The sequence below is a fragment of the Aquarana catesbeiana genome, linkage group LG13, assembly GCF_042186555.1.
Source record: "Aquarana catesbeiana isolate 2022-GZ linkage group LG13, ASM4218655v1, whole genome shotgun sequence".
Taxonomy (NCBI): Eukaryota; Metazoa; Chordata; class Amphibia; order Anura; family Ranidae; genus Aquarana; species Aquarana catesbeiana.
Window position 1 is genome coordinate 236,361,954 of NC_133336.1, and position 52,003 is coordinate 236,413,956.

Consider the following 52,003-nt stretch of genomic DNA (forward strand, 5'->3'; position numbering starts at 1 on the left):
TGAGGGGTGATGGTCCAGGAATTGGAGTGATCTGAGATGTCAAGGTGAAGTAATTGGAGTGATCTGAGGGGTGATGGTCCAGGAATTGGGGTGATCTGAGATGTGAAGGTGAAGTAATTGGAGTGATTTGAGGGGTGATGGTCCAGGAATTGGGGTGATCTGAGGCGTGAAGGTCCAGGAATTGGGGTGATCTGAGGCGTGAAGGTGCAGGAATTGAGATGATCTGAGGGGTGAAGGTCCAGGATTTGGGGTGATCTGAGTGGTGAAGACACAAGAATTGGGCTTATCTGATGGTGCAGGAATTGGGGGTGATCTCAGGTATGAAGGTTCGGTAATTGTGGTGATCTGAGATGTGAAGGTGCAGGAATTGGGGAGACCTCAGGTATGAATGTGAAGGTTCAGGAATTGAGGGGATCATGGTGATCTGTGGTGTTGGGGAGCCCCACCTAATACTTTGGTAGGTCTTGCTTCGGCAGGCCCCATGAAGAAAGGGGACCACCTGGTTTCGACTGGGTGGACTATGAGTACCAGAGTCCCTGTCAGGAGCCTTGCACCCTGGAGGGGGATCAGGATTAGGATCTTTTCTCTTCGGAGGACTTTTTTTTTTTTTTGCACCTGGTGTTTGGTTTTGAGTGTGAAAACTGCATTGCAGAGCTCCAAAAAGTCTATGACCGTGCAGTCGCTGCACTTAAATGGGTCACATCGATGTTGCCCAATAGCTGCCCTAAGAAAGCAGTAAAAGGGAAGAAAACAATCTGGAATCCGGCTTTAAATTTACATATAACCTTATGTGACGCTCGTTGTTGGAATGCTCGGTCTGGAGACAGGGTCTCTTTAACAACCAGACCAAAACACGTGCTCTAATGACTTTTTCGAACAGGTGATGGACAATTCAGCATGCAGTTCTACTAACTGTCCACTAGGTGTCTACAGGAGGGGAGGAGGAGGGGGGGTGATCGGTGCACCAGCTGCATGCCACTGACAGCCAGTCACACCCCTCGCTGAAGTATCCCCTTGCCACCCAGATCCCTCACTCAGCAGGCAGGCACAGTACAAGGTAAGCACCCTTCTCCAGCATGGCTACATATTTACCACCAAATTTTACCAAATTTGTTACTTTGTATCTCTTGCATCCATATAATAATACCTCCATTTCCTAAAATCTGGTTAAATTGGTTGTTTTTCTTGCAGTTTGTGTCTCAATATCTTAAATTGCCCCTCTTTATATGGGAGCCCGGGGGACAATAACACTGCAACTGCCACCGGTTAAAGGTCGTTCTTTAAATTTTGGGAATCGTTCTGTGAAGTTTCGGGGGGGGGGGGGGTGGAAATTTCGGGAGACACAAATATAACTTGTGGCGGAGCGTACAGCTGGTAACCCAATAGGTGGGGGGTCTGGTGCCAGGAATAACCCAGTTCAGGGGACACGGAGAGTTCAGCACCATATCGGAGAGAGTGCCCGAATGTGTGCAAGCCAAAGATTGGAGGAAACTTTATTTTTAAATACCCGCTCCGGGCATTTAAAAATTGATATGGACACAAGAGCTTGCAATCTGCCTTCGACGTACTTGCTTAGCTTGTCACTTGGCATGCTAAAGTATTTCATTTTTGGAGTGGTGAAATATTATCATGATTTTATTGGCATTAATATGGAATTTAGCAAAATAAAAGTTCTGGATACTGCCGCTGTGACTATAAAGCGCCATTCACGCTATAGTGATTTGGCACGTATTTAGGAAAGCTAGAAAAAAAGAAAAGCACGTCGCACTTACAGTGCCATTCATTTTTATTAGCACCCCCAAAATGCAGCAAGCAGACGCACCGTTAAAAGCGTGCAATGCCCAGAAAGGTGCATGAGCTACTCTGGGCTGCCCTATGCATGTAGCGCAACGACGTGCAAAAACACGCAACGTCTGCCTTCACACATCATAATGTGACTGGGACGGTGGCGGCTGGTGCTCAAAATTTTGGGGGGGGCGAATACAAACTGAAAAAAAAAAAACAATTGCAGCCACTGTACCAACAAACGCAGCTACTGTGCCCATCAATTGCCGCCACTGTGCCATCAAATGCAGCCACTGTGCCCATCAAGCGCAGCCAATGTGCCCATCAAGCGCAGCCACTGTGCCATCAAACGCAGCTACTGTGCCCATCAATTGCCGCCACTGTGCCATCAAATGCAGCCACTGTGCCCATCAAGCGCAGCCAATGTGCCCATCAAGCGCAGCCACTGTGCCCATCAAGCGCAGCCACTGTGCCATCAAACGCAGCTACTGTGCCCATCAATTGCCGCCACTGTGCCTATCAAATGCAGCCACTGTGCCCATCAAGCGCAGCCAATGTGCCCATCAAGCGCAGCCACTGTGCCATCAAACGCAGCTACTGTGCCCATCAATTGCCGCCACTGTGCCATCAAATGCAGCCAGTGTGCCCATCAATTGCCGCTACTGTGCCCCATCAAATGCAGCCACTGTGCCACCAAACGCAGCTACTGTACCCATCAATTGCTGCCAGTGTGCCCATCAATTGCCGCTACTGTGCCTCATCAAATGCAGCCACTGTGCCCATCAAGCGCAGCCAATGTGCCCATCAAGTGCAGCCACTGTGCCCATCAAGCGCAGCCACTGTGCCATCAAACGCAGCTACTGTGCCCATCAATTGCCGCCACTGTGCCTATCAAATGCAGCCACTGTGCCCATCAAGCGCAGCCACTGTGCCATCAAACGCAGCTACTGTGCCCATCAATTGCCGCCACTGTGCCATCAAATGCAGCCAGTGTGCCCATCAATTGCCGCTACTGTGCCCCATCAAATGCAGCCACTGTGCCACCAAACGCAGCTACTGTGCCCATCAATTGCCGCCACTGTGCCATCAAATGCAGCCAGTGTGCCCATCAATTGCCGCTACTGTGTCCCATCAAATGCTGCCAGTGTGCATCGCCCAGCACTTACCTGTCTCACAGCGGGTCAGCGGCGTTGTCCTGCATGCTCCTCAGTGTCTTCTTCCATCTTCTCTATCAGGCATCCAATCACAGTGCCTGACGTTTCAGCCAATCAGGTGACAGGTAACACACCCGAGCACCCGATTGGCTGAGAGGCGGTTCAGTGTTAGCAAAGCGAATTCCTTCGCTTTGCTAACACACAGCTGAGTGAACAGAGAACGCCCAGCATTGCGCCCGCTGTTCACCTTTTTGGATGTCTATTAGAACCTACGGCTCTAATCAGGTGCTTCCAAAAAACACCTCCCCGCCGCTGTAATTCAGGTGCCCGGCGCCGAAAAGTGCAGTTTCAGTGCAGCGTCAAGCAATGCAGTCCACCGCACCGCTGCACAAATAAAACTGAACGGAATGTCACTTTGTAACGTTTCAATTAAGTTCATACCAAAAGAGGGACCGATGCAATCTGCTGTGTTCACAGCACCGGCAACACTTCCCCCTTCCTCACACCGGCGGTAGTGCATGCTGCTGGTGGGGACACATTCCCACAATTTCCTCCCACTTCCTGTTGCATCTCAGGGAGAGGAAGTGAAGAAAAATGTCCCCAATGGTACACAGACAAAAAAATAAAATCTGTAAGTATTAACCTTTCACTACTAAAAAAAGGATTGACTCTATTAGATTTAAAATTTAACTAAAGGCAAATCTTTTTCTTTAGTTTTGGACAGAGTGGAGAGAGATTTGAACCTCTGTCAGGTTTTTATTTTCAGTCTGTGCCCCCCACCCATTAGGGAGAGTCACCTTCTCTATTTCTCCTGATGACCATTATCAACAAAAGTGAAAGTGAAAGGAAAATCCCACATTTTGGGTTGTCACCAGAACAGGAATAGAGAGGAAAATCCTCCAATGGGGACACTAGTTCCAGGGATTCTCTCACTTCCTGTTGTGGTTATTATGGAACAGGAAGTAAAGGAAAATCTCCCCAATGGGGACACAGATGGCAAAAAAGGGATTCTAACCCTCCTTCACGCCCCCCTTGTGTCTTCTCCTGGTAAACCTCTGGCAGAACAGACGCGTTCCGCGGTGACACGATTGGTGTAAATCCCGGCGCACAGAACAGCTTTTTTTGTAATGATTCCTGGGGGACGTGCGTTGTTATCCCCCCGGCATCCTCTGTGTTGTCTTAGAGCTTTAAGGGTCTTGCTGGATTATTTTTAACGCGGCCCCTGGGGCCCCTGTTGAGGAACAGGTGGCAGTTTATATATATATATAATGTATGGGGGGGGGGGGGGATTGTTACCAGCCTGGAGATGAAGAAAACAAACATATTCTGGATGTGGTGAGGAGGAGCGATGGGGGGGGATCAGGACTTCTTATAGAGGGGGTGGAGGGGGGGCAGCCATGGGTCTGATTATATAAAGTGGACCTGTCACCTCCCAAGTCTGTATGAAGACATTCCTGACATGTCACAGTATACATGATCAGAGGTGCCCAGGATTGGGGGCCCGTGGGGCCCCAGGCACTGTACACATCAATTGCTGCCAGTGTGCCCATCAATTGCCGCTACTGTGCCCCATCAAATGCTGCCAGTGTTCATCGCCCGGCACTTACCTGTCTCGCAGCGGGTCAGCGGCGGTGTCGTGCACGCTCCACCTATTTTTTTACTTTGAATTTTTGGTAATGGATCTTACTAAAGAAACTCAAAATGATGATGATGATGATAAGATAATGATGAGGATATGGAGATGGTAGGGTTGTCACCTGTCCAGGATTCACCCGGACAGTCCGGGTTTTGAATCATGTGTCCGGGTTACAGTCCACCTGAACACAGACACATTATTCAGACAGGAATGTGGCTCAGGACAGGGCCTGACCGGGGGGGGGCGGGGGCACTATGTGCAGGTGAGGGTGAGGGTGATGGTGAGGGTGAGGGTGAGGGTGAGGGTGATGGTGAGGGTGTGGGTGAGGGTGTGGGTGAGGGTGAGGGTGTGGGTGAGGGTGAGGGTGAGGGTGACGGTGTGGATGAGGGTGAGGGTGAGGGTGTGAGTGAGGGTGAGGGTGAGGGTGACGGTGTGGATGAGGGTGAGGGTGAGGGTGTGAGTGAGGGTGTGGGTGAGGGTGAGGGTGATGGTGTGGGTGAGGGTGAGGGTGATGGTGATGGTAAGGGTGATGGTGAGGGTGATGGTGTGGGTGAGAGTGTGGGTGAGGGTGAGGGTGATGGTGAGGGTGAGAGTGTGGGTGAGGGTGAGGGTGAGGGTGTGGGTGAGGGTGAGGGTGTGAGTGAGGGTGTGGGTGAGGGTGAGGGTGATGGTGATGGTGAGGGTGAGGGTGATGGTGTGGGTGAGGGTGAGGGTGATGGTGAGGGTGAGGGTGATGGTGAGGGTGATGGTGAGGGTGAGGGTGTGAGTGAGGGTGAGGGTGATGGTAAGGGTGATGGTGATGGTGAGGGTGATGGTGTGGGTGAGGGTGAGGGTGAGGGTGATGGTGAGGGTGATGGTGAGGGTGATGGTGAGGGTGAGGGTGATGGTGAGGGTGAGGGTGAGGGTAATGGTGAGGGTGTGGGTGAGGGTGATGGTGATGGTAAGGGTGATGGTGATGGTGAGGGTGATGGTGAGGGTGAGGGTGATGGTGAGGGTGAGGGTGAGGGTGATGGTGATGGTGAGGGTGAGGGTGAGGGTGATGGTGATGGTGAGGGTGATGGTGTGGGTGAGGGTGAGGGTGATGGTGTGGGTGAGGGTGAGGGTGATGGTGAGGGTGATGGTGATGGTAAGGGTGAGGGTGAGGGTGATGGTGAGGGTGAGGGTGTAAGTGAGGGTGATGGTGATGGTAAGGGTGATGGTGATGGTGAGGGTGATGGTGTGGGTGAGGGTGAGGGTGATGGTGTGGGTGAGGGTGATGGTGAGGGTGATGGTGAGGGTGATGGTGAGGGTGATGGTGAGGGTGAGGGTGATGGTGAGGGTGATGGTGTGGGTGAGGGTGTGAGTGAGGGTGTGGGTGAGGGTGATGGTGATGGTAAGGGTGATGGTGATGGTGAGGGTGAGGGTGATGGTGAGGGTGAGGGTGAGGGTGATGGTGATGGTGAGGGTGAGGGTGATGGTGAGGGTGATGGTGAGGGTGAGGGTGATGGTGAGGGTGAGGGTGATGGTGAGGGTGATGGTGTGGGTGAGGGTGATGGTGTGGGTGAGGGTGAGGGTGAGGGTGATGGTGAGGGTGATGGTGAGGGTGATGGTGTGGGTGAGGGTGAGGGTGATGGTGAGGGTGAGGGTGAGGGTGAGGGTGAGGGTGATGGTGTGGGTGAGGGTGAGGGTGAGGGTGAGGGTGATGGTGAGGGTGATGGTGAGGGTGATGGTGAGGGTGATGGTGAGGGTGATGGTGTGGGTGAGGGTGAGGGTGATGGTGAGGGTGAGGGTGATGGTGATGGTGAGGGTGATGGTGAGGGTGAGGGTGATGGTGTGGGTGAGGGTGATGGTGAGGGTGAGGGTGAGGGTGATGGTGAGGGTGAGGGTGATGGTGAGGGTGAGGGTGAGGGTGAGGGTGATGGTGAGGGTGATGGTGTGGGTGAGGGTGAGGGTGAGGGTGAGGGTGATGGTGATGGTGAGGGTGAGGGTGAGGGTGATGGTGAGGGTGAGGGTGAGGGTGATGGTGAGGGTGATGGTGAGGGTGAGGGTGATGGTGTGGGTGAGGGTGAGGGTGAGGGTGATGGTGAGGGTGAGGGTGTGAGTGAGGGTGAGGGTGATGGTGAGAGTGAGGGTGAGGGTGATGGTGAGGGTGAGGGTGAGGGTGAGGGTGATGGTGAGGGTGATGGTGTGGGTGAGGGTGATGGTGAGGGTGATGGTGTGGGTGAGGGTGAGGGTGAGGGTGATGGTGAGGGTGAGGGTGTGAGTGAGGGTGAGGGTGAGGGTGAGGGTGATGGTGAGGGTGAGGGTGATGGTGAGGGTGAGGGTGAGGGTGAGGGTGATGGTGAGGGTGAGGGTGATGGTGAGGGTGAGGGTGTGAGTGAGGGTGAGGGTGAGGGTGTGAGTGAGGGTGAGGGTGAGGGTGAGGGTGAGGGTGAGGGTGTGAGTGAGGGTGAGGGTGATGGTGAGGGTGAGGGTGAGGGTGAGGGTGATGGTGAGGGTGAGGGTGAGGGTGAGGGTGTGAGTGAGGGTGAGGGTGATGGTGAGGGTGAGGGTGATGGTGATGGTGAGGGTAAGGGTGAGGGTGATGGTGTGGGTGAGGGTGAGGGTGTGAGTGAGGGTGATGGTGAGGGTGAGGGTGAGGGTGATGGTGATGGTGAGGGTGAGGGTGAGGGTGATGGTGAGGGTGATGGTGAGGGTGAGGGTGAGGGTGATGGTGAGGGTGAGGGTGAGGGTGATGGTGAGGGTGAGGGTGAGGGTGAGGGTGATGGTGATGGTGAGGGTGAGGGTGTGAGTGAGGGTGATGGTGAGGGTGAGGGTGATGGTGAGGGTGAGGGTGAGGGTGATGGTGAGGGTGAGGGTGATGGTGAGGGTGATGGTGAGGGTGAGGGTGATGGTGAGGGTGAGGGTGAGGGTGAGGGTGATGGTGATGGTGAGGGTGAGGGTGTGAGTGAGGGTGATGGTGAGGGTGAGGGTGATGGTGAGGGTGAGGGTGAGGGTGATGGTGAGGGTGAGGGTGATGGTGAGGGTGAGGGTGAGGGTGATGGTGATGGTGAGGGTGAGGGTGTGGTGAGGGTGATGGTGAGGGTGAGGGTGATGGTGAGGGTGAGGGTGAGGGTGTGAGTGAGGGTGATGGTGAGGGTGAGGGTGATGGTGAGGGTGAGGGTGAGGGTGTGAGTGAGGGTGATGGTGAGGGTGAGGGTGATGGTGTGGGTGAGGGTGAGGGTGATGGTGAGGGTGAGGGTGAGGGTGATGGTGAGGGTGAGGGTGTGAGTGAGGGTGATGGTGAGGGTGAGGGTGAGGGTGATGGTGAGGGTGATGGTGAGGGTGAGGGTGAGGGTGATGGTGAGGGTGAAGGTGATGATAGTATAATGATGATGATGGTGATGGTGATAGTATAATGGTGATAATGAAGATGGTATGATGATGATGATAATTATATAGTTGGTGATAATGATGAGAAGATAATATGGCAATGATGATGATATAATGATGATGGGATGATAATGATGATGATGATGATGATGATGATATAATAAAGATGATTGTAATATACTAATGTTGGTGGGGATGATGATGATGAGGATGATGGCATGATAATGATGATGGTGGTAATGATAGTGATGATGATATGATGATGGAATGGTATGATAATGATGATGATGAGATGATAATACAGTGCCTTGAAAAAGTATTCATACCCCTTGAAATTTTCCACATTTTCTCATGTTACAACCAAAAACGTAAATGTATTTTATTGGGATTTTATGTGATAGACCAACACAAAGTGGCACATAATTGTGAAGTGGAAGGAAAATGATAAATGGTTTTCAAATTTTTTTACAAATAAATATGTGAAAAGTGTGGGGTACATTTGTATGGCGCCCCCCGGAGTCAATACTTTGTAGAACCGCCTTTCTCTGCAATTAGACCCCTTTCACACTGGAGCAGTGCGCTGGCAGGAGGACGGTAAAAAAAGTACTGATAGCAGCATCTTTGGAGCGGTGAAGCAGCGGTGTGTATACCGCTCCTCTGCCGCTCCTGCCCATTGAAATGAATGGGGCAGCGCAGCTATACCGCCAGCAAAGCGCTGCTGCAGCAGCGCTTTGCGGTGGTTTTAACCCTGCCTCGACCGCTAGCAGGGGGGTAAAACCGCCCCACTAGCGGCCGAATACCACTGCTAAAACGAGGTAAAGCGGCACTAAAAAAAGCGCCGTTTTACCGCCGGCACCTGCACTGCCCCAGTATGAAAGGGGCCTTACAGCTGCAAGTCTTTTTGGGGATGTCTCTACCAGGGGCGGATCCAGAGTCTAGTCTCGGGAGGGGCACTGCCAGAAAATATATTTTTTTGGGGTACATTTATCGGGGAAATGGCTGGTGTTGGCGCTTCAATCATCACGGCACCATGGTTGTTATGGTGTCAGGATGATTGAAGCGCATTATTACCATAATTACATTGTTATAAAAAATTAAATAGTTTAACTCACCATAATGCAGAATCAGTGGGAGCCCCGAGTGTGTCACTTGCCACGTCACCTGTCACTAGATGCAGATTGTCACTTGCCACGTCGCCTGTCACCAGATGCAGATTGTCACTTGCCACGTCGCCTGCCACGTTGCAGATTGTCATTTGCCATGTCACTTGCCACGTCGCCTGCCACTGTGCGGATTGTCACTTGCCACGTCGCCTGCCACGTTGCGGATTGTCACTTGCCACGTCGCCTGTCACCAGATGCAGATTGTCACTTGCCACGTCGCCTGCCACGTTGCAGATTGTCATTTGCCATGTCACTTGCCACGTCGCCTGCCACTGTGCGGATTGTCACTTGCCACGTCGCCTGCCACTTTGCGGATTGTCACTTGCCACGTCGCCTGTCACCAGATGCAGATTGTCACTTGCCATGTCGCCTGCCACGTTGCGGATTGTCACTTGCCACGTCGCCTGTCACCAGATGCAGATTTTCACTTGCCACGTTGCGGATTGTCACTTGCCATGTCACTTGCCACGTAGCCTGCCACATGTTGCGGATTGTCACTTGCCACGTCGCCTGTCACTTGCCACCTGCTAAGGTGGTCTCTTGTGTCCCAGAGACAGGCAGCAGAGAGATGATGTAATCTCTCTGCTGCCGCAGCTGCCTGCATGGAGGGGGGGAAGTTGAACTGCAGGGATGCAGGGCGGGCGCCGAGAGAGATGATGTCATCTCTCTGCTCCCCCGCCCACCGGCTCCCTGATTGGTCAGCAGGCAGCAGCCCGCCCACAAACACATTGAGCGGCGGCTCTCCCTCGCCTATGGAGCTGCCCGGCGGCTCCCTCACTTACTCCCTCATTCACCGAGCCGCCCAGCGGCTCCTTCAGTCACGGAGCCGCCCAGCGGCTCTCTCAGTCACGGAGCCGCCCAGCGGCTCTCTCAGTCACGGAGCCGCCCAGCGGCTCTCTCAGTCACCGAGCCGCCCAGCGGCTCCCTCAGTCACCGAGCCGCCCAGCGGCTCTCTCACACACCCTGCTCTCAGTCACCTGCATTTCTCGGAGGGGGCAATTGCCCCGTTGCCCCCCCCCTGGATCCGCCCCTGGTCTCTACCAGCTTTGCACATCTAGAGAGGGACATTTTTGCCCATTCTTCTTTGTAGAATATCTCAAGCTCTGTCAGATTGGATGGAGAACGTCTGTGAACAGCAATATTCAAGTCTTGCCACAGATTCTCAATGTGATTTAGGTCTGGACTGTGACTGGACCATTCTAACACATGAATATGCTTTGATCTAAACCATTCCATTGTAGCTCTGGCTGTATGTTTCGGGTCGTTGTCCTGCTGGAAGGTGAACTTCCACCCCAGTCTCAAGTCTTTTGTAGACTCTAACAGGTTTTCTTCTAAGATTGTCCTGTATTTGGCTCCATCCATCTTCCCATCAACTCTGACCAGCTTCCCTGTCCCTGCTGAAGAAAAGCATCCCCACCACATGATGCTGCCACCACCATGTTTCACAGTGGGGATGGTGTGTTCAGGGTGATGTGCAGTGTTAGTTTCCCACCACACATAGCGTTTTGCTTTTAGGCCAAAAAGTTACATTTTGGTCTCCTCTGACCAGATCACCTTCTTCCACATGTTTGCTGTGTCCTCCACATGGCTTCTCACAAACTTCAACCTGGACTTCTTATGATTTTCTTTCACCAATGTCTTTCTTCTTGTCACTCTTCCATAAAGGTCAGATTTGTGGAGAACACGACTAATAGTTGTCCTGTGGACAGATTCTCCCACCTGAGCTGTGGATCTCTGTAGCTCCTCCAGAGTTACCATGGACCTCTTGGCTGCTTCTCTGATGAATGTTCTCCTTGCCCGGCCGGTCAGTTTAGATGGACGGCCATGTCTTGGTAGGTTTGCAGTTCCATACTCTTTACATTTTCGGATGATGGATTGAACAGAGCTCCGTGAGATGTTCAAAGCTTGGGAGATTTTTTTTATAACCTAACCCTGCTTTATACTTCTCCACAACTTTATCCCTGACCTGTCTGGTGTGTTCCTTGGCCTTCATGATGCTGTTTGTTTACTAAGGTTCTCTAACAAACCTCTGAGGGCTTCACAGAACAGCTGTATTTATACTGAGATTAAATGACACACAGGTGGACTCTATTTACTAATTAGGTGACTTCTGAAGGCAATTGGTTCTTCTAGATTTTAGTTAGGGGTATCAGAGTGAAGGGGGCTGAATACAAATGTACCCCCCACACTTTTCACATATTTATTTGTAAAAAATGTTGAAAACCATGTATCATTTTCCTTCCACTTCACAATTATGTGCCACTTTGTGTTGGTCCATCACATAAAATCCCAATAAAATACATTTAAATTTTTGTTTGAAACATGACAAAATGTTGGGAAATTTCAAGGGGTATGAATACTTTTTCAAGGCACTGTATGACAATAATGATAAAGATGATGGTGGTGATGATGATTATATGATGATGGTGATATATTGATGATTGTGATTATGAAGAGTAATTTAATTTAATAAATCAGTCATTTTTGCTGGTGTCGGAGGGGTTTATGGGGCTGCCGGGTGAAGTCTTTGGAAGCTCAGTGGTGCGGAGGTAAGGGGATCATCTCCGGCTCCGGCTGGCATGTCCATGGATGACGGATAGTAATTCCCTGATCCCCCCCCCCGATAACCCCCCATCACCTCTTCCTGGAGAGAACACCACCATGGTGAGTATCGTACTGCGCTCCCCTATATGAGGGCTGCATGTGGTACTGAGCATGGGTGTAATTCTGTGTAAATCTGTTCTTATTCTGTATGTATGGACTCTGCACAGTACTACTTCTCTTGTCCTGTATGCTGGGTGTAATTCTCAGTATCTGTTCTTATTCTGTATGTATGGACTCTGCACAGTACTACTTCTCTTGTCCTGTATGTCGGGTGTAATTCTCGGTATCTGTTCTTATTCTGTATGTATGGACTCTGCACAGTACTACTTCTCTTGTCCTGTATGTCAGGTGTAATTCTCGGTATCTGTTCTTATTCTGTATGTATGGACTCTGCACAGTACTACTTCTCTTGTCCTGTATGTCAGGTGTAATTCTCGGTATCTGTTCTTATTCTGTATGTATGGACTCTGCACAGTACTACTTCTCTTGTCCTGTATGTCGGGTGTAATTCTCGGTATCTGTTCTTATTCTGTATGTATGGACTCTGCACAGTACTACTTCTCTTGTCCTGTATGCCGGGTGTAATTCTCGGTATCTGTTCTTATTCTGTATGTATGGACTCTGCACAGTACTACTTCTCTTGTTATGTATGTCGGGTGTAATTCTCAGTATCTGTTCTTATTCTGTATGTATGGACTCTGCACAGTACTACTTCTCTTGTCCTGTATGTCGGGTGTAATTCTCGGTATCTGTTCTTTTTCTGTATGTATGGACTCTGCACAGTACTACTTCTCTTGTCCTGTATGTCGGGTGTAATTCTCAGTATCTGTTCTTATTCTGTATGTATGGACTCTGCACAGTACCACTTCTCTTGTCCTGTATGTCGGGTGTAATTCTCGGTATCTGTTCTTATTCTGTATGTTAGGACTCTGCACAGTACTACTTCTCTTGTCCTGTATGCCGGGTGTAATTTTCGGTATCTGTCCTTATTCTGTATGTATGGACTCTGCACAGTACTACTTCTCTTGTCCTGTATGCCGGGTGTAATTCTCGGTATCTGTTCTTATTCTGTATGTATGGACTCTGCACAGTACTACTTCTCTTGTTATGTATGTCGGGTGTAATTCTCGGTATCTGTTCTTATTCTGTATGTATGGACTCTGCACAGTACTACTTCTCTTGTCCTGTATGTCGGGTGTAATTCTCAGTATCTGTTCTTATTCTGTATGTATGGACTCTGCACAGTACTACTTCTCTTGTCTTATATGCTGGGTGTAATTCTCAGTATCTGTTCTTATTCTGTATGTATGGACTCTGCACAGTACTACTTCTCTTGTCTGATTCTTGGTGGTGTTGATACAAATGATATATAAAGTAACATGGATGTCAGTATAATGAAGTGATGACATTACATTGTATCTCTGTAGAAGGGGGTGTGGTCTGTAGGAGGGGGTGTGGTCTGTAGGAGGGGGTATGGTCTGTGGACGGTCCTCTTGTTGGTATTGGATAGCTGTGTGTAGATAGTGATCTCCCCGACTCTCCCAGCTGAGTCAGGACTTTTTCACACTTGGGGGGGAGGGGAGGAGACAACAAAATACTAACAATGCTGATCGTGAAAAATATTATTTAATTTTAAACGGTTTCTTCGCCGGCTCTCGCACGGTTCTCCTGCAGAGAAGAGCATTCTGGGTAAGCGGAAGATCGGAGGGTCTCTACGGGTCCCTGAAGACAATCACAATGAAGGTGAACATTCCCTTTAATTCTACCTGTAGCCAGCAGTATGGAAATGAGGCTTTTGTATCATCTCCATACAGGACAATGACCATACACTATACAATCATGATTGTACAATCTCCTTTGGATCTACCATCAGCTATGTATTGAATTTAAAAATAATTAAAAAAAAAAAATTTAAAAAAAATTTAAATTTGAAAAAAAAAAAGAATTTGAAAAAAAAAATAAAATGTTGATTTTTTTTTTTAAATGTTGATTTTTTTTTTTTTAATTTTGATTTTTTTTTTAAAAATTTGAAAAAAAATAGAAATTTTGAAAAAAAAATTGAAAAAAAATTAAAATTTTGAATTTTTTTTTTAAATCTTGAATTTTTTTTTTAATTTTGAAAAAAAAAAATTTTTGAAAAAAAATTGAAATAAAAAAAAGCTTTTTTCTTCGCTTGTTATAACATTTTGCAAAAAAATAATTCTTCTTCCTAAATTAAGCCCAAAATGTATTCTGCTACATTTCTTGTAAAAATAACCCAAATCAGTGTATATTATTTAGTCAAATAGCATGACAAGTTGCGCCCTATTGCCAGCAGCGCACTGTTCAAATCGGTGCAACGCCAACTTAATGGTGCCACACTGATTTGCAAATGTAGTTCGTGCACTATGCTGGTGCCATGCAAGTCGGCTAAAACATTGTTTTATTATTGCATGTGAACAACAGTCAAAAAGAAAGCCAACGTGTTTCGCCCAGCAGGCCTTAATCATGGCTGCCATGATTAAGGCCTGACGGCCGAAACAGGCTGTCTTTCTTTCAGAATGAGTGCTGTGTTCTTGAGGCTCACCAGGCATTTCACAGGAGGTAGTAGCTCGATGCACCTGTTCTAGTTCCTGCACTATGTTGGTGCCATGGAAGTCGGCTAAAACATTGTTTTAATATTGCATTTGAACAATCAAAAAGAAAGGCAACATGTTTCGGCCGTCAGGCCTTAATCATGGCTACCTGTTCTAGTTCCTGCATTATGCTGGTGCCATGGAAGTCGGCTAAAACATTGTTTTATTATTGCATGTAAACAACAGTCAAAAAGAAAGCCAACGTGTTTCGGCCCGTCAGGCCTTAATCATGGCTGCCATAATTAAGGCCTGATGGCCGAAACCCGTTGGTTTTCTTTCAGGATGAGTGCTGTGTTCTTGAGGCTCACCAGGCATTGCACAGGAGGTAGTAGCTCGATGCACCTGTTCTAGTTCCTGCACTATGTTGGTGCCATGGAAGTTGGCTAAAACATTGTTTTATTATTGCATGTAAACAACAGTCAAAAGGAAAGCCAATGTGTTTCGGCCCGTCAGGCCTTAATCATGGCTGCCATGATTAAGGCCTGACGTCCGAAACCCGTTGGCTTTCTTTCAGAATGAGTGCTGTGTTCTTGAGGCTCACCAGGCATTGCACAGGAGGTAGTAGCTCGATGCACCTGTTCTAGTTCCTGCACTATGTTGGTGCCATGGAAGTCGACTAAAACATTGTTTTATTATTGCATTTGAACAACAATCAAAAAGAAAGGCAACGTGTTTTGGCCGTCAGGCCTTAATCATGGCTACCTGTTCTAGTTCCTGCATTATGCTGGTGCCATGGAAGTCGGCTAAAACATTGTTTTATTATTGCATGTAAACAACAGTCAAAAAGAAAGCCAACGTGTTTCGGCCCGTCAGGCCTTAATCATGGCTGCCATAATTAAGGCCTGATGGCCGAAACCCGTTGGCTTTCTTTCAGGATGAGTGCTGTGTTCTTGAGGCTCACCAGGCATTGCACAGGAGGTAGTAGCTCAATGCACCTGTTCTAGTTCCTGCACTATGTTGGTGCCGTGGAAGTCGGCTAAAACATTGTTTTATTATTGCATGTAAACAACAGTCAAAAAGAAAGCCAACGTGTTTCGGCCCGTCAGGCCTTAATCATGGCTGCCATGATTAAGGCCTGACGTCCGAAACCCGTTGGCTTTCTTTCAGGATGAGTGCTGTGTTCTTGAGGCTCACCAGACATTGCACAGGAGGTAGTAGCTCGATGCACCTGTTCTAGTTCCTGCACTATGTTGGTGCCATGAAAGTCGGCTAAAACATTGTTTTATTATTGCATTTGAACAACAATCAAAAAGAAAGGCAACGTGTTTTGGCCGTCAGGCCTTAATCATGGCTACCTGTTCTAGTTCCTGCATTATGCTGGTGCCATGGAAGTCGGCTAAAACATTGTTTTATTATTGCATGTAAACAACAGTCAAAAAGAAAGCCAACGTGTTTCGCCCATCAGGCCTTAATCATGGCTGCCATGATTAAGGCCTGGCGGCCGAAACCCGTTGGCTTTCTTTCAGGATGAGTGCTGTGTTCTTGAGGCTCACCAGGCATTGCACAGGAGGTAGTAGCTCCATGCACCTGTTCTAGTTCCTGCACTATGTTGGTGCCATGAAAGTCGGCTAAAACATTGTTTTATTATTGCATGTAAACAACAGTCAAAAAGAAAGCCAACGTGTTTCGGCCCATCAGGCCTTAATCATGGCTGCCATGATTAAGGCCTGACGGCCGAAACCCGTTGGCTTTCTTTCAGGATGAGTGCTGTATTCTTGAGGCTCACCAGGCATTGCACAGGAGGTAGTAGCTCGATGCACCTCTTCTAGTTCCTGCACTATGTTGGTGCCATGAAAGTCGGCTAAAACATTGTTTTATTATTGCATGTGAACAACTGGGGCGGCACAGTGGTGTAGTGGGCGGCACTTTCACCTAGCCTTCAGATATATCTCATAGTTTGTGGGCTCTATAACTTTCCTACAGAGTAAATAATATACACTGATTTGGGTTATTTTTACAAGAAATGTAGCAGAATACATTTTGGGCTTCATTAATGAAAAATAATTATTTATTTGCAAAATGTTATAACAAGTGAAGAAAAAGCGTTTGTTTTTTTTTTTATTGTAATTATTTTTTCAAAATTTAATTTTTTTTCACAATTTTAATTTTTTTCACAATTTTAATTCTTTTTCAAAATTTAAAAAAAAATTCAACATTTAAAAAAAAAAAATTAATAATTTTTCATTTTTTAAAATTTTTTTTAAAAATATTTAATCACTTGACTCCTGAAAGATTAACCCCCCTTCCTGCCCAGGCCATTTTTTGCAATACGGCACTGCATTACTTTAACTGACAATTGTGCGGTCGTGCAACGCTGTACAAAAATAAAATTAATGTCCTTTTTTTTTCCACAAAGAGAGATTTCTTTTGGTGGTATTTGATCACCTCTGCGGGTTTTTATTTTTTTGCGCTATATACAAAAAAATAAATAAATAAATACCTACAATTTTAGAAAAAAAAAAATTTCTGCTATAAAACATATCCAATAAAATATTGAAAAAAAAAAGTCGAATTTCTTCATCAGTTTAGGCCAATATGTATTCTGCTACATATCCCTGGTAAAAAAAACACGGAGTAGTCGCGTTGATGTGCTGTATAAACATTGCTATGTACTAAAGAGAGATCTATAAGATATAAGGGCAGTGATGGGGATCAGAAGTGTGTGCGGTGTGGCAGTAAAGGGGTGGGGGAGGAGGAGGACCCGGGGCTGCCGGCTGTTAGTTATAAATGTGTCACAAGGTGATAAGAGCCGGAGGGATCCCAACCAACAGCCTTCCATCCCTATCACCCCCTCACATTTATATATCAGTTACAGTGCCTTGAAAAAGTATTCATACCCCTTGAAATGTTCCACATTTTGTCATGTTACAACCAAAAACGTAAATGTATTTTATTGGGATTTTATGTGATAGACCAACACAAAGTGGCACAAAATTGTGAAGGGGAAGGAAAATGATAAATGGTTTTCAACACTTTTTTTTTTACAAATAAATATGTGAAAAGTGTGGGGGGTACATTTGTATTCAGGCCCCTTTACTTTGATACCCCTAACTAAAATCTAGTAGAACCAATTGCCTTCAGAAGTCACCTAATTAGTAAATAGAGTCCACCTGTGTGTCATTTAATCTCAGTATAAATACAGCTGTTCTGTGAAGCCCTCGGAAGTTTGTTAGAGAACCTTAGTGAACAAACAGCATCATGAAGGCCAAGGAACAAACCAGACAGGTCAGGGATAAAGTTGTGGAGAAGTATAAAGCAGGGTTAGGTTATAAAAAAAATATCCCAAGCTTTGCACATCTCACAGAGCTCTGTTCAATCCATCATCCGAAAATGGAAAGAGTATGGAACTGCAAACCTACCAAGCCATGGCCGTCCACCTAAACTGACCGGCCGGGCAAGGAGAACATTCATCAGAGAAGCAGCCAAGAGGTCCATGGTAACTCTGGAGGAGCTGCAGAGATCCACAGCTCAGGTGGGAGAATCTGTCCACAGGACAACTATTAGTCGTGTTCTCCACAAATCTGACCTTTATGGAGGAGTGACAAGAAGAAAGACATTGGTGAAAGAAAGTCATAAGAAGTCCTGTCTTCAGCTTGTGAGAAGCCATGTGGAGGACACAGCAGACATGTGGAAGAAGGTGCTCTGGTCAGATGAGACCAAAATTTAACGTTTTAGCCTAAAAGCAAAACGCTATGTGTGGCAGAAAACTAACACTGCACATCACCCTGAACACACCATCCCCACCGTGAAACATGGTGGTGGCAGCATCATGTTGTGGTGATGCTTTTCTTCAGCAGGGACAGGGAAGCTGGTCAGAGTTGATGGGAAGATGGATGGAGCCAAATACAAGGCAATCTTAGAAGAACCTGTTAGAGTCTGCAAAAGACTTGAGACTGGGGCGGAGGTTCACCTTCCAGCAGGACAACGATCCTAAACATACAGCCAGAGCTCCAATGGAATGGTTTAGATCAAAGCATATTCATGTGTTAGAATGGCCCAGTCACAGTCCAGACCTAAATCACATTGAGAATCTGTGGCAAGACTTGAATATTGCTGTTCACAGACGTTCTCCATCCAATCTGACAGAGCTTGAGATATTCTACAAAGAAGAATGGGCAAAAATGTCCCTCTCTAGATGTGCAAAGCTGGTAGAGACATCCCCAAAAAGACTTGTAGCTGTAATTGCAGTGAAAGGAGGTTCTACTAAGTATTGACTCAGGGGGGCGCCATACAAATGTACCCCACACTTTTCACATATTTATTTGTAAAAAATGATGAAAACTATTTATAATTTTCCTTCCGCTTCACAATTATGTTGTGTTGGTCTATCACATAAAATCCCAATAAAATACATTTACTTTTTTGGTTTGTAACATGAGAAAATGTGGAAAATGTCAAGGGGTATGAATACTTTTTCAAGGCACTGTATGTCTGCAGAGCCTAGAACGCCTCCTTATAATAAATGTAATGCTGAATATACCTCCAAAATCACCCCAAGTGTCAGTGTGTCATTGTTCTGGGAGTGTCAGGGCCGCTGATGGGGGGGGGGTACCACAGGGCCTCCTGTAGCGGGCCTGGGCACATAGGGGGGCCTGGACAGCAAGAAGATCGGTGCCACGGGACAGGAGGACAATTACAGGACATTGCACCCGGCCTGTGTCTCTCCCTTCAGCAGCTGAAAGCCGGTTTCTCCCTCTCTCCCTCCCTGCCGGCTTTCAGCTGCTGAAGGGAGAGACACAGGCGCAGTGCAATGTTCTGTAATTGTCCTCTCTGGCTGGCCACATCTGATTCTCCCCTGAGAGTGGAGGAAAGACTCCAAAATAAAATGATGATTGACTTTGTCATCTTTCATGATGAATCGTTAGACTGGTCTCAGGATGTGATGTTCCTCTTTGTCGTCTCCAGTTTACGAATTGTATTTCTCTTCTCCAGAAGGGGCTGAGACGTGCTCCTACCTCCCCCACCATCACCATGTCTTACCAGAAGGAGTTGGAGAAGTACCGGGACATAGACGAGGATGAGATCATGCGAGGGATGTCCGAGGCGGAGCTGGCCCAGCTGGACCTAGAGCTGCAGGAGATGGACCCCGAGGTACGGAGCTTCCATATATTGAATAGATTTCTTGCGCAGCAATGATAGAAAGGCCGGCAACTTTTTTTTTTACAGAACTTTTTCTCCACCCAAATCTGATATTTCAGTTCCGGGTGGCTGCAGATCAGAAGATTCGCAGGTTGGTGTCTCAAATGGCTGAGCTCAGACCTCAGGTGCCACTTCTTTTGGCTCCCGGTGAGACATAAAGGTGCCACCGGCTGACTCAGCCAGCTACTCAAGGACAAAAATGTCATTTATTGCAGTTTACCAAACCTTGAATGTGGTGGCAGCGTTCATTTTACTTTTTTTAGGCTTTTTCTATTTTATTTATCTGCTGATGTTGCCATTTGACATGCATGGCACTGCCTGCACAGGGAATGGATGGAACACATCTGCTTCCCATGCAGGCAAAACATGGCCCTCACATGGGTGTGTACACTTAAGTGAACAAAGCCCGACTGTAGGTGGCGCTGTAGTTTGGAGTCTATAAACCACTTTAATGTCAGGGCACCAAGTGCCACTTGGACATAGAGTCTCCCTTAATAGGCAGCGCTTTACTTAATCCAATGAAATTAGATGGGTGCTGCAATCCAACTTGAAGGTTTTGCACTTATACTGACTCGTAGAACACGGCCTGCCTGTTGAATGTCTAATTTTGATTTGTCAGTCCCCTTATATTCCTATTAGTGTTGGGGAGCTAGACCCCAAAATAGGCGAAAATCAAACTTAGAATCCACCTTTTAGAGGCAGCTTTCTGTCAACCGGAGTATCCCTTGGGTAGTCTGGAGAATGACTAAAGGATGAGAGAGCAAAACTTGTCCAGTCCAGGAAAAGTTTATTTTTTATGTCTAGAAGCTGGAGAATAAAGTCAACACGTTTCAGGCATTTCTAACTTCATCAGTAGGTAAAGCCAACATGTTTCAGGTGTTCATAACTCCCCCTTCATCAGTAAGTAAAGCCAACACGTTTCGGTAGCTCACAATTCCTCCTTCACCAGTAGGTAAAGCCAACACTTTTGGGAGCCCATAACTCTCCCTTCACTGGTAGATAAAGCCAACACATTTTGGGGGCTAATAACTCCCCCTTTATCAGTAGGTAAAGCCCTCATATTCCAGGGGTCACTTCCCTATCATCAGCAGGTAAAGCCAACATATTTTGGAGGCTCATAACCTGCCCTTCAAAAGTAGGTAAAGCCATCATATTTTGGGGGCTAATTACTCTCCCTTTATCAGTAGGTAAAGCCCTCACATTCCAGGGGTCATAACTTCCCCATCAGCAGGTAAAGCCAACATGTTTCAGGGGCTCACAATTCCCCCTTCATCAGTGGATTAAGCCAAAATGTTTCAGGGGCTCATAACTCACCATTCATCAATAGGTAAAACCAACACTTTTCAGGGGTCATAACTCCCCCTTCGCCAGTAGATAAAAAACCAACACTTTTCGGTAGCTTACAACTCCCCCTTCATCAGTAGGTAAAGGTATTCAGGAGCTTATAACTCCCCTCCATCACTAGATAAAGCCAACACATTTTGGGGGCTCACAACTCCCCATTCATCACTAGATAAAGCCAACACATTTTTGAGGGCTCATAACTCCATCCTCATCAGTAGGCAAATCAACACGTTTGGGGGCTAATAACTCCCCCTTTATCAGTAGGTAAAGCCACCACATTCCAGAGGTCATAACTTCCCCTTCATCACAGTAGGTAAAGCCATCATATTTTGGGTGCTCATAACCCGCCCTTCATCAGTAGGTAAAGCCATCACGTTTCAGGAGTCATAACTCCCCCTTCGCCAGTAGATAAAAAACAAACACTTTTCGGTAGCTTATAACTCCCCCTTCATCACTAGATAAAGCCAACATATTTTGGGGGCTCACAGCTCCCCCTTCAACAGTAGGTAAATCAACACGTTTGGAGGCTAATAACTCCCTCTTTATCAGTAGGTAAAGCCATCACATTCCAGAGGTCATAACTTCCCCTTCATCAGTAGGTAAAGCCATCATATTTCAGGTGCTCATAACCCGCCCTTCATCAGTAGGTAAAGCCATCACGTTTCAGGGGTCATAACCCCCCTTCGCCAGTAGATAAAAAAACAAACACTTTTCGGTAGATTACAACTCCCCCTTCATCAGTAGATAAAGCCCACACTTTTCAGGAGCTTATAACTCCCCCTTCATCACTAGATAAAGCCAACATATTTTGGGGGCTCACAACTCCCCCCTTCATCAGTAGGTAAATCAACACGTTTGGGGGCTAATAACTCCCTCTTTATCAGTAGGTAAAGCCAATCACATTCCAGAGGTCATAACTTCCCCTTCATCAGTAGGTAAAGCCATCATATTTCGGGGGCTCATAACCCGCCCTTCATCAGTAGGTAAAGCCATCACGTTTCAGGGGCCATAACCCCCCTTCATCGGGACCCGAACACTGGCAACAATTTAAAACAAAACTGGACTACCCATGCATAATAGAAGGATAGGGCGATCTGGGTCACCAGTCTGTCATATCCTTCTATTGTGCAACTGCCGTCCAGTATTATTTGAAATCACTGCCAACATTCATGTCCTGATGAAGGACGAGTTATCAGCCACCTAAATTTAAATAGGAACATGTTGGTGCAGATATCTGTTGCCTGGATTTTCTCTCGTCAGTTCTGTTTAATTCAATAACTTTTCTTTTTGTTTTTCCTTTTCTGGTCAAAGGTCCCGTCAATGTTCTGTGCTCAGTGAAGGTGGCCTCATTTGAAGGCCAACTCCATTCAAATGTGTTATTTCCCTGTGGTTTTTGCCAACTAAATCACCTTCTGAAATGAGACCTACTTGGGACTCAAGCGGTGAGGTAACCCCACCAGGACTTTCTGTACCTCCTAACTGCCGCAGCCTGTGCAAAAACAAATGACTGTGTCATACTACCCTAATGGTATCTCAATAACGTGGAGTCATCCACATCATCACAGGGGGAGGGGAGGAGACACACTACCGTGGGAAATTTGTAAACTGGAGCCTGATAGGAGAATTTGGTGGGTCAGCTGACCACCCCAAAACTTACCCATCACTGAAATAGCATTTTTGAGTGGAGTAAACCTTTAAATAAACTATGACGAAAAGTGTCACCCATTTGCTCAGATTCCAACTGCCATTTTTATTCACATCCCAACTGCCATTTTTACTCACATCCCAACTGCCATATTTTCAAGTTAGGATTTGCTGGAGGCCAGAACCCCATTTTCCCTTGCAGTGAAGGAGGTCTGACCGTTTTCTCTTCCTGCTCATTCAGAACATTCTGCTCCCAGCGGGAATGCGCCAGAAAGACCAAACAAAGAAGACCCCCACCGGGCCGCTGGATCGAGACGCACTCATGCAGCACCTGGAGCAGGAGGCCATCAACGCCAAGGACAGGGAAGACCTTGTGCCATTTACAGGAGAAAAGAAAGGTACCATCTTGGAATATAGGGTGGGTCTGCAGGAACCAGCAAGCATGTGAGCGAAGCCCTAGGGAAGACTTACAGTGCCTTGAAAAAGTATTTACACCCCTTGAAATTTTCCACATATTGTCAAGTTCATGGTCGTCTTAATAACATGATGGGCCCCTGGGCAAAGTAATACACTGGGGCCCCTACCAGCCTGCCCCAATTTGCACCCCTACTCCGAAGAATTATAGTATGAATAGTTGATAGAATTAAAAATATATTCATTAGTACTATCAATAAAATCAATTTTAAACAATGAGAACACATGCCATAAATCAAAGACTAATCAACACAAAGGGCACAGTACAGAGGGGGGCAGAAAGGCACAGTACAGGGTAGGTCAGTAGGTCACAGTACAGGGTAGGTTAGTAGAGCACAGTACTGGTTCTGGGACGCTGCCCAGGACACGGCCATCCTGGGACAGCTTAGTAAAAGCATGACTGTCCCAGCAAATCCGGGACAGTTGGCAAGTATGATGTAGTGCAAGATTATCATGGGGCCCCTGGGCAGTACCCATGCATTAAGATGACCCTGGTCATGTTACAACTAAAAACGTAAATGTACGTATTTTATTGGGATTTTATGTGATAGACCAACACAAAGTGGCACATAATTCGTGAATTGGATGGAACATGATAAATGTCATAATGTTTTACAAATAAATATGTGAAAAGTGTGGGGGGGTACATTTGTATTCAGCCCCCTTTCCTCTGATACCCCAAACTAAAATCTAGGGGAACCAATTGCCTTCAGAAGTCACCTAATTAGTAAATAGAGTCCACCTGTGTGTAGTTTCATGTCAGTATAAATACAGCTGTTCTGTGAAGCCATCAGAGGTTTGTTAGAGAACCTTAGTGAACAAACAGCATCATGAAGGCCAAGGAACACACCAGACAGGTCAGGGATAAAGTTGTGAAGAAGTATAAAGCAGGGTTAGGTTATAAAAAAAAATATCCCAAGCTTTGAACATCTCACGGAGCTCTGTTCAATCCATCATTGGAAAATGGAAAGAGTATGGCACAACTGCCAACCTACCAAGACATGGCCGTCCACCTAAACTGACCGGCCGGGCAAGGAGAGCATTCATCAGAGAAGAGCCAAGAGGTCCATGGTAACTCTGGAGGAGCTGCAGAGATCCACAGCTCAGGTGGGAGAATCTGTCCACAGGACAACCGTTATGCCGCGTACACACGATCGGACTTTCCGACGGGAAATGTTGGATGTGAGCTTGTTGGCGGAAAGTCCGATCGTGTGTATGCAGCATTAGTCGTCCACTCCACAAATCTGGCAAGAAGAAAGCCATTGTTGAAAGAAAGCCATAAGAAGTTCTGACTTCTTATCTCTGACTCCGCCGGGGGTGGGGGGGGGGGTGTTGGACCTCTGTAGAGAGACTACTGCTTCCAAAGAGAGTGCGGGTCTCTATATTATACATTCATGTAAAATTGGTACCTTGATAATTCAGCAGCAAGAATTGTAGATTGCTTATCACAGGGACACTTTTTGCCACACATCTTTTTTTTTTTTTTTTAATGTAGAAAGTTACCTTCGTATCTGGGAGTATTTTTTTCTAGGATGTCACATATTTAAAAAAAAAAAAAAATATGATTAAAAAAAATTAGAATTTTTTTAAATACAATCTTTTAAATGAAAATTATGCCTGTCCCATATATATTTAAAAACACAATCCCCCCCCCTTTTTTTTTTCTCTAGTTATATATTCAGTAATGGAAGTTATAAAAGAAATACTGCCGGTGTGTCTCTTTAACTTTCCTTCCCCCGCCGCCCCTCACAGTGACGGACGTCGGCAGCTGCAGGCTATATTCTCCTCTCTAAATGAACCGGCTGGTTCTCCTGTACTGCTGAGCAGCAGATTTACTATTTTACTGCCATAAATTATCAAAAAATAAAAATAGTCTGGTGATATTCTACAATACAGAAATTTATAAATAAAAAAATATAAATGATATAAAACCAAAAATACAATACATTGCAGCTTACTAGCTTTCGGTGTGGTGACTGCATTTGTTTTCTTTATTCAAGTTTCTTTTGCTTTATTTTCACCTGGTGATCCTACAAATAAAAAAAAAACTCCTGCCTCTGGGTGGCTACGTCACTCCTCCACTGTATCTATGGAGGGAGCCACGGTGGTCACCCTTGGCTGCGCTCCTGGTATGGACTACAAACATGTCCGTATCTCTTCATTTCCATTACATGGGTGGGGGGCAGTCCCCTGCTAAAGGTGAGGAGACGGTACAACTGGGCAAGACTGAAGGGAAGGCCGGAGGTCAGATTTCTAGGATTTTTTGGGGTGACAAGTGACAGTATTAATATCTCTATAGTATAGTTCCTATTGCTAAATTGAAGCTTTGTAGCAAATGCATTGTTCTTCTACCTGACGTAACCTGCTAGATTTGGGTGAACAAAGAAACATATTTCATCATCTTTGACTTCTAATTATCCTGGAAATCGGACACATTTTGCTCTCATTCCTCCTTCTTCCACAGGAAAGCCGTTCATCTCCAAAAACCCCAAACGTGAGATCCCCAAAGAGGAGCAGATCACACTGGAGCCGGAACTGGAGGAAGCCTTGGCCAACGCAACCGACGCCGAGATGTGCGATATCGCAGGTATGTGTTCATAGATCATCCCTATATACTGTGCATTGTACAAACTAATGGATACTGGGAGTGTCTGTGGTGTGGTATAGTACAGTATATTATAGTACACTACAGTATGGTAGTATAGTATGGTACCTTAGGGTATAGTATAGTACAGTATGGTAAGGTAATGGTATGTTATGGTATGGTATAGTAAAGTATGGTATTGTACAGTATGATATGTTATGGTATGGTAAGGTAAACTATGGTGTGGTAGTATAGTATAGTACAGTATTGATTGATATTGTATAGTAAGGTATGGTATAGTATGGTATAGTATGGTATGGTATGGTATGGTATAGTATAGTATGGTATGGTATGGTAAGGTATAGTATGGTAAGGTATAGGATGGTATGGTATAGTAAGGTATAGTATGGTATAGTATAGGATGGTATACTATGGTAAGGTATGGTATGATATAGGATGGTATAGGATAGGATAGTATGGTATGGTAGGGTATAGGATGGTATTGTATAGGATGGTATGGTATAGTATGGTATAGGATGGTATAGAATGGTATGGTATAGAATGGTATGGTATAGGATGGTATGGTATAGGATGGTATGGTATAGGATGATATTGTATGGTATAGGATGGTATGGTATAGTATGGTTTTGAATGGTATGGTAAGGTATAGGATTGTATGGTAATTTACAGAATGGTATAGGATGGTATGGTAAGGTATAGGATGGTATGGTATAGTATGGTATGGTAAATTATAGGATGGTATAGGATGGTATGGTATGGTAAGGTGTAGTATAGTATAGTATGGTATGGTAAGGTATAGTATGGTATAGGGTGGTATGGTATGGTAAGGTATGGCATGGTATGGTAAGGTATAGCATGGTATAGCATAGTATGGTATAGAATGGTATGGTAAGGTATAGGATGGTATGGTAAATTATAGTATGGTATATAATGGCATGGTATGGTAAGGTATAGTATAGTATAGTATAGGATGGTATGGCATGGTATGGTATAGTATAGGATAGTATGGTAAGGTATGGCATGGTATGGTATGGTATTGTATGGTATAGGATGGTACTATAGTATGGTAAAGTATAGTATGGTATAGGATTGTATAGGATAGTATGCTATGGTAAGGTATGGTATGGTATAGTATGGTATAGGATGGTATGGTATAGTATGGTATAGTATGATATAGGATGGTATGGTATAGTATGGTATGGTAAAGGATGGTATGGTATAGGATGGTATAGGATGGTATGGTATAGTATAGTATGGTATAGGATGGTATGGTATAGTATGGTATAGTATGATATAGGATGGTATGGTATAGTATGGTATGGTATAGGATGGTATGGTAAGGTAGAGTATGGTATGGATTAAAAAAAGAATTGTTTACTTCCAGCTTGTGAACCGGAAGTGGCGTCATGACGTCGCTCCCGTCCTCCAAGGCCATTGAGGCGATCAAAGAGGATCTACTCTTTGATCGTCTATGGGAGCAGCCGGCCACACTGTCAGATCATTTCTCAGGCAAACCGGCGGAAACAGTAAGCCCGAGAAACAATGGCGAGCGGGGGGGACGTCCCCTTTCACCTCTTCGGAAACCATTCCAGTGGCTCATGAGCTGCTTGGAATAGTTTCATGAGAAAGGCAGCTGCCGGCTGAAGTGAAACAAAACCGGGGTTATGGTTAATAGCTTCAGCCATAACCCCGGTAAACCACTTGCGTACTGCAATGTATATATACTGTATGTATTGCGGTCGGCAAGCAGTTAAAGTAATCCCTGGTGATCCTGTCATGGAGGTCCTTGTCCATGCACTTCTTGTTATGGGGGTGACAACGTTCTATTTCTATCTCTCAATTGTGCTCCTTAAGTTGTCACCCCATCACATGGACTTCCAATAGAGACTACAAGTGGCTGTTTCAACACACATTACTCGGGCATGGTCCACTGTTGTCACCATCAGGAAACCCGCCCTGAGAAACGCCATGCAGCCATCACTGGAGTGGGTTCGAATAGGCTGCAGGAGATCAGCAGGGCTGAAATGGAACAAAGGATGAAAAAAAAAAAAAAGAGAGAAAGGACAATTATTTATGGGTACAGTGCACACAGCACGCTGAACGCCATTCAGTTTGGGCCGACATCTCCTTTAAGAGTGTGAGGCAGCAGCGGCGGTGACTCAGTGCGATCGAAGCCGCGAGCTGATCTGTTTTGGAAGGTCTGATGTGACTTAGTGGAGGAGGTATGTCCGTCTCCCAGAGACTTGACCCCGCACGGAGTGGAAGGATATCAGATCTCTGCAGTCAACAAGCTGATGTCACCATGAGGCACACAGACAGAGAAGGGTCTCTGACACCTGGCTAGAGAGCTACAAGCCGGCTTGGAAATGACCATTTAAAGGATCACTCCACCCCCTGCAAAAAGTAGTAAATGCATCAACAATGGTCTTACCATCAATGTGCATTTTATTCATGTTTGCAATGAGGACTGCAGAGCATTGCACCCGGCGGTCAGGTGCTGTAAAAAGTCTGTTACAATGTTTCTCCAAGTCTCAGGTCTGTGCACAGGTGCAGACCTTCTGGAGGAAGTGCTGCTTAAACTACAGAGATGGGAGGAGGGAGGGCCGGCGTGCTCCGCCACAGTGCCAAACAGGACATAGGATTTCTCTCAGACGTGGATGACGCAACAGTGCGGGCGGAGCCAGGCACAGCCATGCTAAATTCAAAAGTGCATTTTATTTACAACTATATAGATCAGACCAAAATGAGGGACAAATGAGAAGGAAAGCGGGACAGAGGGACTTTGTTCTGAATGAAGGACAGTCCCTCGAAATCAGGGACAGTTGGGATGTAATTCAAGTACAGATGGGATGTGGTGCCTCAGCCTCATTCAAGCAAAAATACGTGCAGTTTTACCGCCCCAACTCCCGCCCCCCCCCCCCATCACCCAACTTAAGCTGGTGGACCAGGCGGTACTCCATGATACTTTTGAGGGGCAGTACTGCCACGCAGGGCCGGGACAAGGGGTGGGCAGGAGGGGCGGCTGCCCTGGGCACTGTTGTATCATGTGAGATGCAAGGGCACCACAAGGAGACTGGAGGGGGAGGGAATTTGTGTTGGGAGGGGGAATTTGGGGGGCGGCAGAAGGTAAGAATTGTTCTAGGAGGGGTAATTTGGGGAGGTGCACTAGGAGTGGTGATTTGAGGGGGGGCGGTTGTGTTGAGAGGCAGGATGGGGGAAGAAAAATTTTGATGGGGGCGGGGGATTTGTGCTACAAAAGATAATATATACAGGGTGGAGGGGAGTTGTGCTAGGAGGGGACATTTTTTTTGGGAGTGGGATTTGTGCTATAGGGATGTTTGGGAGGGGGGGGGTATATGCTAGGAGGGGAAATTTGGGAGGGAGGGGGATATGTGCTAGGAGGGGAAATTTGGGAGGGAGGGGGATATGTTCTAGGAGGGGAAATTTGGGAGGGGGGGATATGTGCTAGGGGGGTAAATTTGGGAGGGGGGGATATGTTCTAGGAGGGGAAATTTGGGAGGGGGGGGGGATATGTGCTAGGAGGGGAAATTTTGGAGGGGGGATATGTTCTAAGAGGGGAAATTTGGGAGGGAGGGGGATATGTGCTAGGAGGGGAAATTTGGGAGGGAGGGGGATATGTGCTAGGAGGGGAAATTTTGGAGGGGGGATATGTCCTAAGAGGGGAAATTTGGGAGGGGGGGTATGTGCTAGGAGGGGAAATTTGGGAGGGAGGGGGATATGTGCTAGGAGGGGAAATTTGGGAGGGAGGGGGATATGTGCTAGGAGGGGAAATTTGGGAGGGAGGGGGATATGTTCTAGGAGGGAAAATTTGGGAGGGGGGATATGTGCTAGGAGGGGAAATTTGGGAGGGGGGATATGTTCTAGGAGGGGAAATTTGGGAGGGGGGGATATGTGCTAGGAGGAGAAATTTGGGAGGGAGGGGGATATGTGCTAGGAGGGGAAATTTGGGAGGGGGATATGTTCTAGGAGGGGAAATTTGGGAGGGGGGATATGTGCTAGAGGGGAAATTTGGGAGGGGGGGATATGTGCTAGGAGGGGAAATTTTGGAGGTGGGATATGTTCTAGGAGGGGAAATTTGGGAGGGGGGATATGTGCTAGGAGGGGAAATTTGGGAGGGGGGGATATGTTCTAGGAAGGGAAATTTGGGAGGGGGGGGATATGTGCTAGGAGGGGAAATTTTGGAGGGGGGATATGTTCTAGGAGGGGAAATTTGGGAGGTAGAGGATTTGTGCTAGGAAGGGGGGCATTTTTTAGGAGGGGGTGGGGGTTGTGCTTGCTTGGAGCATATGTGTAATGAGAGGATTCGGGATGCAGGGGGAGATTTGTGCTGAGAGCGGGTAATTTCAGCAGGGGGGTGGATTTATGCTATGGGGTTAAGCATGCAATTTAGTGCTTGATTTGCTTTGGGGCGGGGGGGGGGGGATTTTTGCTGACGCATAATGCACATACATCTTGGCGGGGGGGGGGGGGGGATTTGGCATCTTCGCCCTGGGCTCTAGATTACTTTGCCCTGGCTTTTCTGCCATGCAATGTGACCTATTCAATTGGATGGAGTTACGCTGCAACGCCATGGTTGCACCGCAATGCCACAGTTGTGGCGCAGTGGTGTGGGCTTTTCAGGGTTAAAGAAGACAGTGAAGAGGCAACCTATCATCTCTCAGATGACTTTTAACTTCCCTTTAACAACTTATCGCCCACCCACCGTCCAATGATGGAGGGGCGGTGCGGCTCTCGTTCTGGGACAACATCATGTGACTTCGTCCCAGGACGGCCCGCTCTCGTGCACCCTAGGACACGGCACAACCCCGATCTCTGAAAAGAGGCGATCAGCGGCATCCCCGCACAGGGGGACATCTACACATGTAATCAGGGCACTGATCATCAGTACCCTGATTACAATATAGCACCAGAAGTGCCAGCAATCAGTGCCCACCAGTGCCACCAATCAGTGCCCATTAGTGATGCCAGTCAGTGCTGTCCATCATTGCCCATCACTGCTGTCCATCAATGCCCATCAGCGTCGCCTATCCGCGCCACCTATCAGTGCCCACTAGTGCCGCCTATCAGTGCCCACCAATGCCACCTATCAGTGCCCACCAATGCCACCTATCAGTGCCCACCAGTGCCACCTATCAGTGCCGCCTATCAATGCCACCTAATCAGTGCCCATCAGTGCCGCCTCATCAGCACACATCAGTGAAGGGGAAAAATTACTTTTTTACAAAATTTACTGACAGAAACTAAGAAAAACTTTTTTTTTTTTCAAAATTTTCGCTCTTTTTTTGTAAAAAAAAAAAAAACCAGCAGTGGTTAAATACCACCAAAAGAAAGCTCTATTTGTGTGAAGAAAATGATAAAAAATGTGTTTGGGTAAAGTGTAGCACGACCGCGCATTTGTCATTCAAAGTGGGACAGCGCTGAAAGCTGAAAAATGGCCTGGGCAAGAAGGGGGTACAAGTGCCTGATATTGAGGTTGTTTAAAAAAACGATTCACCGCGGAATAATGCCCAAATTATTTAACATGCCCATCAGGATTTATTGCTCACTTTTTGTCTGGTAAAATGTTGTCACCAGGACAGGAAGTGAGGAGAAATCTCTTGGACAGCAGTAAAAAAAACAGGCAGGGGTTCTAATCCTTCCCCACTCTATCCAAAATGAAAAAAAAAGGTGCAAGAAGCCCTTAATGTTGTAAATATGAAGCTTTATTCACAGTACTAATTAAAAAAGGAAAAAAAAAAAAAACTTCCCTGGAGAAACGGCTGCTCCAAGTTCCCAGCAGTGCTGCTTACATTTCTAAAGTGCTTGACCGCATGCGGAAGGAGAGGATGAGCCAAACTGGACTCTGAGCCTGCCCTTCATCTGACTTCATCATACGTCAGCTCCGTTTTTTGGTTTTTTTTCTTCATAAAACAAAAGATCAAAAAAAAAATATTTTTTTTTAATCTTTTGCTTTTAAGGTTAGAGGAGAGATTTGGGGTCCATAAAGAGGACCTGCCATACTGTATTGTTATCGCAAGGGATGTTTACATTTCTTGCGATAGCAATAAAAATGATAATTTTTTTTCTTTTAAAAAGGGACATTGTAAAAAAAATAAATAAATAAATAAAAAATAAATAAATATATATGTAATAATTTTTTTTTTTTTAAGCTCCCCCGTCCCCACATGCTCCCACACAGCGGTGAACGCATACGTAGGTCACATGTGTCACCTTTGGTTCTTGGGCCGTGTCAACACGTTTTTTGTTTTTTTTTTCTTAAAACAAAAGATAAAAAAAATATATATTTTTTGCTCTTTTGCTTTTAAGGTTAGAGGAGAAATTTGGGGTATTTTAGCCCCCCAGATCTCTCCATAAAGAGGACCTGTCATGCTGTATTGTTATCGCAAGGGATGTTTACATTTCTTGCGATAGCAATAAAAATTATAATTTTTTTTTTAAAAAAGGGACATTGTAAAAAAAAAAAAAAAAGATATATGTAATAATTTTTTTTTTTTGTAAGCTCCCCCGTCCCCGCATGCTCCCACACAGTGGTGAACGCATACGTAGGTCACATGTGTCACCTTCGGTTCTTGGGCCGTGTCAACATGTTTTTTTTTTTTTTTTCTTAAAACAAAAGATAAAAAAAATATATATTTTTTGATCTTTTGCTTTTGAGGTTAGAGGAGAGATTTGGGGTCTTTTAGACCCCCAGATCTCTCCATAAAGAGACCTGTCATGCTGTATTGTTATCGCAAGGGATGTTTACATTTCTTGCGATAGCAAGAAAAATGATACTTTTTTTTTAAAGGGACAGTGTAAAAAAGGAAAAAAAAATGTCATGAAATTGTTTTTTTTTTTTTTAAAGCTCCCCTGTCCCTGCATGCTCCCACAGAGTGGTGAACGCATACGTAGGTCACATGTGAGGTATCGCCACGAACGTCAGAGCGAGAGCAATAATTCTAGCACTAAACCCCCCTCTGTCACTCCATACAGGTAATCTGTAGAAATTTTTAAGGTTTTGCCTATGGAGATTTTAAAGTTACCCTAATTTGGCGCCATTCCGTGAGTGCACGCAATTTTAAAGCGTGACATGTTAGGTATCTATTTACTCAGTGTAACATCACCTTTCATCTTTTACAAGAAAATTGGGGTATATATTATGGGGTTTTTTTTTTAATTCATTAAAGTGTATAAAAAAAAAAAAAAAAAAAAACATGTTTGAAAAACCACTGCGCAAAAACCGCGTGACATAAAAAAATTGCAACGACCACCATTTTATTCTCTAGGATCTCTGCTAAAAAAATATATATGTAAAGTTTGGGGTTTCTAAGTAAAAAGGCCTGGTCAGGAAGTGGTTAGTTAGCTCCTTCTTATTTTGTTAGCATTTTATTTTTGTATTCTCCCATTTTAATTGCCAGTGAGGCGCCTATATTGGAGCAGAGCGATCGGCACCCGGGGGGCTCTGCAGTACAGTACAGACCTCATGTCCTCACACCTTATTCCCACCCAAGTCTGTCCAATTCCCACACAGCAGATCTGTAAGACGCTGTTATATTTGGAATCAGAGAGTGTCAGAGATCCCCTTACCCCCCCCCCCCCCCCCCCCCTTCCTATACAGGAGACAGGATTTTATTATGCAAGCATTGTGACCCCTAGTGGACAGACATGATCACTGCAGTGTGTATGGTGTAATCCATGAATATACGCTATATTACCAAAAGTATTGGGATGCCTGCCTTTACACACATTCTCAAGTAACATGTCTTCAGTCTCAGACTTTATTTTTCAGCACTTCTCCAACTACATCTGCCTACATGGGAGAACATGGGGGAGGGGGCAACTCAATAATAATGGCCATTGGGGGGGGCTTCACCTCCATATGAATGGCCATAGGGAGAGGGAGCAACTCAATATGAATGGCTATAGGGGGGAAACTCAATGTTAATGGCCATGAGGAGGGGGGGGTGGCTCAATGTTAAAGGCCATGGGGTATCATCTCAATATCAATGGCCATTGAGGACCAATTCTATATCAATGGCCATGGAGGACCAACTCCATATTAATAGTCCTGGAGGACCAACTCCATATTAATGGGTATGGGGGACCAGCAGCCTATTAATGGCTGTGGAGGACCAACTCTATATTAATGGCCATGGAGGGCCAACTCCATCTTAATGGCCATGGGGGACCAACTCCATCTTAATGGCCGTGGGGCACCAACTCCATATTAATGGCCATAGAAGACCAACTCTATATTAATGGCTATGGGGGGCCAACTCCACATTAATGACCATAGAAGACCAACTCTATATTAATGGCTATGGGGGGCCAACTCCACATTAATGACCATAGAGGGCCAACTCTATATTAATGACCATGGGGGACCAACTCCATATTATTGGCCATGGAGGGCCAACTCTATATTAATGACCATGGGGGGCCAAACTCCATCTTAATGGCCATGGGGGACCAACTCCATATCAATGGCCATAGGGGACCAACTCCATATTAATGGCTATGGGGAACCAACTCCACACTATTGACCATGGAGGTCCAACTCCATATTAATGGCCATGGAGCTCCAACTCCATATTAATGACCATGGGGGCCCAACTCCATCTTAATGGCTATGGGGGGACCAACTCCATATCAATGGGCATAGGGGACAAACTCCATATCAATGGCCATAAGGGACCAACTCCATATTAATGGCTATGGGGAACCAACTCCACACTATTGACTATGGGGAACCAACTCCATATTAGTGGCCATGGGGAGGCAACTCCATAATAATGGCAATGGAGGGGCAACTTCATATGGATGACCATGTGAAGGGGAAGGGGCAACTCCTGGCGAATGGTCATGGGGATGCAACTTCATATTAATGGCCATTGTGGGGGGAGGGGGGACTCCATATTAATGGCCAAGGTCTTGAATGGGATGACCAACATATTCCAAGACCATCCAGGTCTGATAGTCAGGGGTCTATATAGTGTATCTGCACAGTACGGCTTCTCTAGCTCCCATTCTTAACTGACTTGTTTTGTTTTTTTTATGTCTCTTACAGCCATCTTGGGGATGTACACATTGATGAGTAATAAGCAATACTACGACGCCATTACTTCTGGAATCATCACCAACACGGAGGGAATCAACAGTACGTACAAAGCCCCTCCCTTTTCAACATCAATCTATTCAGTGCTTCTGTTGCCCGGTTGTTGCTGTGATTGCACAGACTTGGGCTTGAAAATGTATGTTATTGGTTCAAGAGTACCTGGTTTCACAGCATGCACCGTACTGATGTGTGTTGTGTGTATAGTATACACCCTGACGGTGCTAACTGAAAGCAGTAGGGTGTGGTGGTTATCGCTGCCTGATGCTCAGATGGCTCCACCCAACTACCCTCATTGGATCCTTTGGTACTGCCCAATCGAGCATTTGTTATCTGTGTGTTTTGATTGGCTGACCCATGCTGTGGCCCTTTGTGGCTTATGGAGCTGGATAAACTAGTCAACAACTTAACCAGTGGCAATGGTGAGAAGGTTGGCCTTCCCTGGTTGGTTCTTACAGTGGAAGGTCCAGGATGACCTACAAGACCTCACAGCTCACTGTATATGAAAACAGGTATAGCGTCACCCAAGGTTACCCTAGGTTACTGTAAATTGTTGAGCTGAATGACCAAATAGACAAGCTGAAGGATGAGTACACAAACCTAGGCAACCTTTGATGAAGTTGCCTACATGACCACATAACCTCCTCCATGCCATGGCATAGATATCCAGTTCTTTTCTCCTACAGGTGTGGTAAAGCCAGACCAATACAAACCCGTCCCTGATGAGCCACCCAACCCAACCAATGTGGAGGAAACACTGCAGAAGATCAAAAGCAATGCCTCAGACTTAGAGGAAGTCAATCTGAATAACATAAAGGTAAGCATGGGACACTCCATTGTCATTCATTGTTCATGCAGGGACACATGGATCTGCTATTCTGAGACAATTGGATGATTCTGCCACCATACCTCCTACAGGCGGCAGTAAACCCCACATGTCATAGACTATTCTATGAATTCCATATTTCTCCTGAAGGCGGCAGTACAACCTACATGTCATAGACTATTCTATGAATTTCATATTTCTATTGAAGGTGGCAGTATAACCCACGTCATAGACTTTTCTATCAATTCCATGTTTCTCCTGAAGGTGGCAGTATAACCCTCATACCATAGACTGTTCTATGAATTTTGTATTCCTCCCGAAGGCGGCAGTATAACCTACATGTCATCGATTGTTCTATGAATTCCATATTTCTCCTGAGGGTGGCAGTATAACCCTCATGTCATTGACTATTCTATGCATTACATATTTCTCTTGAAGGCAGCAGTATAACCCACATATCATAGACTGTTCTAAGAATTCCATATTCCTCCTGAAGGCGGCAGTATAACCTACATGTCATCAATTGTTCTATGAATTATATATTTCTCCTGAACGTGGCAGTATAACCCACATATCATAGACTGTTTTAAGAATTCCATATTCCTCCTGAAGGCGGCAGTATAACCTACATGTCATCAATTGTTCTATGAATTCCACATTTCTCCTGAAGGTGGCAGTATAACCCTCACGTCATAGACTATTCTATGAATTACATACTTCTCTTGAAGGTGGCAGTATATCCCAGATGTCATAGACCAGTGATGGCGAACCTTGGCACCCCAGATGTTTTAGAACTACATTTCCCATGATGCTCACTTACACTGCACAGTGCAAGAGCATTATGGGAAATGTAGTTCCAAAACATCTGGGGTGCCAAGGTTCGCCATTACTGTCATAGACTATTCTACGAATTCCACATTTCTTCTGAAGGGGGCAATATATGTCACATGTCATAGACTTTTCTATAATCCTATGTCCCTCAATGGACTACAAAAAGATTTTACGGTATTTTTTACCATCCGTAGAGGGACACAGGATTGTAGAATAGTCTATGACATGTGGAATATACTGCCACCTCCAGGAGAAATATGGAATTCATAGAATAGTCTTCTATGACATGTGGGTTATACTGCCACCTTCTGGAAGTTAGGTGGTAGTGAGAATAACTGAATCCTGTGTCCCCCAGAAATGAGGCTTGCTGGTGTGAAAGGAAGTCGTGACATCATTGGGGTAGTGGGGAGGTGGACTTTTTTTCAGGCAGAACCAATCACTGTAAATCTATTGTCGCCGTCTCTTGCAGGACATTCCCATCCCAACGCTGAAGGAAATCTGCGACTCGATGAAAAGCAATACTCACATCAAGAAGCTGAGTTTAGTGGCCACCCGTAGTAATGACCCCGTGGCCTACGTAAGTTCCAGGCTAAGTCTTTGAAATTTTCAACCTTTATTTTTTAATTTTTTTTTTTAGGAAAAGCATAAAGAAATACTTGGTGATCCTGCCATAAAAAATGTATTTAGGCACTTCCTGTTATAGGGTGACAACTGTCTTCCAAAATGTGCTCCCGAGTTGTCACCCTCTCACATGTGTCTCTGATGGAGACTACGAGTGGGCAGTGCCCACATGCATTGTATAGTCCACTGTTATCACTCACACAAAGCCAGTCAAGAGCAAATGCTGTGCAGCCGACGCTGCATGTGGATAGGAAGTGGCTGAAAAAAGGAGGCAGGAGACCAGCAGCTCTGAGATGCAAAACAGGATGAAAATTGGCAATTTAACCACTTGACCACTGGGCACTTAAACCCCCTTCCTAACCAGACCAATTTTCAGCTTTTGGTGCTCTCACATTTTGAATGACAATTACTCAGTCATGCAACACTGTATCTATATGAAATTTTTGTCCTTTTTTTCACACAAATGGAGCTTTCTTTTGGTGGTATTTAATCACCGCTGGGTTCTTTATTTTTTGCGCCGTAAAAGAAAAAAGACCGAAAAATCTGTAAAAAAATACATTTTTCTTTATTTCTGTTATAATATTTTGCAAATTAGTAATTTTTCTTCATATATTTTGGCCAAAATTTATACCGCTACATATCTTTGGTAAAATTAACCCAAATCGGTGGATATTATTTGGTCTTTGTGAAAGTTATAGAGTCCAAAAGCTATGGTGCGAATATCTGAAAATTGATCACACCTGAAGTACTGACGGCCTATCTAATTTCTTGAGACCCTAACATGCCAGAAAAGTACAAATACCCCCCCAAATGACCCCTTTTTGGAAAGAAGACATTCCAAGGTATTTAGAAAGATGCATGGTGAGTTTTTTGAAGTTGTCATTTTTTCCCACAATTCTTTGCAAAATCAAGGTTTTTTTTTTACTTTTTTTTTTCCCACAAAATTGTCATATTAGCAGGTTATTTCTCACACACCGCATATGCATACCACAAATTACACCCCAAAACACATTTTGCTATTACTCCCGAGTATGGCGATACCACATGTGTGAGACTTTTACACAGCGTGGCCACATACAGAGGCCCAACATGCAGGGGAGCACCTTCAGGCGTTCTAGAGCACCCAGGCCAATTCTGACATTTCTCTCCTACATGTAAAAATCATCATTTATTAGCTAGAAAATTACTTAGAACCCCAAAACATTATATATGTTTTTTTAGCAAAGACCATAGAGAATACAATGGGGGTCATTGCAACTTTTTATCTCGCACGGTATTTGCGCAGCAATTTTTTAAACGCGTTTTTTTTGGAAAAAAAACTGTTTTGTGCTTTACAAAAACCAAAACAGTAAAGTTAGCCTAATGTTTTTGCATAATGTAAAAGATTAAGTTACGCCGAGTAAATAGATACCCAACATGTCACCTTTCAAAATTGCACGCGCTTGTGGAATGGCGCCAAACTTTGCTACTCAAAAATCCCCATAGGCGACGCTTTAAAATTTTTTACTGGTTACATGTTTTGAGTTACAGAGGAGGTCTAGGGCCAAAATTATTGCTCTCGCTCTACCGATCGCAGCGATACCTCACATGTGTGGTTTGAACACCGTTTTCATATGTGGGCGGGACTTACGTATGCGTTCGCTTCTGCATGCGAGCACACAGGGACAGGGGCGCTTTAAAAATTTTTTTTTTTTTATTGTTCATTTTACTTTATTTATTTTAGTTTGATGCTTTTTTCCCCAAAAAAAAATTTTTTGACCACTTTTATTCCTATTACAAGGAATATAACCATCCTTGTAATAGGAATATGGCATGACAGGTCCTCTTTACAGTGAGATATGGGGTCAATAAGACCCCACATCTCACCTCTAGGCTGGGAAGCCTGAAATAAAAAAAATAAAAAAAAAAACGATCCTGGCTTCGATCGTAGCGGTGAGTCGGTAGAAGCGTGGGAGGGGGGGGACATCCCCTCTCGCCTCCCGTAAGAACGATCAAGCAGTGGAACAGCCGCTATGATCATTCCTATGGTGTAGGGAATCGCCGGCTGAAAAAGCTGATATCTGAATGATGCCTGTAGCTGCACCCATCATTCAGATATCCCCGCACAAAGTCAAGGACATTGTATGACGGCCGGCGGGCGGGAAGTGGTTAAAACGCTTTTTTTTTTTTTAACACAAAGTTGTCCATTTATACAATATTTCTACCACATAACATGTACATTCCAAAAATCACACCCCAAAATAGATTCTCCTGCTCCTCCTGAGTACGGCGATACCACATGTGTGAGACTTCCACAGCCTGGCCACATACAGAGGGCGAGTACAGCTGAGCATGGCTCAGCATGGCAGGGTATGGCGGGGTATTGCGGAGTATGGCGGGGTATTGTGGGATATGGCGGAGTATGGCGGGGTATGGCGGGGTATGGCGGAGTATGGCAGAGTATGGCGGGGTATTGCGGAGTATGGCGGGGGCATGGCAGAGTATGGCGGGGGCATGGCAGAGTATGGCGGGGGCATGGCAGAGTATGGCGGGGGCATGGCAGAGTATGGCGGGGGCATTGCAGAGTATTGTGGGGGCATTGCAGATTATTGCACAGCATTGGAGAGTATTGTGGGGGTATTGCAGAGTATTGCACAGCATTGCAGAGTATTGTGGGGGTATTGCAGAGTATTGCACAGCATTGCAGAGTATTGCACAGCATTGCAGAGTATTGTGGGGGCATTGCAGAGTATTGCACAGCATTGCAGAGTATTGTGGGGGCATTGCAGAGTATTGCACAGCATTGCAGAGTATTGTGGGGGTATTGCAGAGTATTGCACAGCATTGCAGAGTATTGTGGGGGTATTGCAGAGTATTGCACAGCATTGCAGAGTATTGTGGGGGCATTGCAGAGTATTGCACAGCATTGCAGAGTATTGTGGGGGTATTGCAGAGTATTGCACAGCATTGCAGAGTATTGTGGGGGTATTGCAGAGTATTGCACAGCATTGCAGAGTATTGTGGGGGTATTGCAGAGTATTGCACAGCATTGCAGAGTATTGTGGGGGCATTGCAGAGTATTGCACAGCATTGCAGAGTATTGTGGGGGCATTGCAGAGTATTGCACAGCATTGCAGAGTATTGTGGGGGTATTGCAGAGTATTGCACAGCATTGCAGAGTATTGTGGGGGCATTGCAGAGTATTGCACAGCATTGCAGAGTATTGTGGGGGCATTGCAGAGTATTGCACAGCATTGCAGAGTATTGTGGGGGCATTGCAGAGTATTGCACAGCATTGCAGAGTATTGTGGGGGCATTGCAGAGTATTGCACAGCATTGCAGAGTATTGTGGGGGTATTGCAGAGTATTGCACAGCATTGCAGAGTAGTGAGGGATGGCTGAGCATGGATGGATGGATGGCTGGATGTCTCTGTACAGCGCTGTGGGCACTACACATCCAGCCCACAGCGCTGCAGACATCCATCCATCCCCCTCCCCGCTCACTGTGTACCGATCGGTACACAGGAGGGGAGGAGAGGAACCGGCGTCATCAGATGACGCCGGTCTGTTTACATGTGATCGCACCGTCATTTGACGGCGCGATCACATGGTAAACGGCCGCGATCAGCGGCCATTTACCGGGATCCGTGATGCGCCGGGTCCTCTGGACCCGGCGGTCACGGATGTGTTCGGGTGCGCGCCCCAGGGGGCGCGCGAGAGGGGAATTCCGGGAGGACGTCATATGACGTCCTCCCAGAGTTATCCAACCGCCCTGCAGCCATCATTCGGCTATGGGCCGGTTGGTAAGTGGTTAAATTAGACATGTGCACTGACAAAAAATGTGTTTGTTTGTTTTTTTTGCTTTTTTTTAAAATTCGGAAATCTAAAAACTCGAATTTTTGAATTTTCGAATTTCCAAAATTTTCGAATTTCCGAATTTCGAATTTTCAAAATTCCGAATTTCTGAATTTTCGAATTCCGAATTTCCGATTTTTCAGAATTTGAGAGCTTCGAAAATTCAAAAATTCGAGGATTTGAAAATCTAAAAAAAGAAAGAAAATCAGTAAAATTCAAAATAATAACTACTAATAATAATTATTAAATTCTAGGTATTGGAATTTCCTTTCAATTTAGGCTGTTAGTGAACGTAACGAATATGAATTTATCTGAACTTCTGAATTACCCGAAATAACGAATGCCTCATCTAAACAAATGGAATGGAACAAATTAATAATAAATAAAAATAATAAAAAGGTTTTATTATTATTATTATTGTTGTTTATTATTATTAGATCGTTACGTTCCATTCTTTTAGATACGGCATTCGTTATTTCAGATAATTCATAACTTTGGATAAACTCGTACTTGTTATGTTCACAAACAGCCAAACTTGAAAGGAATTTCCAATACCTAAAATTTAATAGTTATTATTAGTTAGATATTTCAGATTTTCGAGTTTTCGAATTTTCGGATTTTCATTCTTTTGAAATTTTCAGATTTTCATTCTTATTATCGGATTTTCAAATTTCCGAATTTTCGAAATTCCTCATTTCGAATTTTCGAATATTTGAAATTTCGAATTTCCGAACTTCCGAATTTGAATTTTCGAATGTCCAAAATTTTCGAATTTCCTCATTTCAGATTTCCGAATTTTGAATTTTCAAATTTTCGAATTTCCGAAATTTAGTTTTTACGAATTTCCAAAATTTTCGGATTTCCTCATTTCAGATTTCCAAATTTCGAATTGTCAAATTTTCCAGTTTCCAAATTTAGAATTTTCGGAAGTTCGAAAATTCTGAATTCTGAAATTCCAAAATTTCGTAAATGGAAAAATTCGGAAACTTCAGAATTAACGGATTTGTCAAAATTAGTTAAAAAACAAACTCGGAAGTAAACGAATTGCACATGTCTAATTTAAATTCTAGTTAAAATTCTGTGCGCAAAACAAACCAACTATCATCCAGTTTGGGCTTTAATTTATTTTTATTCAAGCTGCTATATTAACAATCGACCACTAGATGGCAACACAGAGCTAATGCACTCAAAGCGCACCAGCTAGATCACAAAATGCATAAGAGAAGACAGCGCTTCCGAGAGACGTCAATACGCCGCCCCCCCCCCCTCCCCTCTACATGCTCTATCCATCTGATGGTAAATTGCTTGTCTGTAATGGATGTTCATTAACTACGTTCTCCTCTCTGGATGTAAAGTAATTAAATTAAAAAGCCATTTTGCAGGCCCAGGACTTGAAATCCATTACTTTTATTACCTTTCGTCTGAAAATTAGCAAATAATGTACCCTAAAAAAAAAAAAAAAAAGATGAAATGTCATTTTATTTATAAGCTTATAAGCTACTTTTTTTTTTTCTTTTTTTATTAATGAGGGGTTGGAGGGGAAAGAAGGATGAGCGGGGCTCAAATTATAAAACTAGAACAGGGAAAATTGGAAGTTTTGTTGGTTTCTCGGCTTCTGGATGTGATTTTCTGAGTGCAGGAAAGGAGATCGGGGAGCGCTCGAGCGCCATAGTACCCCAGGCAGTCACAGCGAGGGCACTTTATTGCAACACATGAATCCTGTGCTCAGATAAATCATTATTGCTTTCAGAATTTAATATATTAGGAAGACAATTATTTATTTTTTAGTATTTTTTGGGGGGGGCAAAAAACACTAAAAGTCCCTATTATGTGCTTACAAAATAAATAGAGATCTGTATTCCTTAATTCACGCTTAAGGCCCCTTTTCCACCTCAGCTGGAAGAAGCTCCAAAATGCTGGAGGTAAAAAAAATTTTTTTAAATATTTCTCAATGGAGACGGTTCACATGTCCACTCCAAGTCACAAAAGTTCCGGAGCCTTTTTTGTAGCTCAAATTGGGCAGATTTGCACGTCTTTATACCCATAGAAATTAATAGAAGCACGCAATTCGTTGCGCTTTTTGTGCGATTTTTTGCTAAAAAAATGTAAAAAGAAAAATAGTAATACTATATGAATAAATAAAGGTAATATAAATACACACATAACTAAAAATCATCATAAATCAAAAATAAACAAATAAAATAAATTAATAATATGTAATATTAAATACATAAAAAATTAACCCCTAACCGTAAAAAAATATATTAAATTATTATTAATATCAATAATAATAATAATAAAATAATAATCAAACACCCAAACCCGAACAACAGAAATAAATGATTATTAATAATAACAATAATAATAATATGAATAATGTATTATTATTATTATTCATTTATTTCTGACAGCGCTATATAGGAACCTGTAATAAATAAATAAATAAATATAATATAATATAATAATAATAATAATGTATTATTATTATTATATTTATTACAGGTTCTTATATAGCACTGTCAATATACACAGCACTTTACATATATATATATATATTGTACATTCATTAATCTTATTATTAATAATAATAATTCATTTATTTTGAGTGTAACTAGGGTTAAGGTGTTTGTTAAATTTTATTATTTTTATTATTATTTTTTTTAAGGGCTATATATATATATATATATTCATTTATTGTATTTATTTATTTATGATTATTGTTATATGTGTGTTTATTTCACATCTATTTATTCATTTTTTATTATTGTTATCATCATCATCATTATTATTAGTAGTAGTAGTAGTAGCATTAAGTATTAACACCCTAATCCTAACAAAAAAGAAATAATAAATAGATAATAAGACAATAAATAAGAACCTGTAACAAAAGAATAAAAAAATAAATATAATAATAATAATATTGTATTATTATTATATTTATTTATTACAGGTTCTTATGTAACACTGTCAATATACACAATGCACATATTTACATATATATTGTACATTCATTAATATTAATAATAATAATAATAATAATAATTCATTTATTTTGTGTGTAACTAGGGTTAGGGTGTTTATTTGTTAAATTTTATTATTATCTTTTTTTAAGGGTTAGGGGTTAAGGTTAGGGGTTAATATTTATTTTATATATATATATATATATATATATATATATATATATATATATATATATATATATATATATATATATATATATATATATTTATTAACCCCTAACCTTATATATATACATATCTATATATATATAGATAGATAGATATAGATTTATTGTATTTATTTATTATTTATTTATGATTATTTTTATTTATGTGTGTGTTTATTTTACATTTTTTTTATTAATTTATGATTATTATTATTAGTAGTAGTAGTAGTAACACCCTAACCCTAACAAAAGATAAATAATTAAAGAATAATAATAAGAGAATAAATAAAATATTAACCCCTAACCCAAACCCTAACCCCTAATCCTAACTCCAATCCCTAATCCTAAACCTAACCTAACATTAACTCTAACCTCTTACCGTAACAAAAAAATAAAAATAAATGAATAATAATAATAAAAAAAAAAAAGCTGATGGAAAAGCTAAAAGATCTGAAAAACCTAGCAACAGATGATAGCTTTCTATATTGGCTAATAAATAATCTGGCAAAACTCAAAAAAGCTGTATAGAAATGTGCATTGAAACGGCACCAAATTTGGGCATAACAACACGTGAGAAAAAACTCTGGAAAAATGCTCAAAGAAGGAAAGAGGAACTTGAGTCCTCCACAGATCCTTGACCTCAACCATACTGAACACCCTTGGGATGAATTGAAATGTAAATTTCAAGACAGCTCTTCTCATCCAACACAAATACCTGACCTCATAAATGGTGGCAAGCTCCATAGGCATGGTTTGATGAGTTTGGTGTGGAGGAACTTGAGTTTTCTTCAGAGCCCTGACCTCAACCCTACTGAACTCTTTTGGGATAAATTATAATGCTGATCGCGATCCAGGTCTTCTCATCCAACATCAGTACCCGACCTCACATATGGTGGCTCACTCTATAGACATGGTTTGGTGTGGAGGAACTTGAGTGTCCTCCACAGAGCCCTGACCTCAACCCAACTGAACACCTGTAGAATATAGTGGAACGCTGAATGTAAGCCAGGTCTTCTCATGCAACATTAATACCTGACCTCGTAAATGGTGGCCAGCTCCATAGACATGGTTTGACTGGTTTGGTGTGGAGGAACTTGAGTCCTCCACAGAGCTCTGACTTCAACCCTACTGAACACCTTTGGGATGAATTGGAATGTAGATTTTGAGCCAGGTCATCTCATCCAACACCAGTACCTGACCTCCATAAACGATGGCCAGCTCCATAGACATGGTTTGATGAGTGTGGTGGGGCAATCACCCTGTCTTCTAACTGTGGCAAAATACTTTCTGTTTCTGTTTGCAGGCTGTAGCCGAAATGTTAAAGACAAACAAGACTTTGGAGAGTCTGAATATCGAGTCAAATTTTATCTCCAGTGCGGGGATGATGGCCGTCATTCAGGCCATGAAGCACAACTCTACATTGCTTGAACTCAAGGTGGATAACCAGGTAATGGTTTTTTTTACGCCCACTTGGCATGTGTTTGTTTTACTTAAAGTGTTACTTAACCCACAACAGTAAAATCAGTCTGGCCTCTTACCGACGCTAAATGATCTCGAATGCAGGAGATCAAAAAGCGCACACACTCTTCCCCCAGGTGTGATGGGTTCTCCGGCATCAGACTTCTGAGTGAACACTTCCAAAAGCAGACTATAGGAACCAGCTCTCTGTGGAACTCTCCATGCAGGATAATATGAAATACAGACGGGGAGAGGCCTCATAGCGTAATACAGTCTGAACATGTTTATTGGTGAAAGAATTACACTTACCTTTAAGTTGTTAAAATCAGCAGGCAGTGATAAAAACAAGCCGGCTGCGGTGTCACCCGATCCACGGGTACATAATGACTTCACACAATGACTCCGCCCAACGCGTTTTCCTACAAATGCCGTCCTCTGGGATTCAAGATGGATGATAGATAAAAAAATGAACCGCTTGCTGACCTCCCTATAGCAGTTTTACTGCTACATGGCGGACATGCTGCGCAGGATCACGTATACATACGTGATCCTGCGCTTCTTTAGCGTGAGTGCGTACCGCCGGCGGTATGCTCCTGCTGTGATTATACACAACAGGTCCCGCGGACCTGGTGTCCGCCGGCACCCGCTTAGTTTTTTAACTGCTACATGGCAGCCATGTATGTATACGCGATCCTGCGCTTCTGGGTATTTGGCGTGAGTGTGCACCGCCGGCGGCTCGCTCCTGCTGTGACTCTACACAGCAGGTCCTGGGGACCTGATGTCCACCGGTACCCACTGATCATTCGGTACACAGGCAGAACGGCGCTCTGTCTATGTAAAACAAGGCAGATTGCCGTTCTGTCAGTAGGGGGAGGCATGGATTCTGTGTTCCTGCAAAGCAGAGGCATGGATCCATGCCCTCCCCTAGTAAAAGCACCTCCCCCCACTACAGTAAAACAGCAGCTCGGTACATAGTTAACCCTTTGTTCGCTCCTAATATTTAAATAATTCCCAGCCAGTGTCATTAGTACAGTAACAGTGCATATTTTTAGCACTGATCACTGTATTAGTGTCACTGGTCATCAAATAAGTGTCAGATAGTGTCTGATTTGTCTGCCGCAATATCGCAGTCCTGCTATAAGTCGCTGATCGCTGCCATTACTAGTAAAATAAACAAATAAATAAATTAAAATGCCATTAAAATATCCCGTAGTTTGTAGACGCTATAACTATTGCACAAACCAATCAATATACACTTATTGGGATTTTTTTTTTTTAAGCAAAAATATGTAGCAGAATACATATTGACCTATATTTATTAAGAAATTCATTTTTTTTATTTTTTTTAATGTGTTTTATAGAAGGAAGTAAAAAATATTAGTTTTTTTTTAAAATTGGCGGTCTTTTTTTTTTTTATTATAGCACAAAAAATAAAAATCGCAGAGGTGATCAAATACCACCAAAAGAAAGCTCTATTTGTGGGAAAAAAAAGGACATCAATTTTATTTGGGTACAACGTTGCAATTGTCAGATAAAGTAATGCAGTGCTGTATTGCAAAAAAATGGCCTGGTCAAAAAGGGGGTAATTCTTCCAGAGGTCAAGTGGATAAAGTAGAACTATAGGCAAAACTTTATTTTTCATTTTGGATAGAGTAAAGGGGGGGGGGTTCTGCCCCATTACGGAGATTTCACTTCACTTCCTGTCCCATAGCCAAACAGGAAGTGAGTGGAAATCCTTGTAAATTAACCACTTAAGGACCGAGCCTCTTTCTGAGATTTGTTGTTTACAAGTTAAAAACAAGTTTTTTTGCTAGAAAATTACTTAGAACCCCCAAACATTATACATTTTTTTCTAACACCCTAGAGAATAAAATAGCAGTCGTTGCAATACTTTCTGTCACACCGTATTTGCGCAGCGGTCTTACAAGCGCACCTTTTTTGAAAAAAATACACTTTTTTGAAATAAAAAATAAGACAACAGTAAAGTTAGCCCAATTTTTTTTTTTTATACTGTGAGAGATAATGTTACGCCAAGTAAATTGATACCCAACATGTCACGCTTCAAAATTGCGCCCCCTCGTGGAATGGCGACAAACTTTTACCCTTAAAAATCTCCATAGGCGACGTTTAAAAAATTCTACAGGTTGCATGTTTTGAGTTACAGAGGAGGTCTAGGGCTAGAATTATTGCTCTCGCTCTACCGATCGCGGCGATACCTCACATGTGTGGTTTGAACACCGTTTTAATATGTGGACGCTACTCACATGTGCGTTCGCATTTGCACGCGAGCTCGGCGGGACGGGGCGCGTTTAAAATGTTTTTGTTTTCTTATTTATTTTATTATTTTTGCACTGTTCTTTAAAAAAAAATTGTGTCACTTTCATTCCTATTACAAGAAATGTAAACATCCCTTGTAATAGAAAAAAAGCATGACAGGACCTCTTAAATATGAGATGTGGGGGTCAAAAAGACCTCAGATCTCATATTTACACTAAAATGCAATAAAAAAATAAAAAATGTTGTCATTTGAAAAAAAAAATGGCCCTTTAAGAGCTATGGGCGAAAGTGACGTTTTGATGTCGCTTCCACCCTGCAATGGTATGGCGACGGGTGGGGGCCATCTTCCCCCTCACTTGTCTCCATACCCAGGAAGGAGAAGGATCCGATCGTCTCCACTGCTACCAACGGCTCTGGTAAGCACCGGAGAGCGGCAGGAGGGGGGGCCCTCTCCTGCCGCCAATAAAAGTGATCTTGCGGCAAATCCGCCACAGAGACCACTATTATAGGAAACCGGACCGCCCGCCGAAGAAGAGGATACCGGGGTTATGGCAGCTAGCTGCTGCCATAACAAAGATATCCCTCTTTAAAGTTAGGACGTATATCGGCGTGCGGCAGTCCAGAAGTGGTTCCTTGGGCCCCCCCTCCAGGTCACCAGAACTAGTGTCCCTCATTGGAAGATCCCCCCCCCCCTATTACTTTTCTGGTGACAACCCAAAATTGGAAATTTTCTTTCAATGATAATGGTAAACAGGACAAATAGAGGAGAGAATCTCCCTAATGGGGGCACAGACAGCAAAAGTAAGCTGGCAGGGGGTCAATCCCCCACCACTCTAACCAAAACTAAAAAAAAAAAAATTGCTTTTAGCTATACTTTAAGGGCTCTAGAAGTCAATTGGCGTGGGATGTTACAGAGTTGGGGTATAAAGACTCATGCCCACCAAAAATCTTCACGTTGTCTCAGTAATGACTGTCTAAGATGGGATATTCCTTACTTTGAAGGGATTTCCTCTTACTTTGTGTGTAGGTGTGAATAGGGAAAAGAAACCTCCTCATTGGCCACATAACAAAAAAAAAGATGGGTTTTAGCTCTTCTCCATTTGGCTCTATCCAAAATGAAAAAGAAACATTTTGGCTTATAGTTACTTAAAATAGATACATTGCAATTAGTTACTCTGAAAGACCTAGTGGTCTACAATGTATCAATGGTTGTATACATTTTAACAAGCACTGTACAGATACACCTATTTCCTGGGTTTCGGTGTAAATACAAGTAGTAGCTCTGCCCCACACAGGTCGGGACCTTGGCTGTCAAACTGACAGCAGGTTCTTGTAGCTACACACATGGGCATATGCTTAAGAGGGCAAGAACTAAACTGAATTTTTTGACTCTTGTTCCCTATTGCAGCATCAGAACCTTGGTGACACGGTCGAGATGGAGATGGCCTCTATGATTGAGAACTGTCCTTCTATTATTCGATTCGGGTACCATTTTACGCAGCAGGGACCAAGGGCTCGGGCATCATCGGCAATCACCAGAAACCTGGAGCTCCGTAAGTATCCCACTGTGCAGTTGCTTAGACCCAAGGACTGTCAAGCCCTGTGCCACTCCAGCCACACATGGAGTACTGTTGGGGAGCGTCGGCCCCTACACAAGTTTCGCACAGGTGTCTTTAGTGTTGCCTTAGCAGATAATATCATAAATGGTGGGGAGAAATATACAATTTAAAGGCTAACTCCACTTCATATACCATGTTGCATGTTACATCCATATTCGGGGTTTAACATGGTACCAATGAGTGCAAAAGATGGATTTAGCCTTTAATTTCTGAGGTAAGGTTGACATAGAGGAAGCCATGCTGTTCTTCATGATCTGTTGTCTTTCTATTTTTTCAGGTCGCCAGAACAAAAAGAAGAACCCCTAACGTGTCCTGATACTTGCCAGATATCCAGCCTCATTCATCTCCTAGTTGGTGTCCACCATTTTGTGTACATCTTGTCTTTGTATGATCATCATATGGATAGAGGAAATAGGTCTCATGTGTTCCACATATCTCCCCACCCTTTCTCTTCTGCCAAAGTCCCAAGGCCATCTTCTTCTCCCTGGTCATTGATGTCTTACAGAGATCCCTATGTCGGGTCTGTCATTTTGTCTGTCAGTCTGAACCAATATATGTAAGGCCAGGATTGCAAAGAACCAGCTGATGTCAGAATTTTAATTGTATTTTATTGTCCCAGACATGCATACAGAAGCCCCCCTGGGACCTTCCTATTTTTATGCATTTCACCCTTGGATAGACAAGCTTAATCATAGAGATGAACGTCTCATTTCTAAAATTAAGCCCACCCCAGGTTGAAATGTGTCAAAGTGGGGAGGTCCCAGTTGGTGCTTCGGTGTGCATTTCTGGAACAATAAAGTTTCTTTGAAATGCTGACATCATTGGTGTGCAGCTGGGCCTCTGCAATTGACTCTTTAAGAGGAGCATGGATGAGCTCCATCCACCTGCACCTGCTCTTGCAGACACTGGCCATACGCTGCAGGAGTGGCAACCGCTTCCTATATGTTAGGCAATGGTCTAGCCAGTAATGTCACTGAGGCACAGTGGAGGTGGCCATCTTGTATTTTAGAGGGTGTGGCCAATGAGTTCCATGTTCTCCAGTGACACCACTGAGGAACATTGGCCATTTTGTAAGCCGTTCCAGTATTTATGAGAATGTGACCTATCTTTTCTCTGTGCACCAGTGGCATCTCTGGGGTAAAGCGGAGGTGGCCATTCTGTGTGTCTTAATATTTATAAGGTTGTTGCCTACCTTTACTCTGTACACCCCAGACATGACTGGAACAGAGAGGAGGCGGCCATTGTGTAAGGTACCCTGCTGTTTATAACGTTGAGGTCTATCGTTTCCCTGTACAGCTCAGACATCACTTAGGCGTAATGGGGGCTGCCATTTTGTAAGCTGTCTTAATATTTATAAGGTTGAGGCCTACTATTTCCCTAATTACGAAGGAAGCCATTTTGGCAACTGACCTTGTATGTAGAAGAACATGGTCTAGAAGTATCACCGGATATATATATATATCTTTTCATTGATAGGGTAGCTGACATTTTGGAAGCTTAACCCATATCTCTGAGTTTAAGGCCCACTATTGAACTAGAACAGTAGACATGCTGGGGAAATGACAAACAGGCACCTTAACTTACCCACAGCCATTGACCACTGTAGTGGTAATGAGTCCACAACAATGGTCAGCATCTCATAATAAACCTTCAGGCCCAATACAATGGTCAACATCCTGTAATAAGCCTCCAGGCCCAATACAATGGTCAGCTCCCCATAATACACCTCCAGGCCCAATACAATAGTCAGCTTCCTGTAATAAGCCTCCAGGCCCAATACAATGGTCAACATCCCGTAAATAAACCTCCAGGCCCACAACAATGGCTGCCTTCCCATATGTAGACCTCCAGGCCCTGCTTGCTTGTAGCTGAAGATGTGAAATTGAGTGTAGGTGGAAGGGGTGATATCGGTAAAGTATAAGTTAATTGTATTTAAAAGTTGTAAATAAAGTAAGTTTTACCTGTTTTCTTTTTGTATTTTTACCTCCCTTTTCTTTTCTCCAGACTGTTTTTTTTTGTTTAAAAGATAAACCAGAGTTTAAAAAACTGCATACAAAAAGAAAGATGCCCAATATACCCCTAAACATTTTGCCTGCATAAATTGCAATGCTTTATCACAACTTCCCCGCCAATGTAAACCAGGTGTGTTTTTTTACATCTCCAAAACTTCCTCCTTGATGGGTCAGCATTCTCCAAAGGTTGACAGGAAGGCAGAGGTTGTGTCAAACATGACCATAATGTCTGGTACGTGCCTCAACCTCATCTTCTGCTAGAGTACATTCTTACCCCTTCTGCCACTGCAAGGAAACCACTCTATGACCAAAAGCATGTGAACTGCCCCCCCCCCCCCCCCAAATAATTGAATTTAGAGATTTCCAGTGAAGGGTCACGTTAATACTCCAGCATACAAAGACATTGTATATAACTGTGCTCTTCCAACCTTTGGTAACAGTTTGGCGAAGACCCCATTTCTTGTTCCACAGGGACTGTGTCCCTGTGCACAAAGCCAGCTCCATAAAGACATGGTTTGACCAGTCTGGTGTGACGGAAGTTAAGTGTCCTGCAAAAAGCCCTGACCTCAACCCTACTGAACACCTTTGGGTTGAATTAGAACACCAGTTGTGATCCAGTTCTTCTCATACAATATCAGTACCTGACCTCACAAATGTTCTTTTGGACGAATGGACACAAATTCCCCATGACACTCCAAAATCTTGTGGAAAGCCTTCCCAGAAGAGTGGAGGA

At 44.1% G+C, this 52,003-nt stretch overlaps 1 protein-coding gene across 3 annotated transcripts; it reads left to right on the forward strand.

Moving 5' to 3' along the window:
- The first annotated feature begins 924 nt into the window (after positions 1-924).
- Positions 925-51,224, forward strand: TMOD4 (tropomodulin 4). Of its 3 annotated transcripts, XR_012237079.1 has the most exons (12): positions 997-1,057; positions 13,368-13,436; positions 19,241-19,399; positions 22,677-22,833; positions 25,374-25,496; positions 34,582-34,671; positions 35,313-35,443; positions 36,753-36,860; positions 45,208-45,351; positions 49,048-49,192; positions 49,536-49,870; positions 50,016-51,224. XR_012237079.1 is itself a non-coding variant. In XM_073609559.1 (11 exons), exons 2-11 carry the CDS (start codon positions 13,431-13,433, stop codon positions 49,562-49,564), a joined length of 1,092 nt encoding a protein of 363 aa, XP_073465660.1. In that variant the 5' UTR covers positions 997-1,057; positions 13,368-13,430; the 3' UTR covers positions 49,565-51,224. The 3 variants fall into 3 exon arrangements, 2 of the variants coding, with proteins under 2 accessions (XP_073465661.1, XP_073465660.1); XM_073609559.1 differs by having other exon boundaries at positions 49,536-51,224; XM_073609560.1 differs by lacking the exon at positions 13,368-13,436 and having other exon boundaries at positions 925-1,057; positions 49,536-51,224.
- Positions 51,225-52,003: the final 779 nt, after the last annotated feature.

Excerpts from the sequence above, each read along its gene's own strand:
- TMOD4 (XM_073609559.1), top strand. Across the intron at positions 19,400-22,676 it reads TGCAGGAGATGGACCCCGAG|AACATTCTGCTCCCAGCGGG; the intron begins GTACGGAGCTTC and ends CTGCTCATTCAG. Across the intron at positions 34,672-35,312 it reads CAACACGGAGGGAATCAACA|GTGTGGTAAAGCCAGACCAA; the intron begins GTACGTACAAAG and ends TTTCTCCTACAG.